At 46.1% G+C, this 72,089-nt stretch overlaps 1 protein-coding gene across 1 annotated transcript; it reads left to right on the top strand.

Annotated features, from left to right (window-relative positions):
* The first annotated feature begins 22,597 nt into the window (after window positions 1-22,597).
* LOC123097102 (uncharacterized) lies at window positions 22,598-51,650 on the top strand. The gene is made up of 6 exons (XM_044518865.1): window positions 22,598-22,884; window positions 23,011-23,056; window positions 30,226-30,349; window positions 50,046-50,125; window positions 50,591-50,694; window positions 51,374-51,650. Exons 1-6 carry the CDS (start codon window positions 22,741-22,743, stop codon window positions 51,410-51,412), a joined length of 537 nt encoding a protein of 178 aa, XP_044374800.1. The 5' UTR covers window positions 22,598-22,740; the 3' UTR covers window positions 51,413-51,650.
* The last annotated feature ends 20,439 nt before the right edge of the window (window positions 51,651-72,089 follow it).

Here is a 72,089-nt window from a genome sequence, read left to right as displayed (position 1 = left end):
TCCGAATTGGACTAGGGAGGGGGGCGCCCCCTTCCTTCTTTCTCCTTCCCCCTTCCCTTCTCCTACTCCCACAAGGAAAGGAGGAGTCCTACTCCCGGTGGGAGTAGGACTCCCCCCCTTTGGCGCGCCTCTCCCCTTGGCCGGCTGCCTCCCCCTTGCTCCTTTATATACAGAGGCAGGGGGCACCCCAGAGACACAACAATTGATCCTTGAGATCTCTTAGCCGTGTGCGGTGCCCCCCTCCACCATATTACACCTCGATAATACCGTTGCGGAGCTTAGGCGAAGCCCTGCGTCGGTGGAACATCATCATCGTCACCACGCCGTCGTGCCGACGAAACTCTTCCTCAACACTCGGCTGGATCGGAGTTCGAGGGACGTCATCGAGCCGAACGTGTGTAGAACTCGGAGGTGTCGTACGTTCGGTACTTGATCGGTCGGATCATGAAGACGTACGACTACATCAACCGCGTTGTGATAACGCTTCCACTGTCGGTCTACGAGGGTACATGGACAACACTCTCCCCTCTCGTTGCTATGCATCACCATGATCTTGCGTGTGCGTAGGAATTTTTTTGAAATTACTACGTTCCCCAACAATGGCCGCCGCCGATGAGACCGCCCTCAAGTGGGCAAAGGTGGACTATGTCCGCGAGCAGGTGAAGCGCCAGTGCCGGGCCTACGAGGAGATCAAGGCGCGGCGCCGCAGACGCGACGAGGGCAGGGTCGTCGTCCTCGACAGCGACGACGAGGACGCGCCCGGGCCGTCCAACCCCCCGCGCGTCGGCGACCCTGGTCAGAGGTGCAGCAGGGACGGCGGTGACTCCGGTGAAACACAGGGCGGCGGCGGCGACTACACCTGGTTCTATAGGCTCCTCGGCATGTAGGAGGCGGACGGGCGGGCGGTGATGGCGTAGTTTGTTTTCTGTTTTTTGGGTATAAATTTGACTGAAATCGCCGAGTTTGTATCGTGTTTGTACAAATTTGAATCAAATCGTCGAGTTTGAACCGATTCGGGGGCGACCTGGGGGCGTCGACTGAGAACGCAATCGCTTCCACGCCAAAAGTAAACGCCGGTTCGGCCCCAGATGGCTCTTTTTCGGCGTCCTGAGGGGCCGAACGGCTGAAGATGCTCTAAGAAGCAATAACCCTTTTATTAGTAGGTATAGGTATAGATTATACAACAACTATTTTACATCTCCAAATTTGCATGATGTAAGTTCTAAATAAATTTGGGCGAAGATCGGATGATGGAGTCGCTTGCGTAGGCGACATAAATTAACGAACGTCGGTCGCTCCCTTTTCCGAATTAGGAAAGGGTGAGAAAAGGAGAGAACTCCATGGCAGCCGAGGCGTGACGCCCGGATAATTAAGCTACAGTGAACCTCTGCTAATGATGCCACGTCACCTCCGTTACTGTTGCTAATCTCGCGTTAGTTAAAAACCGATTCAAAATCCAAATTCAAAAACAATTCAAACAATTAAAGTTTTCAAAAGTCAAAACTAAAATGTTCTTATTGTGAAAAATAATTCATAAGATATATTGGTGGAGAAATCAAGTCTTTAGAAAATGTTTAAATGCACTAAACTAATTAAAACAGTAGCTAAAACATTAAATAAATGCATTTTATAAATTATAAAATATTAAAACATTTTTTAGGGGCCAAACTTTTTTAAGGCAGTGGGTTATTCAAAGACATTGATTTAGGAGCTATTGCCATATTTTACAAAACTAAAGAAATTAAAAGTAACAGAAAACAGAAAAATTAAATACAAAGAAAAGTGGAAATACTAAATCTGTTGTGCACTTACCGGCCTGCCACTACAGTGTCGGCCCAGCCCACTCCCCCGCTTGTCTACCTCCTGTTCACCGCACCCCCCGTGGACGAACCGAGCGCGTCCATGGTCGGGGATTGCCACGCGCCGACCATCCGAGCCTCCCCGGCGAGGATAAAGCCGCCCCCGATGCCTAGGGTTTCACTCGTGTCCACTCCCCATCACAGTTCCCTCCCTCTCGTCCCAGATCCTCCTCTGCGAGCTCACCCGAACGACGCCGTCGCCTTGGCCGCGCCATAGCCGTGGCCATCATCATCCCCGCGACTCGCGAGCACGCGCACGGGCTCCGCTACTCCCTTTCCATCCCCGAGCTCGAGCTCTACGCCACCGCAGCCTCGGGATCGAGCCCGTCTTCATCCACGACCGCCGGCGCTCCTTCGGCGGATGTCGCCGTTCAACTGCTCCTAAGCTACCACCGGGCCCCCGTGTGCCTCCCCGGTGAGCTCCACCTTGTTTCCCCTCCCCCTCGATCGGCTGCTGCTGCTAGCTCCGCCATGGCTGAAGCTCACCGCCGCCGCTAGCTTCGTCGTCGCGCGAAACGCCGCTGCTGCTCGCCCTCGAGCACGACCACGTGTTCCTGGACTCCCTAGGAGTCCAACGCGACCGCCCACGTGCCTTCTCGTGCCCCGCAGTCTTGCCCCCGACCTTGCCCGATTCCGGCCGCCGCCCTCACCACTCGGCGCCATCATTACAGCCCGCCCCAACCCTAGCCGAAGCCACCAATGGATGCGCCGCTCCACCCCCGTACAAACGAGCCCAACCATGGCTCGAACGGTAGCCCGTAGCCATTTTCCGGCGAGGCCGAGACCGCTCCGCCGTTGTTTTGGCCGTCGCCCTGGCCACGCCCTGCCTCGCCCGGGGCCGCGCTCGTCGCGACCGCTGCCACTGCCGCGACCTGCCCCCCGCCTCGCCGCTGCTGCCAGTTGCTCCCGCGCTCGCCCTGCTGCTTCTTCTTCTTGCGCTGCTGCTGCTGCTACTGCGTTGCTGTTGCTGCTGACGTATTGCTGCTGCTTGCTGCTCTCCGGCCGCCGGTGCTTGCTGCTGCTCTCTGCTGCCGCTCCTAGCTGCGCCGCGCCGCAGCCTCCCAGCGCCCGCTGCCACTGCTCACTGCTAACTGCTGCGTGCTGCTCCGAGTTACCGTCGCTGCTGCTTATGTCGCTCTTGCTCTGTACTCTACTACTACATGCTAGCCATGGCAAGCAACCAATGCGCAGCCAAGGCATTGCTTGCCGGCTCAATTAGTAGGCCTATTAGTTTAGGCTAATTTATCGGAGTTAATTAATCTATGCCAATTACATGTGGACCACCCATTTTATTTTGACCCATATTTTATCTATGTGTCACTTACATGTGGGTTACACTTCCTTTGACTAGGTCAACCCCACCCCCACTGGCCCCACCATCATGCACATAGGCTAGGGGAACACTAGGTAACAAAAGTGTTTGCTGTTCTATTTTCGAATTAAAAGGTATTTCAGTGATTCTAGAAAATGAATTATAACTTTAAAAATTAATATAAAATAATTCGTAACTCGGATGAAAATACTTTGTACATGAAAGTTTCTCATAACGACGAGACGAATCCGAATACGCAGTCTGTTCATCCGCCACACATCCTTAGCATAGCAAACATGCAACTTTCCCCCTCCGGTCCGTTTGTCCGAAAACGCGAAACACCGGGAATACTTTCTCGGATGTTTCCCCCCTTCGCCAGTATCGCCTACTACCGCATTAGGGCAGACCTAGCACCGCTCGTTGTCATGTCTTACATCGTCATGCTTATGTTCACATTTTATTTATTGTTTCTTCCCCCTCTTCTCCGCTAGACTACGAGACTGACGTCGTTGCTGGTGCCCCGATCGACTACGTTGTTGACGACCCCTCCTTGCCAGAGCAACCAGGCAAGCCCCCCCCCCCTTGATCACCAGATATCGCCTATTCCTTCTCTTTACTGCTTGCATTAGAGTAGTGTAGCATGTTACTGCTTTCGGTTAATCCTATTCTGATGCATAGCCTGTCATTGTTGCTACAGTTGTTACCCTTACCTGCAATCCTAAATGTTTAGTATAGGATGCTAGTATTCCATCAGTGGCCCTACATTCTTGTCCGTCTGCCATGCTATACTACTGGGCCGTGATCACTCGGGAGGTGATCACGGGCATATGCTATATACTTTATATTGTTACATTACTTATGATATTATTCGGAGATGGGGGCTGAAGGGCCAGGTGGCTCCATCCCGGTAGAGGTTGGCCTGGGTTCCTGACGGCCCCCGACTGTTACTTTGTGACGGAGCGACAGGGCAGGTTGAGACCACCTAGGAGAAAGGTGGGCCTGGCCCTGGTCGGCGTTCGTGGTTACTTCATAATAACACGCTTAACGAGATCTTGGTATTTCATCTGAGTTGGGTCGTTGACCTTATACGCACTAACCGACACGTGGGACAAGATATGGGCAACCGGCGTCGTGGTATCAGCTGAAGCCTTTGTGACGTCAGCGACTGAGCGACACGCGCCGGGTTGGACTGGAACGCCTGCTTTTGTATTAGGGAGGCTAGGTCTGCTTCCGGCCCCGTACGCAACGTGCAGATGTGCAATGGGCGATGGGCCCAGACCCCTGCGCGCATAGGATTTAGACCGGCGTGCTGACCTCTCTGTTGTGCCTAAGTGGGGCTGCGACGTGTTGATCTTCCAAGGCTGGGCATGACCCAGGAAAGTGTGTCCGGCCAAAGGGGATCGAGCGTGTCGGGTAATGTGGTGCACCCCTGCAGGGAAGTTTATCTATTCGAATAGCCGTGATCCTCGGTAACAGGACGACCTGGAGTTGTACCTTGACCTTATGACAACTAGAACTGGATACTTAATAAAACACACCCTTCCAAGTGCCAGATATAACCCGGTGATCGCTCTCTAACAAGGCAACGAGGAGAGGATCGCCGGGTAGGATTATGCTATGCGATGATACTTGGTGAACTTACCATCTACTCTCTTCTACATGCTGCAAGATGGAGGCTGCCAGAAGCGTAGTCTTCAACAGGACTAGCTATCCCCTTTTATTCTGGCATTCTGCAGTTCAGTCCACCGATATTGCCCCTTTGCACAGATACCCATGCATATGTAGTGTAGATCCTTGCTTGCGAGTACTTTGGATGAGTACTCACAGTTGCTTTGCTCCCCCTTTTGCCCTTTTCCTTTCTTCCTGGTTGTCGCAACCAGATGCTGGAGCCCAGGAGCCAGACACCATTGTCGACGATGACTCCTACTACACCGGAGGTGCCTACTACTACGTGCAGGCCGCTGATGACGACCAGGAGTAGTTTAGGAGGATCCCAGGCAGGAGGCCTGCGCCTCTTTCGATCTGTATCCCAGTTTGTGCTAGCCTTCTTAAGGCAATCTTGTTTAACTTATGTCTATACTCAGATATTGTTGCTTCCGCTGACTCGTCTATGATCGAGCACTTGTATTCGAGCCCTCGAGGCCCCTGGCTTGTATTATGATGCTTGTATGACTTATTTTTATTTTTAGAGTTGTGTTGTGATATCTTCCCGTGAGTCACTGATCTTGATCGTACACGTTTGCGTGTATGATTAGTGTACGATTGAATCGAGGGCGTCACAAGTTGGTATCAGAGCCGACTGCCTGTAGGAATCCCCTTCCACGCTCCTTGGTCGAAGTCGAGTCTAGACATTCCAAAACTTTTACTAACATGGCTGTGTGGCTTACGGGCCAACGTCGCCATTGGGTGGTATTAGGATCTTTTATTCCTCGACCTATACTCTGGAACTCTGATCTCTCTTCTATTCGGCCCTGAAGTGACGTTCTTTCGCATTAAGATTTTGTGCATCCAACCCTGAAAGCTCATGGCAACCTCTGCTTCCCTCTACGAAGGGCCTATCTTTTATTATTATCTTCTACCTTATGCAAGAGTCATGGTGATCTTCACCTTTCCTTTTTACATTTTATCCTTTGGCAAGCACAGGATGTTGGAAGGATCCTAATATATATATATATATATATATCTAATTGGATGTGGGTTAGCATGAATTATTATTGTTGACATTACCCTTGAGGTAAAAGGTTGAGAGGCGAAATTATAAGCCCCTATCTTTCTCTGTGTCCGATTAAAACTCCGTAACCACAAGTATTGCGTGAGTGTTAGCAATTATGAAAGATTAAATGATAGTTGAGTATGTGGACTTGCTAGAGAGCACTGACATAGACTCTTTCTGATGTTATGATAAATTGCAATTGCTTCAATGACTGAGATTATAGTTTGTTAGTTCTCAATAAAGTTTCTGATTCATACTTTGCATTGTGAATAGATTATTACTTGAGCATAAGAAATCATATGACAATATCCATATATGTTGCTGTTATGAGAATAATCATGATGCCCTCATGTCCGTATTTTATTTTAATTGACACCTCTACCTCTAACCATGTGGACATATTTATCGTTATCAGCTTTCGCTTGAGGACAAGCGAGGTCTAAGCTTGGGGGAGTTGATACGTCCATTTTGCATCATGCTTTTATATCGATATTTATTGCATTATGGGCTGTTATTGCACTTTATGTCAAAATACTTATGCATATTCTCTCTTATTTTACAAGGTTTACATAAGGAGGGAGAATGCCGACAGCTGGAATTCTGGGCTGGAAAAGGAGCAAATATTAGAGACCTATTCTGCACAACTCCAAAAGTCCTGAAACTCCACGAAAGTTATTTTTGGAAATAATAAAAAATACTGAGCGGAAAAAATACATCAGGGGGGCCACCACCTGTCCATGAGGGTGGGGGGCGCGCCGTACCCCCTGGGCGCGCCCCCCTGCCTCGTGGGCCCCTTGTTGGTTCTCCGGTGGCCATCTTCTGCTATATGAAGTCTTTCGTCCGAAGAAAAATCATAAGCAAGCTTTCGAGACGAGACTCCGCCGCCACGAGGCGGAACCTTGGCGGAACCAATCTAGGGCTCCGGCAGAGCTGTTCTGCCGGGGACACTTCCCTCCGGGAGGGGGAAATCATCGCCATCGTCATCACCAACGCTCCTCTCATCAGGAGAGGGCAATCTCCATCAACATCTTCACCAGCACCATCTCCTCTCAAACCCTAGTTCATCTCTTGTATCCAATTCTTGTCTCCAAGTCCGGGATTGGTACCTGTGGGTTGCTAGTAGTGTTGATTACTCCTTGTAGTTGATGCCAGTTGGTTTATTTGGTGGAAGATCATATGTTCAGATCCTATATGCATATTAATACTCCTCTGATTATGAACATGAATATGCTTTGTCAGTAGTTACGTTTGTTCCTGAGGACATGGGAGAAGTCTTGCTGTTAGTAGTCATGTGAATTTGGTATTCGTTCGATATTTTGATGAGATGTATGTTGTCTATCCTCTAGTGGTGTTATGTGAACGTCGACTACATGACACTTCACCATTATTTGGGCCTAGAGGAAGGCATTGGGAAGTAATAAGTAGATGATGGGTTGCTAGAGTGACAGAAGCTTAAACCCTAGTTTATGCGTTGCTTCGTAAGGGGCTGATTTGGATCCATATGTTTCATGCTATGGTTAGGTTTACCTTAATATTGTAGTTGCGGATGCTTGCAATAGAGGTTAATCATAAGTGGGATGCTTGTCCAAGTAAGGACAACACCCAAGCACCGGTCCACCCACATATCAAATTATCAAAGTATCGAACGCGAATCATATGAACGTGATGAAAACTAGCTTGACGATAATTCCCATGTGTCCTCGGGAGCGCTTTTCTCTATATAAGAGTTTGTCCAGGCTTGTCCTTTGCTACAAAAAGGATTGGGCCACCTTGCTGCACTTTATTTACTTTTGTTACTTGTTGCTCGTTACAAATTATCCTATCACAAAACTATCTGTTACCTACTATTTCAGTGCTTGCAGAGAATACCTTGCTGAAAACCGCTTATCATTTCCTTCTGCTCCTCGTTGGGTTCGACACTCTTACTTATCGAAAGGACTACGATAGATCCCCTATACTTGTGGGTCATCACCTATCATCGATATACCCCTATGGATAGCCACATACACTTGCCATTCATACAATCATTCCCCGTCGATCTTGTTATTACAAGATACCCTGAAATTCTCTCTATTGCTCCGGGTATACTTTGTGCCTACTGCCTTGTAGTTCCTTGCCACATAAATACCCCATACGGATAATTCCTCGCACTTGCCGAGTATCCGCTCATCCCTAGCTGTTGATGTGTTTCACAAAAGTACTCGAAATACCATTCAATTTTCTGAAGATCCTCAGCAGCCCATTGCTCTTGATTTCCTTGCCTTCCTGCATTATGGTTAATTCCATACTTCTAGTAATCTCCGTTGACGTCCTCTGTCACTATCATTTCGAGTCACTTGATTCTATATGTTGCGAATGGTCGCAATCCTTAATCAGATCCTAGAATTCATCCTTCCGGCTCAGACGTCATTTTGAACATGAGCTGGTCCTTGACCAATCAAGTTGTCGTTGAATGTACCCCTAAGTCTATTCAACTTATCCATTGTTAATCAGAGCGTTTGCTACTGATCCCTTGATTTGGAAATCATAATTCCTTTACATTGGAGCTTTGAATTAGTCAGTTGTTTCTATAATCTTATCTCCTTGCATTCTTTCTTCTTCTGGTTGAGTACCGATGCTCACATCAAATCCCTCATGGACCACCAGATCCTTTGTTGGATTTTATCTGACAGCGTCCTTCATATTCAATAACCTTGTGAACCTTTCCTCGGATACATAATGCCTTTGGTAGATTGTATCCTCTGCTTTCTCAACAATGCTCTACTTCCGAGCTTGTATAAATTTCTCCTGAAGTTGTGGTATATGTTTCTAAGATGCCCCGATGGGTTGAACCTATGCCTTCCTTAATCTTTGTGAACCTGAAAGTTTTCACGGGTGTTACTCCTCTAGTAATTCACCAGGTGGGTTTTCACACTCAACTCATTTTAATAGAGCAGTGAATGAATGATTATGCATTGGAGAAGTGGGAGTCGACCTTGAACTTTGTGTTCATGCCCATGGACACGATGTAGATCCTATCATGGAAGCTTCTTGCAATGATAACTATTTCCTTGATATAATATCATCTGGTATCTGTGAATTGATCCTTTGCAATCGTGGTTCCGACCTTATTTTCTAATTGATTCCATTTCCTAGACAAGGTAAAGCACTTGTCTTCTACATAACAGTACATCCCCGCAACCCCTATTTTAATCTTCCTTCGAGTATTACCCTCCGGTATCTCGAAAACATCAAAGAACTGTGTTGCTTCCTATGAGTATTCATCTAGTATTGCTTCTCTCCTATTTCAGATTTCCCCCGGGTTCTGAGTTATTAGTCACTCGAGAACACCGATAAGTGAATCGATTCACACTCTGATTCAATAACTCTTAAGTAATTTTCGTTGCTTATGAGTTTAATAATCCTTCAAGTCATTCCTAGCCTGATCGGCTATATAATTATCGTGCTAAATTTTAACTGTGCTACCTGGTCCTTCGTCCCGGAGCACAATTTTTGGCGATGAGCTAAGCTTACGCCGATCTTCCTTGTCATATCATTTCTGTTTGAACAACAAACTTGATTTCGAGTTTGTGTCGTACCCATGGTTCCAATAACCTTTTCGCTTCATCATTCCTTTGACTCGACGTCATCGCCAATCGATTACATCTTCATGGAATCTCTCGACAAATGTGTCGTGATCATCTTGAGCATTCTGAGCTCTTCCAGAATATCAATTGAATTCATGATGAGAAAGACCATCCTTGCCCTCGATGATTTGTGTTATCATCGACCACTTTATTGCCTTCCCTCCAACACAAACTTGTTCGTGTTTTGTGTTATACCTTGAGTTCCTTGCTACCCATCATTTGTTCTTCTTTACCTTGGAGTATTACCATCTTTTATGTCAAGAATGTCATGAGAGTTTCACCACCTCTTGAGAATTCTTGATACAAGTGATACTTCTCACCATCACCATTCCTTCTTGTTCCCCGTGTTGATTCTAACCGGGATTCCAACAAGGGAACGATGCTACTTGGATTCTGTACTTCTAGCAACCCTATTGCTTTGAAGTTAATGGTCGATAGTTCATTCTTAGACTATTGGTTATTGAATCACCTTTCTAACCTTGATCATGGTACCTAAGCCCATATTTCGGGTGCACCTTTCAACCAATGTTTAATTGTGTATGTTTCCTCGAGCATACATCATTATACCATTTGAACTGACAAATGTTATCTCCTTGTTTACATACTTGTGGAAATCCATCTTTTGGAAATCTCGATGAATTGTCGATGAGTCCATCAGCCACCCCCTTATCCTCTCCTTGGGTTAATGATGAACTCTTGTTCAGAACTCGCTTCCATAGTTCATGTCCCGAGAATCTTACAATGCCATCTCGTCAGTCTGTGTCACACCTTTTCTTCTTAGGCATACTGAGTCTGAGGTATCTGACACCAATCAGATCTGAATCTCGGTCAGATATGATGGTTGGAACATTTTCCAAGAGTCATAACATTGGTATTTATATAACCCAGTAAGGTGATGTCATGCCTAGCACCCCTGGCCAGAGGACCTATTGTTATAGTTCCCTTCTTAGCAAGGTTAGCAATTCTTCCGTGAGGAAATCGTAAGACTTATTCTATAAGTTGTTCCTGATGGATCCTTTATGCATCCAAATTCTGACCCTTACTTGATGACTATGTCAATGCTATCTCGAAGCATGTATGTGGTACTCTGATCATTGATAAGAACATTTGAAGCGCCATGCTAAATTTACTTTATCAATTATTCAAACACCGTTGTTTGGGTAATGTCATGAACTTCCTCTCCCCTAACCTAAATGGTTTTCTACGTTATATCCTGTCATGGATATCATGCTCTGCTTGTCCTTGGGAAGGATATACCCCTGAAGCATGTGTTTAAACACATTTTCCTTTCCATTGTTCTGTTTAATCTGATAATCGCATTTTCCTTTCCATTGTTTTGTTTAAACCTTTCTTGTAATCTACTTAACTAAGCAGTGGGAATTCCCTGCTTAGGTAAGCACCTCGTTGTACCACTCTATCGTTAAAACCCTGTTAATATTGTTGATAACATTCCGGTAACCACCGATGGACGAGAACTTTACCTATTGGTCTGCCTCGTTCAACGAGCAGGAAGATGGTTCTCTTCGTCCCTCGCCCTTGGTACCGACGTTGCCGACATAATTGATAGGCTATCCTCTGACATGCCTTGTTATCATGACTGTGCAAAATATCACCGCCCTTTCTACTTTTAACCCACATGGTGGGCCCATAACCCACAGCTCCACAGGATCGAAACCTGACTCTCCTGTACACCCCCTGTTTCTCTAGTTATTCCTCGCGCATGACCTCGTATGTAATTCACGAGCCACCTTCCTAGTGACCTATTATGGTAGCAGATGCAATACTTATTCTCGTTGCTCTGAACCCCTTTTCCCACTCTGTTTCAGGCAACGAACGATTGCATGCCCGCTCGAAACTTCTCATGCTACCTTCGATATTTTATTAAGTTTCAATTCAAGAATTACTTTCCTCCACCTTCCCCGATGTTATCTACCAGATAGACAACCTTACAAATGTGCGTTCTCCCGTAATACCCCCTTGTTCTTTCGTAAGTGCGATGGAGTTCCCTAAGAAAGGATGGCAACTTCATCATGATGCATTGATGCATAGGAATGAAGAAATCAACTCTATGGATCGATCTCTTCGAGAAAAGCAACCAAGGCCGAGAAGACTCGATAGAATTTCGTAACCACATCTTTCCCCTTACTCTACCTCTTAAATCTCAGGACGAGATTTCTTGTAGTGGAGGAAGTTTGTGACGCCCGGATAATTAAGCTACAGTGAACCTCTGCTAATGATGCCACGTCACCTCCGTTACTGTTGCTAATCTTGCGTTAGTTAAAAACCGATTCAAAATCCAAATTCAAAAACAATTCAAACAATCAAAGTTTTCAAAAGTCAAAACTAAAATGTTCTTATTGTGAAAAATAATTCATAAGATATATTGGTGGAGAAACCAAGTCTTTATAAAATGTTTAAATGCACTAAACTAATTAAAACAGTAGCTAAAACATTAAATAAATGCATTTTATAAATTATAAAATATTAAAACATTTTATTTAGGGGCCAAACTTTTTTAAGGCAGTGGGTTATTCAAAGACATTGATTTAGGAGCTATTGCCATATTGTACAAAACTAAAGAAATTAAAAGTAAAAAGAAAACAGAAAAGTTAAATACAAAGAAAAGAGGAGATACTAAATCTGTTGTGCACTTACCGGCTTGCCACTACAGTGTCGGCCCAGCCCACACCCCCGCTCGTCTACCTCCTGTTCACCGCACCCTCCGTGGACGAACCGAGCGCGTCCATGGTCGGGGATTGCCACGCGCCGGCCATCCGAGCCTCCCCGGCGAGGATAAGGCCGCCCCCGACGCCTAGGGTTTCACCCGTGTCCACTCCCCATCACAGTTCCCCCCTCTCGTCCCAGATCCTCCTCTGCGAGCTCACCCGAACGACGCCGTCGCCTTGGCCGCACCATAGCCGTGGCCATCGTCATCCCCGCGACTCGCGAGCACGCGCACGGGCTCCGCCGAGCTCCGCTACTCCCTCTGCATCCCCGAGCTCGAGCTCTACGCCACCGCAGCCTCGGGATCGAGCCCGTCTTCATCCACGACCGTCGGCGCTCCTTCGGCGGATGTCGCCGTTCAGCTACTCCTAAGCTACCGCCGACCCCCGTGTGCCTCCCCGGTGAGCTCCACCTTGTTTCCCCTCCCCCTCGATCGGCTGCTGCTGCTGCTAGCTCCGCCATGGCTGAAGCTCACCGCAAGCGCTAGCTTCGTCGTCGCGCGAAACGCCGCTGCTGCTTGCCCTCGAGCACGACCACGTGTTCCTAGACTCCCTAGGAGTCCAACGCGACCGCCCACGCGCCTTCTCGTGCCCCGCAGTCTTGCCCCCGACCTTGCCCGATTCCGGCCGCCGCCCTCACCACTCGCCGCCGTCGTTACAGCCCGCCCCAACCCTAGCCGAAGCCACCAATGGATGCGCCGCTCCGGCCCCGTCCGAACGAGCCCAACCACGGCTCGAACGGTAGCCCATAGCAATTTTCCGGCGAGGCCGAGGCCGCTCCGCCGTTGTTTTGGCCGTCGCCCTGGCCACGCCCTGCCTCGCCCGGGGTCGCGCTCGTCGCGACCGCTGCCACTGCCGCGACCTGCCCCCGCCTCGCCGCTGCTGCCGGTTGCTCCCGCGCTCGCCCTACTGCTTCTTCTCCTTGCGTTGCTGCTGCTGCTGCTACTGCGTTGCTGTTGCTGCTGCTTGCTGCTCTCCGGCCGCCGGTGCTTGCTGCTGCTCACTGCTGCTCCTAGCTGCGCCGCGCCGCAGCCTCCCAGTGCTCGTTGCCACTGCTCACTGCTAACTGCTGCGTGCTGCTCCGAGTTACCGTCGCTGCTGCTTATGTCGCTCCTGCTCTGTACTCTACTACTACGTGCTAGCCATGGCAAGCAACCAATGCGCAGCCAAGGCATTGCTTGCCGGCTCAATTAGTAGGCCTATTAGTTTAGGGAAACGGTTCGGTTCGGCGCACCGGCCGAACTGGGCTGGTCCCTCCTCGTCGCGCAACGCGCGCACACACACGTGGACCCATGTGGCCGCTTAACCACCGCTCGTCACAGAAACCTCATCCTCACCCCCACGCGAATATCTATCCAGTTTCTTCCCTGGCCGCTCTTCTCTCTGTCTCTCAATCACCACAATCCCAATGCCGGTGACTGTGCTTGAGGTGCGCCGAAGCCGACGCGAGCGAGGAGCTGCGTCCATGAAGCGCCACCACGACAAGCTGCGCCCGCGGCCACGGCGAGCTGCGCATATCAAGCGAGGTCGTGGAGCAGCCGGCTTGCGGCGGAGGCTGTTTGTGTCCTCGGCCCGACAACGATGAGCAGAGGTGATGCGCTGGGACCCGGTGCTGGAACCGACATGGGGATTTGCTTCAACCAGCACCGGGATTTGCTTCAATGGCGAGGATGGTGGTGGACGGCGACAACGGTGGCCGTCGTGGTAAGTTGTTCTTTTTTTAATTTTTGCTGGAACTACTTTCGAATTTTGCTGGAACCATTTTCTCGATTTGCTGCAACAGGAGGGGACAATGTCGGGCGACCATGGCCGCGGGTGCCGTGATTTTTGCTGCACAGATTTTTTGCTGGAACCAGCATTTTGACTTGTTGCAATCGGCAAGGATGGTGCTGGGGCGGCTACGACGACAACGCCGTGATTTTTTTTGCTGCATTGATCTTTTTTCTTCTTCTGAGGAACCATTTTTCATTTTTGTTGGAACTATATCAATTTTTTGTTGGAACCATGTGTGTTTTTTGCTCGAACCATATCAATGTATTTCGCTGGAATCATAGTATTTTTGCTGCAACGACATTATTGTTTGCTGGAACCATATTAATTATTTGTTGGAACCATGTGTTTTGCTTTCAAGCTAGCATTGCTTTGTTTTTTCTGCTGCAACCGACGAGCGGCGATGCTGACGGCGAGCGACGAGCGTTGGGGAACCAGCGGAGCTTCCAGGTCGCGTGGGCATAGAGGTCGCACGGGCATGGATCGATGGCACTTTTTGTGTTTTGTTTCCTTTTGCGTGTGGGAAAGGACAAGAAAGGGGAAGGAAGAGGAGGCGAGATCTGACGGTTCGCTACTTCCAAATCGGATGGCTAGCAGCGGACCGGCCGAAAGTTTAGGCCGGTTCGCCGGCGCCTATCGTTGCCCATTAGTTTAGGCTAATTTATAGGAGTTAATTAATCTATGCCAATTACATGTGGACCACCCATTTTATTTTGACCCATATTTTATCTACGTGTCACTTACATGTGGGTCACACTTCCTTCGACTAGGTCAACTGTCACGCCCAATATGCGACCCTATCCAAAAGGAACTCGAAGGTCCCACCAAGGATAGACCCGCATATTGAAACGCTTTTGCAAGGTGGATATCATTACATCAACATTACATAATATTTGGGGATACATACAAGGCATACAAATGACGCAAGAATACATCAATACCACATACATAAGATCAACATCCGACTACGGATGAAACATAAACAGAAACTCAACGACAACCACCCTGCTAGCCCAGGCTGCCGACCTGGAACCTATCCCCTGATCGAAGAAGAAGCAGAAGAAGAACTCCAAACAAGCGAACATCGCTCTCGCGTCATGATCATCGCATAACCTGAACCTGCAACTGGTGGTGTAATAATCTGTGAGCCACGAGGACTCAGCAATCCCATTACCATGGGTATCAAGACTAGCAAAGCTTAAAGGGAAAGGAAGGGGTAAAGTGGTGAGGTTGCAGCAGCGACTAAGCATGATATGGTGGCTAACTTACGCAGAGGAGAGCGAGAAGAGAAGCAAAGGAACGGTCGTGAAACTAGCAATGATCAAGAAGTGATCCTGAACTCCTACTTACGTCAAACATAACCCAGAAACCGTGTTCACTTCCCGGACTCCGCCGAGAAGAGACCATCACGGCTACACACGCGGTTGATGCGTTTTAATTAAGCTCAAGTGTCAGGTTATCTACTACCGGATATTAACAAATTCCCATCTGCCACATAACCACGGGCACGGCTTTCGAAAGATAATACCCTGCAGGGGTGTCCCAACTTAGCCCATGATAAGCTCTCACGGTCAACGAAGGATATTCCTTCTCCCGGGAAGACTCGATCAGTCTCGGAATCCCGGTTACAAGACATTTCGACAATGGTAAAACAAAATCAGCAAAGCCGCCCGATGCGCCGACATCCCGATAGGAGCTGCACATATCTCGTTCTCAGGGCAACACCGGATGAGACATCCTACGAGTAAAACCAGACCTCGAGTTTCCACGAGGGGGCCCCGCAGTCTACTCAGTTCGGACCAACACTTAGAGAAGCACTGGCCCGGGGGGGTTAAAATAAGATGACCCTCGAGAGAGCGACTCCCTAGGGAAAAGAAATAGGCTAGACAAATGGTAAAACCAAGGTTGGGCCTTGCTGGAAGAGTTTTATTCAAGGCGAACTGTCAAGGGGGTCCCATAAATCACCCAACCGTGTAAGGAACGCAAAATCCGGGAACATAACACCGGTATGACAGAAACTAGGGCGGCAAGAGTGGAACAAAACACCAGGCATAAGGCCGAGCCTTCCACCCTTTACCAAATATATAGATGCATTAATAAAATAAAAGATATTGTGATATCCCAACATAAACATAATCCAACATGGAGCAATCTTCATCTTCACCTGCAACTAACAACGCTATAAGAGGGGCTGAGCAAAGCGGTAACATAGCCAAACAACGGTTTGCTAGGAAGGGTGACAAAGGTTAGAGGTTCATGGCAATTTGGGAGGCTTGAGGAACAAGTGAATAGGTAGCGCAGCAAAGCGATAGAACGAAGCAACTAGCATAGCAATGATAGTAATGAGATCCAAGGTGACAGTCATCTTGCTTGAAATCCCGCTAGGAAGAAGAACGAATCCATGAAGAAGATGAAGCCACGAAGATGAACGAATCCTCACGATCGCAACGACACGGGAACTATCGAGAAGAAGCACACAACAAGGTAAACACACCACACAAGAACAAGGCATGATGCTCAACCAAGTATGATGCATGACGAGGCTATATGAAGCTACTCATGAAAAGAGATGATGCATACAAGAACAACACATCAAGGCAAGTTTAAATGAGGCCGGAATCAACATATAACAAATCCGGTAAGTCCTCATATGCAAATTTCGAAATTGGTCCAGAACTGAACAAGCATTAAGTTGAAGTTGTTAAACAGCAAGTTAAAGAGCACCATGATGATCTACACGAAATTCTAGTCAAGTTACATATAAGGTTCATTAGATTCGGAGCTACGGCCTAGAAGATATGAGCAAAACAAGTTAAACATGGCATTGATGCAAAATGCATACAAACATCAAGCAAACACCTCAAAACAAGGATGTAACATGATAATGTGAGACTACATGCAAAACTAAGCAAGTTTCATATAGAGCACGCTCGAAACGGAGCAACGGTGCAACACATACACTCCAAACAAGACATAGCAACAATCTGTCCAAAACAGCAACTAGGCATATAGCAAGCATCAAAACAATATGCTACAGCAACCCAACATGAAAACAAAAGGCATGGACATGATGTATAGGTAAAGCACAACAAAACATGAACACTGAGCTAACTCTAGAAATCACTAGAACATGCTCAAAAGGACATGGCAAGATTGCAAAATAATAGCAGGTTCACAGACTTAGCAGAAATACTGGACATGACAGAAATAACATCAGGTAGCAATGTTCAGGGCATGAAATCAACATGCTACAAGAACTTAACATGGCAAAACAAGGCATGGCATGAATCTACTCAAAGCATATAACAAAATTCCCTTACTGACCATAAGCCAAAAAGGACCAGAAGATATGATGGCAAGCATGTAAACATAGCAAGTTTCGTTATCAGGTTTCAGACTTAGCAGAAAACAGAGCATGGCAGAAATATTAATATGTAGGCATGTTGGTGAGCTTGATGCACTCACCACAAAGCAATGCATGACAAACCAAGCATACCTACAGCAAGATAGCATGTTTATGAAGCTAACCATGGCAAGAACAATAGCATAGCATGTATGGATCAACTACAATAAGCTTGGCAAAAATGAATATCATGTTAAGAATCTGCCAGAAATATATTATAGCAAAAGTAGAGCAAGATTGAGACATGCTAGGGCACTCTATAATTGCAAACAATTGCAGTAATGGATCAATTACAACTATAGCTACAAAACATCCTTACTGAACATCTCCAAAATATGCATGGATCCCTCTGTAGCATCAAGTTTACATGGCAACAAAATTACAGCAGACAAGGACTTACAGAAATCACACTCTGAAATCAGAAACATTACGGTACCTACTTTGCATGCTTGTGCTAGTCACCACAGAGATCACAAAAATACATGACATATACCCTTGGAAAGATGGCATGGCATACTTCAAAACACATGTAGAGCTCATGCTCAAAAGATGCACAGAATAAATGATACAAAAATGACAAATCTCCAAGTTCTGATAAGAACCAGAGAATAACAGCAACTAGCAATCTTGCAACGAAGATTTGGGCATCAAGATGACCTCTAAAGAACATGGTGCAATTGAACAAAATGAAGAGTATCACGAGACGAACAATTTGACATATTACACGCGCGAATCGGAGCTACATGCAAGAAGTTACGATGCAGAAAACATGGCATGATAATGATAAAGTTCCAGGACTTGGAATATTCTCGGGGTCAACCTGCGGGCACTGTAGCACTGGATCGAGGGCAGTGCTCGAGCTCGGGCCCGATGCGCCGGAGGGAGGAAGGAGAGGCGCGGCCGGGCAGCGGCCGGGGCCGGCTCGGAGCGGCGGCGGCCGGCGAGGAGCCACGGCAGGGCGGCGGAGCACGGGAGGCGAGGTGCGGCCGGATCGGGCCGGCGCTGGTGGCGGGCAGAGGCGGCGACGGGAGGCGGCGCAGCGGCGGCCATGGACGGCGGAGGCGTGGGCCGGCCGGGGCGCACGGCGGCGCGGGCGGAGGCCGGCGGCGGAAGTCGCCGGGTGGCGGCGGCGACCGACGGAGGGAGGAGCGGGCGCGCGGGGAGGCGAGCGCCTCGGGGCGGCGGCGGCTCGGGCCCGCGCGGGCCCCGGATGGGCTCCGCGGGCCGCGGCGGCGGTGGAACGGCGGCGGACAGGTGTCGCACCTGGATTCGTCGCGGGGCGGTGGCGGACATGTCCGGTGGGAGGAGAAAGCGTCCGGCGGCGCGAGGGGAAGGAGGCTAGGGTTCATCTGCGCGAAAAATCAGGGAGGGACACCTATTTATAGGTAGAGGGAGCTAGGAGAGTCCAAACGAGGTGCGGTTTTCGCCCACGCGATCGTGATCGAACGACCGAGAGCATGGCGGAGATTTAGAGGGGTTTTAGGGCTGTTTGAAAGGGGGTTTTGCTGCAATACCAAAACGGACTTCGCGGTTACCCGGTTAACCGTTGGAGTACCAAACGACCTCCAAATGGAACGAAACTTGACCGGTGGTCTCCGGGTGGTATACCAAGGCCACTTGACAAGACTCGGTCCATTCCGAGAAAGATTGACACCCGCACACGAGAGAAAACAAGAGGGGGCACCGGGGAGATAGGAGCGCCGGATTGTAAAACGGACAACGGGGAAAATGCTCGGATGCATGAGACGAACACGTATGCGAATGCAATGCACATGATGACATGATATGAAATGCAGATGATGACATGGCAAAATGCAACACACAAGCAAATGACATGGCAACGTCAGCGAATAACTGGCAGACACCTGGTGCATCGGATCCGGGGCGTTACATCAACCCCACCCCCACTGGCCCCACCATCATGCACATAGGCTAGGGGAACACTAGGTAACAAAAGTGTTTGCTGTTCTATTTTCGAATTAAAAGGAATTTCAGTAATTCTAGAAAATGAATTAAAACTTTAAAAATTAATATAAAATAATCCGTAACTCGGATGAAAATACTTTGTACATGAAAGTTGCTCAGAACGACGAGACGAATCCGAATATGCAGTCTGTTCGTCCACCACACATCCTTAGCAAAGCAAACATGCAACTTTCCCCCTCCGGTCCGTCTGTCCGAAAACGCGAAACACCGGTAATACTTTCCCGGATGTTTCCACCATTCGCTAGTATCGCCTACTACCGCGTTAGGGCACACCTAGCACCGCTCGTTTTCATGTCTTATATCATCATGCTTATGTTTGCATTTTATTTATTGTTTCTTCCCCCTCTTCTCCGGTAGACTACGAGACTGACGCCGCTGCTGGTGCCCCGATCGACTACGTTGTTGACGACCCCTCCTTGCTAGAGCAACCAGGCAAGCCCCCCCCTTGATCACCAGATATCGTCTATTCCTTCTCTCTACTGCTTGCATTAGAGTAGTGTAGCATGTTACTGCTTTCGGTTAATCCTATTCTGATGCATAGCCTGTCATTGTTGCTACAGTTGTTACCCTTACCTGCAATCCTAAATGCTTAGTATAGGATGCTAGTATTCCATCAGTGGCCCTACATTCTTGTCCGTCTGCCATGCTATACTACTGGGCCGTGATCACTCGGGAGGTGATCACGGACATATGCTATATACTTTATACTGTTACATTACTTATGATATTGTTCGAAGATGGGGGCTGAAGGGGCAGGTGGCTCCATCCCGGTAGATGTGGGCCTGGGTTCCTGACGGCCCCCGACTGTTACTTTGTGGCGGAGCGACAGGGCAGGTTGAGACCACCTGGGAGAGAGGTGGGCCTGGCCCTGGTCGGTGTTCGTGGTTACTTCATAATAACACGCTTAACGAGATCTTGGTATTTGATCTGAGTTGGGTCGTTGACCTTATACGCACTAACCGCCACATGGGACAAGATATGGGCAACCAGCGTCATGGTATCAGCCGAAGCCTTCGTGACGTCAGCGACTGAGCGGCGCGCGCCAGATTGGACTGGAACGTCTGCTCTTGTATTAGGGAGGCTAGGTCTGCTTCCGGCCGCGTATGCAACGTGCAGGTGTGCAATGAGCGATGGGCCCAGACCCCTGTGCGCATAGGATTTAGACCGGCGTGCTGACCTCTCTGTTGTGCCTAGGTGGGGCTGCGACGTGTTGATCTTTCAAGGCCGGGCATGACCCAGGAAAGTGTGTCCGGCCAAACGGGATCGAGCGTGTCGGGTAATGTGGTGCACCCCTGCAGGGAAGTTTATCTATTCGAATAGCCATGATCCTCGGCAACAGGACGAACCGGAGTTGTACCTTGACCTTATGACAACTAGAACTGGATACTTAATAAAACACACCCTTCTAAGTGCCAAATATAACCCGGTGATCGCTCTCTAACAGGGCAACGAGGAGAGGATCGCCGGATAGGATTATGCTATGCGATGATACTTGGTGAACTTACCATCTACTCTCTTCTACATGCTGCAAGATGGAGGCTGCCAGAAGCGTAGTCTTCGACAGGACTAGCTATCCCCCTTTTATTCCGGCATTCTGCAGTTCAGTCCACCGATATTGCCCCTTTGCACAGATACCCATGCATATGTAGTGTAGATCCTTGCTTGCGAGTACTTTGGATGAGTACTCACAGTTGCTTTGCTCCCCCTTTTCCCCTTTTCCTTTCTCCCTGGTTGTCGCAATCAGATGGTGGAGCCCAGGAGCCAGACGCCATTGTCGATGATGACTCGTACTACACCGGAGGTGCCTACTACTACGTGCAGGCCGCTGATGACGACCAGGAGTAGTTTAGGAGGATCCCAGGCAGGAGGCCTGCGCCTCTTTCGATCTGTATCCCAGTTTGTGCTAGCCTTCTTAAGGCAATCTTGTTTAACTTATGTCTGTACTCAAATATTGTTGCTTCCGCTGACTCGTCTATGATCGAGCACTTGTATTCGAGCCCTCTGGCTTGTATTATGATGCTTGTATGACTTTTTTTTAGAGTTGTGTTGTGATATCTTCTCGTGAGTCACTGATCTTAATCGTACACGTTTGCTTGTATGATTAGTGTATGATTGACTCGGGGGCGTCACATGAGGGTTCCAGCGGCGGCGGCGGCCGAAAAACACCGTTGCCCCATAACCCAAGAGAGCGCGGAGCGGCGAAATTTCTCACCGGCTTGCCATCGCGAGGAAACTTCTTCTCAAGTTCCATCTCTTCCAATCTGGTACAGACCCCCCCCCGTCGCTGTTGAGGACGACGACCCCGCCCTCGTCGCGTCCGCGGCGCCGGCCTTGATCTCCTCATAGGCCCGGCACTGGCGCTTCACCTGCTCGCGGACGTAGTCCGCCTTTGCCCACTTGAGGGCGGTCTCATCGGTGGCGGCCATCTCCGCGTGCTCCTTGACGGGGAGCAACCCCGACTCGGTCTTCGGTCGGACAAGGCGGAGGGAACGAGGGGAGGGGCGGCCGCCCTCGTTGATGACGAGGGCGCCACGGCGGGTGCGGCGACCAAGCGGCGTCTCATGCGGCTCCGGCTTGACGGGGCGGAGCGCCGGCGACCCGGAGGAGAGCGAACCGGAGCCCGACGATGAGGAGGCCGCCGCCTACATTCGCCGCGGCGTCCAGGAACTACCGCGGCGGCGAGAGAAGGACGGGGGCGCCGGGTACTCGAGGCGCGGCGTGTGCCGGTCTCGATGTGGTCGAGGACGGCCTCGAAGGTGCGCCCGGGCCGTCCAACCCCCCGCGCGTCGACGACCCTGGTCAGGGGTGCAGCAGGGACGGCGGCGGCTCCGGCGAGACGCAGGGCGGCGGCGGCGGCGACGACGGCGGCGACTACACCTGGTTCTACAGGCTCCTCGGCGGGTAGAAAGCGGGCGGGCGGCGGCGTAGTAGTTTGTTTTCTGTTTTTTTTAATAAATTTGAATGAAATCGCCGAGTTTGTATTGTGTTTGTACAAATTTGAATCAAATCGCCGAGTTTGCGCCGATTTGGGGGCGACCTGGGGCGTCGACTGAGAACGCAATCGCTTCCACGCCGAAAGTAAACGCCGATTCAGTCCCAGACGGCTCTTTTTCAACATCCTGAACGCCGAACGGCTGGAGATGCTTTAAAAAAAACCCTTTTATTAGTAGGTATAGGTATAGATCATACAACAACTATTTTACATCTTCAAATTTGCGTCATGTAAGTTCTAAATAGTTTTGGGCGAAGATCGGATGATGGAGTCGCTCGCGTTGGCGACATAAATTAACGAACGTCGTTCGCTCCCTTTTCCGAATTAGGAAAGAGTGAGAAAAAGGAGAGAACTCCATGGCAGCCGAGGGTTCCGCCGGCGGCGGCGGCGGGCGGAAAACACCGTTGCCCCATAACCCAAGAGAGCGCGGAGCGGCGAAATTCCTCACCGGCTTGCCATCGCGAGGAAACTTCTCCTCAAGTTCCATCTCTTCCAATCTGGTACGGAGCACCCCCCCCCCCCCCCCCCCGCGATCCCCACCACAAAACCAAAACCCGCGGATGATTATGTTCCCTGGACGTTGTGAGAGGCTTCTGAGACCATCTTTCTGCCTATGATCTGCGCAGGGAGGCCTCAGGGTTTATGTCTGCGAGCACGACACAAATCCTCCAGGTCAGTAAGACCTTGCAATTGTCCATTTCGATTTGGTCGTTTTATGTTAAATTTTACTTTTAATTCAGGTTAATGGTGAAGGGTATGAGGGAACTTTATGGATTAGAAGCTGTATGTAGGGTTCAGCAACTTCTGTGAAATTAGAATTTTGGCTCTAGGGTTTGCTGGTCTCTTCTTGCTTCAGTGTGCATTCGATGAAAGTTTTGTTTGTTTGAAATGTCCGCTGCGAGCGTGTTATTTTTTTTTTTTGGCAGTGGCTGCTGTGAGCGTGTTTACGGAATGTGCATTGGTTCAGAGTTCAGACGGCTGCCGTCTGTAGCCTGCGTCCACGCCACCTGTAGATTGCAGTGTAGACAACACATACAGCAGGGTGACTGTTTGGCTGGCTGTGATACTCAAACGACCTGTAAATAACGCTAACCAACTGAAATGATATCTTTTGGGGTCTGACGTGTGTTTTGCATATGACCTGATCACACTTGCCTAATTAAACATATTAGTACACAATGCACAAAAAAAGTACACATGCTACTACGAAAATAGTGATTCATGTGTTTATGCATGGCCTTTGTCCTTGGAAGCATGTGTACGTGAACTATATAAAATGCAACAAAAATAATATATAAGTTTGAATTGTTACAAAATTATTACATATGGGAATCTTTAATGGAAAAAATAAATATATAAAGGATTATTCAAACTAGTTATAATTATCCACTTGTTACCAGACTTTTGCCAAACATGCTCGACCAAATCTTGTTTGAGTTTCTGATGTGTTGGCCTAGCATGAATAGATGAATTCGTTTGTAGTACATCTGCAAAACAGATGTTGGGGCCACGATTGACCTCCTTCGGTGAAGTGGAAGATGCTCTAGGATTTCTGTCCAAGTCCAAAGTGATGTGAACCATTTCTCCCTCATCTTGAACAATCATGTTATGAAGAATGCAACAAGCTTCCATGATTTTATCGACAAAAGAACGCTTCCACAGGCGTGCTGGACGTTGCACGATGTTAAAACGAGATTGCAATACACCAAATGCCCTTTCAACTTCTTTCCTTGCCCCTTCTTGATGTCGGGTAAACAATCTGTCAATCTCTATCTGAGGCAGCAGTATAGTCTTCATGAATACAACCCATTTTGGATATATTCCGTCTGCAAGGTAGTACCCTCTATCATATTGCACTCCATTGACGGTGAACTGTACCCGTGGAGTCTCTCCTTTCAACTCTCAGATGAACAAAGGTGACTTGTTAAGCACGTTAATATCATTGTTTGAGCCAACCACACCGAAATAAGCATGCCATATACAAAGGTCGTGAGAAGCAACCGCTTCAAGGATCATAGTAGGAACGCCGTGATCACCGCGGGTAAATTGTCCTCTCCATGCATGAAGGCATTTCTCCCATGGCCAATACATACAGTCGATGCTCCTTAACATGGCAGGGAATCTGTGAGATTCGCCAATTTGAAGCAAACGCTTCACTTCATCACATCTCTGGGGCCTCAAATACTCTTCGCCAAACATGTCAATCACCCCTTGTGCAAACTTCCCCATACACTAAGCTAGTGCTTGCAGCTAGCATTAGTACCTCATCAAGTTGGTCAGCAGAGGTGCCATATGCTAACATGTGGATTGCTACCGTACACTTCTGTAGTGGTGAGAGCCCTGGTCGTTGGTGGCATGTGTCTTATGAGTAAAATATGGATCCCACTCACTGAGCGCATTCACAATTCTCAAGAACAAAGGCCTTCTCATACGAAATCTTCTGCAGAACATCTCATCTGTGTACATTGGATTGGATTTTCGGAGAAGTAATAGTGCAAGAGGTTCTGATGGGCTATTTCATGAATCCTATGTATGTACCTTCTTCCACCACTTCGACGGAGAGATTACTCAACATTTCGTTCCTCGAGCCTGGTGATCAACCTAAATGACCCAGTCAAATATTTCTCGCTCCACGATGAAGACTTCCCAAGTGTTGATACCATCGATTCGGTCACAATTGGTCAAGCTATCATCCCCGTTAATGGAAGACGATATCATTGATTGATATGACATGTCGTGTCGCTGAGGTCCTACATGATTTTCGAAATTTAGTAACAACAACAACAACAACAACAACAACAAAGCCTTTAGTTCTAAACAAGTTGGGGTAGGCTAGAGGTGAAACCCATAAGATCTCGTGACCAACTCATGGTTCTGGCACATGGATAGCAAGCTTCCACGCACCCCTGTCCATGGCTAGTTCTTTGGTGAATTTTCAAAATTTAGTAATGTCAAATTTTGTCCCTTTAATTCCTTTACATAGTACTCGCGTTAAGAAAATATACCAGACAAATATTGGTGTGCATAACACTGAAAGTACTAGCTGCGGCATTTTTTACTCCATACTAGCATAATATCGTGTAGTAGTATTATTGGTCTTGCTTACTGGTCGCGTAAAATTATCCATTTGCTGGAAACACAATGTCTATGTCGGCCTTAAAGAAAATTGTTTCTACTTTTCTCTATGGTATTAGGTGGGTACTTAGATCTTGCTGCAAAGGTTGAAAAGTATGAAAATTAGCAGTATATTTACACGGTACATGAATATGTAATTTTACTATTATATAATAATAATACAGTAAAAATGGCACATCTATTAATTATCCAAATCGACTAACTATTAATCAAGAACAAAAAATCAATGGCATTGACGTGTCATGTATGAAGTAGCTCTATTCATGATAAATAATGCAATGACTTACAACTTGTTATCAAGAATCCCAATAGGTGCTGTGCCGATCTATACAACGCAGCTACGAAGGCACTTTGGAGGTGCAGCCAAATAACAAACTGGGAAGATGTTCATGGAAGAGGTAAGAAGATGTCAGTGTGGGCACTGACTTTATGTACAACAGAATTAGGTACCAACATGAATTAGTTCATGAGGTGAGCTACGTGATCCAGGTTTTTCTCTATGGAAATCTTGACTTGCACCAGCGGAAGAGGTGAATTAGTTCCACACATCCCAGATAGTATAACAGACCAAGTGAAAATACAAATTACTTTTTTCCATGTAATCTTGACTAGCACTTTTTTCCATGTAATCTTGACTAGCACCAGAGGAAGAGCTGGATTACTTCCACACATGCAGAGTAGTACGATAGACCAAGTGAAATACAAACTATTGCACTGGATGCTAGCACATCACAAGGAGTACTGCTTGTTTAGCACATACCACATCAATCTTTTGTATTAGCAACCATATATTCTTTCAACAGCAAACTTGAACAATTCAAGAAAATACATAACATAGCATGTAATCTGAAGTATGTAAATATAGATAGCTTCTACTAGGTCTTCAGACCAAAGTTCAAAACGGCGCTGGGTGTTAATTATGCTTTTTGGGACCTACATGCGCCTTGCTCGCTTATGCGCTGCTTAGGCACGCCTAGGCGTGCCGTACAATATTTTACGGGCACCATACGGGCAGGCGAGCAGGACAGAGCTGGTGGGTGAAGATAAGCCGAGGAGCTTGGGGCAGGGGGGCCTCATGAGCAGTAGATTGAGGGGCTGGCGACGTGCGGAGGAAAGGAGCTCGAAGTGGAGGAAGATGTGCGTGCCCGTGGAAGGTGGAGGGGATCTAGGTCCTTTGGTCGGCGGCACACGGAGGAGAGCCGGACCCTAACCCTAACACGAGTTGTTTGATTTGGTAACTTTTGTCTCTTTTGGCGCCCATGCCGTTCGTTTTCTTCCTTTTCCTGCTGCTCCTTGCTCACTGTTTTGTGCCGTGGCGCGCCCCTAATCTCTGCGTCTGCGCGCCTGATCACGCACATAGGGAAAAAGCGCTATGCCCAGACGCGCCTTGTGCTTTTCCGAGTCCGTAGGGGCAAAGCGATTTGTTTTTGCCAACGCGCCGCGCCCAGGTGTGCCTTTTTGAACTTTGCTTCATACACACAAGTTAAAGACTGGAAATAAAGCGCCTTGTGCTTTTCCGATTGCGAAGGGGCAAAGCGATGTGTTTTGCCAACGCGCCGCGCCCAGGCGCGCCTTTTTGAACTTTGCTTCATACACACAAGTTAAAGACTGGAAATAAAGCAAACCTTCTAGAACTTTGTTCACATAACAGTGCATGATCACGAGGAGCCCCAAAGAGCCTATGTATGGATGGAAGAATCAGTACAGAAATTTGAGGGGGTACATCAAGCGAAGCTCGACCACAATCCACCACCACCGCACCGACATGGATAATGTTTCACCATCCTCAATCCTCTGCCTACTTTGCTTCTTTTGTTTCCATGCGAGTATCCAGAGCTTCCATTCTGCCATGATTCTAGAGACCACCGAGGGCATCTTCTCGAAAGTGCGGCTATTGCGCTCTTTCCATAGGGAGAACATTACCAGGGTGGCAAGCGCGTTTATTTCCTTGCTATTCTTCGTGGGATATCCGTCACGCACCTGCTCCCACTATTACACCAGGGTCGAGTTGGCCTGCGTGCAAGGGATAGCCATTCCAAGAGCCTGAGATACTTGGAACCAGACTACCATAGAGAAAGGGCATTGCATGAGTATATATGGTTGAGCGATTCCGGATCTTGGTCGCACAACGTGCAAGCTGGCTGATGGGGGAGCCCTCTGTCCTGGAGTCGATCAGCCGTCCAGCATCGATTGAGCTCAAGCCAGCCAAAGGATTTTACGCGTAGTGACAAGTGTCACAGTTGTTCCGCTCCCAGCAATCTTGAATTGGCAGCGAAGAAGGCCTTGTACGCAGTCATAGCTGTGTATGTTCCGGAATCAGTCCAGATCAGCGGAAGCTGCCCGGGGCCTCGGACATCAAATGGCGCAGGCGTTCTACCCATAGGTGGCAGAATTGGAAGATCATCGAAGCTGAGAATTCACCCTTTATATCACTTATCCATGCGCTCTGAGCCCATCTCGAACCGAAAGTTGGCGTCTGCCATTCGATATTGCATCAGAGAGATCCAGGGCCAAATCCCTTGGAGAGGCTCCTTCTAGCTATCTGTCGGACCAGAAAACGGCAGTGCACCCATTCCCTACCGAGCAAACGGTAGAAGCATGGAAAACACATGCTGCTTCTGGTGATACAGGGATACTCAGCCCCTGCCATGGCCTAGAGGCACTACACGGGCCTGCCATAACCATCGAACCCTAAGCGCTGCATTAAGCAGGCGGAGGTTGTGAATCACAAGTCCACTGCATTCAACAGGCCGATAGACCATATCCCATGCTACCTTGCAATGTCCCGATCTTCACAAGCTCGTCCTTCATTTCATCTGGCACCCCTTCCCTATCCTGCACAAGGAGCGCTCTGTAAGCTCTCATCATTTCGGCCCCCTTTTCTTGCTTCTTAGCCTCAATGTTGTCCTTTGCTGCAAGGGCTGAGAGCCGTGCTTTTTCTGCCGAGAGCCTTGCTGTCTCAAGCTACTCACTCGAGGAACATTGCTGCATTTCTATCATATCCCTACGAGTTTTCTTAACTTCCTCCTGAGTGGCTATTAACTTCTTAAGCAACTCCATATCACCTGCAACCTCCTTTGACTTACCTTTGCCATTACGTTTTGCCTTGACATTTTTATTCCAGGTGGGCGTGGGATATCTTTGACGCCCTCAGGAGTGGACACATGCCTTCCCATCTCCCCTGATTCTGGGATCTTTCTTTCCTTCGATTGCTCGAGCCACTCGTTGTATGTAGCCCATTTCGTGTGCTCATTAATAGCCCGTCAACAATCCATGTGACATCTTGGTCATAAAAATCAACTTTCATGGTTCTACTTCATATGCAATCTGACCAGAAAGAAGTAGAAACAAAGCTTACACTGGTCGGTATAGATTGACAAACAAGCAAACCCGAAGCCTGGTAGAAGAATAAGTTGTATAAGGGTCTCTCAACTTTTACACTTTATTCACCATGCTGTATGCCAAGCTTTTCTATAGTCATAATATTATATGACAAATTATGCTCTTTTCCATTCGCTATTGTGTTTCCATATGTGCATATCATAAGTAATAAATTTTGTTTTCAACACATGGATAAATTTATAGAAGTTGAAATAGCACTAAAGCGAAGAAGGTACTGTCTTTTTTCCTTTTGGGAGAAAAAGAAGTACTGCTTTCATCAAGCTTATCGGCTAAAAACAGTTGTTTTGCATAATGCTCGTGAACTTGTGGAGCTTTTGTTGCTAAAGTTCAGATTTCTTTCTTACTATTACTTGGAGCTCCATGAAAAGTCAGGTTGCCGATTCTAAATACGGATCAAATCACAAATTATTTTGGATCTTTTCCCTCAGCTACACGTCTCTTGTTGATTCAAAGGGAAGACAATAAAAAATGAGGTGTATTGTACGCAGCAAGAGCAAGCACATTTCAGATCAATCTCTTGAGACACGAAATTACGTGCGTGAAAAGTATGATGGTTAATTAATTGACTCGTCTGTCCGTCCGGCAATAGCTGTTCTTACTTTAATTAACTGCGGCCACACTCGCTCATTGCAGACCACTAGAGATTCGAAGATATATACGATAAATGTGAGCGCAGAGTTAAAAACAGGGATAACATCCACGGGTAGTCCTACAAGCTCTTGTTGTTGTCCAAATTGGGAAACTGAGAAGAACAAGAACGAATCGCAGCAGAACTCGGAGGCAGCAACTGCAGCGTTCCATGGCTGCTTCTTGGTCTGGAGATCTTGAGTCAATGAAACGGCCTATGACATTAAGAACTCTGGTGGTGTCTACAACCCATGCTCAACCGATAAGACCCTGCTCTACAGTGCCGCTGACGGCTCTCAGCGATAGGTTCGTCAAGAATCTCAACAATGGCCTGCCATCCATCATCCAAAAATAAGGCAGTCTTCCTGTCACCGAGAATCATGGATGTTGAGGCAAAGAAGACATCCCTCTCGATTGACATGGCATTGGCCTCCATTCGTCCGCTCCAATGGGGCTGAAATTTATTGTAGCCTACGATCTAGCAGAACTGTTATCTGGTTTATCGGGGGCTTGGGGCCAGCCTACCTTTTAGCTGGTTGGTAATCTATGATCTATGTTAAGGTTTGCATGGTTCTATATTTGCAATTTGCTATAGTCACACCGATAACCTTTAATCTATGATGCTTATGCCTTTTCCTTTGTCTATTCATTTGACTAGTCGATCTCTGATATTTTAGAGGGACAAGTGATCGAGACGGATACGACAAATATCTTAATCAGACATCTGCAACTAAAGAAGAAAGATAGTGAGGCCAAAGACGCAGGTTCTAGGACTCCAGGGGAAAGTGGCAAGGGTAAAAGGTAAAACTGTTAAATTTTTTTGTTACTACACAGCCATGCAGCCAGCGCTCTATATTGTGCTATTTGGGCATCTCTTGTTTGTAAATCTCCTTGTTCTTCAATTGGATAAAATATGGATTCCTTGTACATTACGAGATAGATCAACCTGGTGGCATTTCCTGTTGCATTTAGCACTTCTTTTGCCCTTATGTTTATTATGTAGTGAATTTACTTTTCAAGTCTTCAGGGTGTAGCATATTTGAATCCATGGTCCAATTGGCGCTTCGGGTGTTGATGAAGGATCCATGCTGATGTCCATGGGTTGTTCCGCACGACACCTTTAGTTGCTCTTCTTGCTCAGCTGTCCACTTCGGCACACTACCAATCTGAGCCGGTGCACAATTCCATGAATACATCTTTAGTTGCTCCTCGTGTTCTATTGTCAACCTTGGCACACTACCAATCTTATCCATTGTGCCAACCTTCACACCGTCAGTGGAAGTCTATGCTTTGCTTGTATCACAGGATCTCTCCTGGATCAAGCACACAACCTTGTCAAGAATTATTCGGCAATCAATTTGGTCAATCAAAGCACTGAAGGACACTTAAGTTCACGGGAAAAGCTGAAACATGCAACACTGAGGATAATTCAATACTTAGTTGATTGTCCCAACACCCGTGATGGATTGCGCTGTGCCATCCGCCGTGTGAATGGTTTTCTGATGTGCGAGTGTGAAACATAGGATTTAAACTCATTAAAGTCTCTAGCAACATGTTGTGATGCTCCAGAGTCAAGCACTCATTCACAATTTATCTTATGGGCTGCTATTGATGCGTGTTCAATGTTACCTTCATTTGTATCGACAAAGTTGGCATAGCTGGTAGCAGTCTCCTGTCCTTCAGCTGAAGCAACTACATTTGCGTTGGGAGCATTCCAAGAACCACGGCACCCATTCTGACCACCATTCCCATTCCAACCTTCTCTGTTGCTACTGCCACCACTATACCCTCTGCCTCTTCCCGGTCTTGTGCAGAAATGACTGATATGCCCTGGTTGACCACAGTTGTACACTCCCTAGAACCTTGCTGGTCAACCACTCTGTAAGCAGATTCATTTCCATCTCCTCTTCTTGGGACATCGGAACAATGGCCTCATCAAGGGACACAAGCTTCGGCTGATGTAGCAGTGCAGCATGCCTGCTCTCATGATCTAGACCTTCTAGAAATTGCACCACATGCCTATGCTCAACCCAATTCCTGGCAATCTCCATGAACTGCATGTGGAGGCTCAAGGGGATTACACTGATCCAGATCCGCCCAAAAGTGTTGCAGCTCATTCACATACACCATCACGCTTCTGTCACCTTGACGAACATGATCTTGTCTTCAGTGAGACATGAGCATCAGGTTTCCCTTACTGGAATATCTCATGGACCAGCAAAAGCATTCGGCAATGCCTCAAGAATGATGGTGGGCTTCTTAACATGGCCTGATATTGCCCTTGTAGAGCATTTGGGTGGTTCTTCCATCTCTGTGCATGTAATCAAGAGATCCGAGCATACCTGGCCATCCTCTTGCTTTCGAGGGTGCCATGAGCCTTTCGGTGTCTACGACAGTTGGTTCTTTCAAGTAGTGCGGTCCAAACACCTCAACTGCCGTAGTAGCAAATCTGACCATAGTGTTTGCGCATGTGCTCTCAGACATCCGGAGGTACTCGTCCCATGAATCTCTGGCCGTGCCATATGCAAGCATCCGCAATGCAGTCATGCACTTCTGGTAACCAGAGAATCTTATTCTTCCTACATCATCCTTCGAAGATGAAGTAGTCATTGTAGGCCTAGACGCCATTGTAGAGGCGACCGAACACATTTTTCGCATCCAAAAGCACCGGCGAAAATTGCCCATGAATAGGGCATCAAGGGCAAAGTAGTCATCCATCTGCATCAAATGCCCCTATGCCCCGTTCCGATTCAGCATTTTATGACCCTTGATCGATCCCTTGAAATTGAGAAGACGCCCTTCCGCACGCTTCGCGTCTGCAAGGACCGCCCACATCATTGCCGTTTCATCCGCATAATCCTCCTCGTCAGACGAGTTGTTGGACGACTCAACAAAGTTGTCGTAGATGTCTGTATCACTATACAGTACGCATTTTTTTGAACTTGGAAGTGCCACTGCAGCTTCCCACTAAATTCCCACCGGATTGATCCAAGACATTTATTTGCAAGTTAGGGTTGCTATCCACCACTCATCACAACACTACTCAACAGATCGGACGGTTGGAAATGACTGGATTCGCCACCATGCGTTCACGCACGCAAACTTCTCTGTTGAAGCCGCTAGACACGTACATCACGTCAGCAATAAAGTTCCACCTTCCACGGTTAGCACAGGTGAATTGGGGTTGTGAGCCGGGAGACCGACACGGTCATACACATCTCTCAAGATCTTGTGTGCATGGTGACATTATAGCATATCGTACAACCAAAGTGCATGGTGACATTATCACCTACAATAGTGTTTTTAAATAAACTACTACAATAGCTCCCTCAGTGAAGAAGAACTATACGGTTGTTGTAGAGACATGACCTATGTTTTTAAGGCGGTAAGGCGAGGCGCTGGGGGGGCGCCTCACTGCCTAAGCGCTAAGGCATAAGGCGAGGCGACGCCTTAGGGACTTGTAAGCAACGGAATTAAGTAGAATTTGGTAGGCACTGAGCAACTAGGCATACCGCATACAGCCAGACACACCTTGCAACTGATTGTTGTAGAGCCCATATAGCATCCATTCCCATCCTCTTTGCACTTGCTTTTCTCCCCAGCAGAATTCTGCATCAACATGAACAAATATGTTAAAATAATGTATCACTTACCAGTGCACATTCCACAAAAAATAGAAATAAAAGTGAGGCAGTGAGCAAAAGTGGAAAGAAAGATAGCAAGTATGAGTGCAACTGCATTTGCAATGCATGGCATATTACATAACCATTAACCAATTCAAATGACACAAGTCCAGTAGTCCACATAACAAAGGTCCACATAAGACAAACAGAATAATAGATAATTCCAGCATAGCAAAAGGGATAAAGGTGGCCAGCTCATCTCTCTCATGTCTCTCCACTCTCAAAGTCTCAATCAAAAGTCATCATCATCAAACTCATCCATGGTGGCATTGCGCATTGGGCATACTTGAGTGTTGCTCTTGCTCCAAGTCCTCCTCGGCCTCATCTTCTTCAGGAATTGTAGGTAGGTCTCTTGCGTGCGTAGTGTTGCACACGGACATTTGTCTGGCCCCTACGAAGTGTAGTTGCTGTCCTATGCAGATTGCGGCCTCGAAGGTTTGAAGATTGCACACAACATTATCCCTCTTGGGAGGCTCGTGCCAATATCCATAGTTCCAACCCGGATCATTTGACCGTTGTGGCCTCCTTGTTGGATCTTTCATTGGATCATAAACAGGTTCCTCACCAGGTGCTGCATTTGCAGCCATGGTGCTGCTGCTACACTTCTACTGCCTGCAGCAAACAACCAAACACAAAGGAAATTAAGGTACATTAGCAACGGTTAAAAGGGCTGCCATGGCAGCAAGCCAGCAAACAATAAAGTACTTAGTAGACAGACAAAAGGGTACTAGACAGATGAAAGGGCTGCTGTGGCAGCAACTAAACTACTATACTCATGCAGATGTAGCAAACAGCGATAATCAACTAGCCATTAAACTAATCAGCATTCAACTAGTCATTAAACTAATCCATTGTTGAGCACAACACATCATGCATCAGTATTCAACTAGCCTTTTGTTGCTGCGAGAAATTGATCCGCGCAGCAGCACTGATTCCTCGCTTTCGTGGAGGTAAACCGACCGTTTTTCAATGCAAAACGGCAAAGATGAGCCAAAACCCTAGGTTGCTAGGGCTGGGCAGAAGCTATGAGCTAGGTGCTGGAAAGAAAAGAACGTAGGAGAAAAAGTAACGTAAGGTTGCAAAAGGATCGATTGATTCTCTTTTTCCAATCGGCCAAGGCCTATATATAAGGCACGCAGGACTTTGCGTTTAGGAGCAGGACTCCAGGTCCAAACCGAATAGGTTTTGGTCACTTTAAGTTGGTTGCCATGTATACAGAAAAACCTGCCTGCTAGCCATGTTCCCCAGCCATGTCTCGTACAGGGCTTCATTGGCCTACAATAGAAATAATAAAATATTCCGGCCAGGACGCTAATCATACCAGATAATAGAAGTTTTATACTAGTTGCCTTGTTCACTTGCGCCACCCTCCATCCAGATGTCTTCCCTTCTGCTTTTGCCCCAAGGAAATAACTTGCTTTGCCTGACTTGGTGTCTCTGCACTGAACATTAGCATATACACTAATCTGGCAGATCAAATAAACTTGATAGCCAAATTATACCTGCAACACATGCCCCCTGTTTTTGGTACACGGGTATTTACCAAAAATACTTTAATAATACCACATAACAGTGTTGACTGCCTTTACTGGTCACATTACTGCTCAAGGTGACGTACAAATAACACATCAGCCAAATTTTACTTAGGGCGATACTTGAAATCATATCGGCCATATTTTGCTTAGGGCGATATCTTAAATAATATCGGCCGTAGTGCCATCAAGCCTCTTGCCACATGCTAGGATAATACTTCTTCAAATATTTTCCATTGAGTGCTTTAGGCAATTTCTCCCCTTGCAAAGATTGTACAAAATATGAATTCCCAGGAACAATTTCTAAAACCCTATATGTGCCTTCCCAACTCGGCGACCATTTGCCGAATTTATTATTTCTAGTTCCAAGAGGCAGAATCGTTTTCCGCACTAAGTCTCCTATTTGAAACGATTTTTCCCTCACTCTTTTATTATAAGCCTTAGCTACTCTTAATTTTTCTTTTTCAATTTCTCGGAAGGCTCTTAATCTTTTCTCTGGAACATCATCAATTCTATCCATCATCAAATTATTATAGTCTACAGCCGACAAATCGTTTTGTCTGGCTACTCTAAGAGCTTGCAAATTAACCTCTACAGGTAACACTGCTTCCTGTCCATACACTAACTCATACGGTGTCACTTGAGTTCCTCCATGCTTAGATATCCGATGAGCCCATAAAGCCTCCGAAAGCACTTCATGCTACTTTCTTGGATGCTCCTTAATTTTCTTCTTTATAAGCTTAATTAAAGTTTTATTGCTAGATTCGGCTTGTCCGTTAGCTTGAGCATAATAAGGCGACGAATTTAACAATTTAATTCTAAAAGATTTGGCAAACTCACGAAATTGATGAGACATAAAAGAAGAACCTTGATCTGTAGTCAAAGTTTGAGGAATACCGAATCTGCGAATAATATGCTCCAAAACAAAATTAATCACTTCCTTATGGGTCATATTTCTTAAAGGAATCGCTTCAGTCCATTTGGTAAAATAATCTGTAGCTACTAGGGCGAAGCGATGACCTTTAGTTGAAGCAGGATGTATTTGACCAATAAAATCTAAACCCCATCCTCTAAACGGCCATGGCTTAATAATGGGATGCATCATAGCTGCAGGTGCCAATTGAACATTTCCAAATTTCTGGCATTCTTCACACCCTTTATAATAGTGAAAATAGTCCCCTAACATCGTCGGCCAATAAAACCCTACTCTTTTCAATAACCATTGCATCTTATGAGCCGACTGATGTGTTCCGCATAGCCCTTCATGTACTTCACCCATAACTACTCTTGGCTGATCAGGACCTAAGCACTTTAAAAGTAATCCATCTATCGTTCGGCGGTACAACTCACTATCTAGCAAAGTATATTTTAAAGCTTGTCGCCGAATTTTTCTATCTCTTGTTTGCCCAGGATCCTTTAGATGATTAATCAGAGGAGTTCTCCAATCACCTGGTTCTAAATTAGCTGCTGATTCGGTTATTTGTGCTGCACCGAATCTTCTTTGCCATGTACTGTTTGCTGCTGGATTGAACAAGGACCTGCTGCATCCTTTAGCAAATTAATAGCCAACAGATCAACATTACTATTAACAGCATCTAGCATCGATTTCTCTAATATGAAAAACTTTCCCTACTGATTTGGTATCCGGATGCTTGCTGCGCTAAGCAATTAGCTCTAGAATTCTCTTCCCTAGGTATATGACTGATAGTGAAAGTATTCAGAGACTTAATTATATCTAAACATCGGTCCAAATAGCTGTTTAATAATCCATCAAAACATTGAAATTCACCACCAATTTGTCGGACTACCAGAAGTGAATCTCCAAAAGCCTCTATATCCTTTACACCCATATCTACTAAATTTTGTAAACCAAACAACAAAGCCTCGTATTCAGCTTGGTTATTTGTACAAGGATATTCCAAATAGACCGATGTTTCATAAACGGCATTGTTTGGTGAAATTAAAACATTACCGATGCCTTGTCCCTCCCTACAAACCGATCCATCAAAATAAAACTTCCACGGGCACACACTAACATAATTAATATCTTCTTCATCCTTAATCCTATGATCAACAATAAAATCAGCAATGACTTGACCTTTCATAGCACGCAACGATTCATATGCCAAGTCATATTCTATTAGTGCATAAGCCCATTTTCCAATCCTACCACTAAGAATTGGCTGCTGTAGCATATATTTAATCACGTCGGCTTGACAAGCTACTACACATGTACTACTCCCTTCGTTCCTAAATATTTGTCTTTCTAGACATTTCAAATGGAATACAACATACGGATGTATGTAGACATATTTTAGAGTGTAGATTCACTCATTTTGCTTTGTATGTAGTCACTTGTTAAAATCTCTAGAAAGACAAATATTTAGGAACGGAGGGAGTATAAAGTAAATATGGCCGAAATTTTGTACATGCATAATATAAAGATAAACATAATTTTTCAATAAACACTTACCGACTCTCAGCGTCAAGCAAGCGGCGGCTCAAGTATGCAATGATGTACTCCTTCCCGCCGTTCTCTTGTGCTAAAACTGCGCCGATCACCTTGTCTTGTGCGGCAATGTATAACCTGAACTACACACCAGACTTGGGTGCTCGAAGCACCGGAGGACTTGACAAATACCGTTTTATATTATTAAAAGCCTCTTGCTGTTCTGCCCTCCAAGTGAATTCGGCTTCATGTTTTAACCGAAGTATAGGAACAAACGATTCAATTTTTCCCGCAAGGTTAGATATGAATCGTCTCAAGTAATTAATTTTTCCTAACAATTTCTGCACATCCCTTTTACATGTGGGCTCCTCCAATTTTTTGATTGCCTCTACCTTCTTAGGATCAATCTCTATGCCATGCTCATGAATTAAAAAAACCTAAGAACTTACCAGCCAATACACCGAAAGCACATTTGAGTGGATTCATTTTCAGCCCATACCGACGCATTCTTTCAAAAGCTAATCGCAAATCGGCTAAATGATGATCAAACCCATCCGATTTAACAACTACATCATCAATATATATTTCTAATACGATGCCTAGAAGATCATGAAAAATCAGATTCATAGCACGTTGGTATGTAGCTCCAGCATTCTTCAATCCAAAAGTCATAACAGTCCACTCAAATAAACCAACAAAACCAGGGCATCGAAAAGCAGTCTTAAACATATCTTCTTCGGCCATAAATATCTGATTATAACCAGCATTACCATCTAAAAAATTGATTACTTTATGTCCAGAAGCATCGTTAATCAACATGTCGGCTATAGGCATAGGATATTCATCTTTAGGGGTAGCCTTATTCAAATCCTTGAAATCAATACATACGCTTATCTTATCAGTATTTTTCTTTTCAACAGGAACAATATTAGAAATCCATTCCGCATATCTACACGGCCGAATAAACTGAGCTTTTAACAACCGATCAATTTCATCTTTGATGCGGTCATATATCCTAGGATTGAATCGCCTAAGGGGCTGTTTATGCGGCCTAAAACCAGATTTAATAGGCAATTTGTGTTCAACTAAGTCCCTACTCAAACCGGGCATCTCAGTATAATTCCAAGCAAAGCAATCAACAAATTCCCTAAGTAATGCACATACCTTTCCTCTCTGATCGGCCCCCATATTAGCATTAATAAATGTAGGTCTAGGGACACTTCCATCACCAATATCAACTTCCTCAAGTGGGTCAGCCGATGAGAATCCTTGTCCAAGCTTCTCCATGTCATCGAAATCCTCAATAGCTTCATGCATATCGTTCTTTCTTGAACGATACTCCTCAACACGCCTTTGCATCCATTTAACACTATCTTCCTTATTCATTGTTCACAAGGATAAGTCATTAAGCCGAGCTACACTAGCCGGCTGTGCATGTACAGGAACAAAACCATCTCTGCCAATACTAATATAATCATAATCTGATAAATCTCTACCCGTCAAGCATTGCATCTCACCGTGTTGCCAATCAACCGGAGCCTCAGCCAAAGCAATGCAGGCCGAATTATCCGCATCAACCACTTCAACATCATCATCAACCCACTGAATCAAACATTGATGTAGAGTAGAAGGGATGCAACAATTCGCATGAATCCAATCGCGCCCCAAAAGAATATTATATCGGCCTTTGACATCAACAACGAAGAAAGCAGTCAGCAATGTTTTGCTCCCAACCGTGAGCTCCATAGAAATAACACCCTTAGCTTCAGACAAGTCTCCTGAGAACCCACTAAGTCCCATATTGGTTTTCATTAGTTCTTCCTCTTTTCGGCCCAATTTAGAAAAACCCGAAAAAGGCATGATATTAACACCGGCACCGCCATCAACAAGCATGCGACCAATAGGCTTACCATCAATGTGACCCTTGATAAACAAAGGCTTTAGGTGTTGTCCATGCTTCTCTGGTTTCTCAAATGTAACACTTTTTGGGCCAAGAACAAGCTCTGCAACTTCAGCCTCTTCAGCCTTAGGCGCATGAAATTCAGCGGGCAGCTCAAATACCATATTAATGTCCATATCCGCAGGCATATCCTCTTTATCCCCAGAGTTTCCATCCATGACCATGTCATCAGCAATGTTGCCTTCCTCCCTTGCGATGCGCTTCTCTTTCCAAGTCATATTCGAAGGCACCATTGGTTTATCTTGATCGAACCACTTGTCGCGCTTCTTCTCAGCTAACTCCTCTCTAATTTCCATTGCCCGCAGCCGCTGCACCCTTCTTTTCTAAGTATGTGTGAGCCCCGTTGGGCACCATCGATGCTTCAGTTTAGTTCCTGGTGCCACTGACCTAATTCTGCTGCCCCCCCCCCCCCCCCGAGTTCCTCGGTCTATACTGATGTGCTGCTGCTTGGGGAGCAAACATTCTGCCTTTGGCCGAAAGAATTCTGTATTGACCAGTCGTGCTAGCGGTCCCATCTTTCTGCATATTGGGCCCCAAATCAGCATGTGAGTTGCTTTCTTTTGCTGAAATTTCCTTTTGCTGCGATGTATCAGGCCCTTGTTGCTGCAATGCATCATTACTATCTTTTCTGAACCTGGCACACTTTTCTGAACTGAACCAAATCTGAAACCTCCAATCATGATTGTTTCTGGATCATGAGCAACACCTGCAGCTGGTTTGAGCTTACCATTATCAACATTATGAGCAGCACCCAACCCAGGTTGGTTTGTAATAGCACAACCAGACCTACATTCATCATGTTCAATTGAAATTTTTACATCACCCTTAGATCTGACCGGTACCCATGCAAACTTCTGGCCACCTATCCATCCGCACTGTGTCTAGGAAATCTGCTCTGCGCAAATCTTTTGCTGGATGAGCTATCTTCAGCCCCTTTGCGGGAACCATCTTTACCTCGAACCACAATAGCATCATGTGATCTTGCTTTATTATTAAATCGAGCCCTTTTCTCATGCATGTTTGGTCTGAACATAGGCCTAGGCGGGATCCATCCTGGTTGAAAATAACTTGCTGGCCCTATAGGATATGGCGCCCAAGGATTAAAACCCCATGGAGGAATTTGCGGATACATAGGAGGTGCACAACCCCAATATGCTGGCTCCATTGCGAAATATGGCTGCTGGTCATATGAATTTCTTTGCCATTGCTCATGACCGGCAGGTCCAGAAGGAGATCTAGGACGTTTATTACCTCCAAGCCGGTTAAATACATTGGTGGCCTTGCATGAAGTGTATTTCTCCAACAACATGTTAACTGTCGGCTTTGGCCTCGGAGCTTGTCTCCTTCTTCCGTTAACTTTCCGCACTCCTACTTCTGGTTTCTTTGGTTTGATCATCCTTGGAGGAGCACTATCATCAACAACATTTTTTTCTCTTGCGGATTCGGTCTGATCCGACCGAATAAGCATTTTCTTATTCTCAAACTCAACCACATTGATAGGAAAAGGATCACTATCGAGCTTCATCTTAGTACCTTCTGTAAAAATACCAATCGTCCGTCATTAATGGCCGATTGCACCTGTCGACGAAACACATTACAATCGTTAGTAGCATGAGAAAAAGAGTTACTCCATTTACAATAAGCTCTTCTACCCAGTTCTTCTTGAGATGGAATCACATGCCCTTCTTTTATTCTAATTAACTTCCATTGCAACATGTCAAAAATCTTGTCACACTTACTAACATCAAAAGTATATTTGATTTCCTCTCTTTTAGCTGGTGTGGGTTTCAGGGCAGCATATGCAAAAGGTTTTGAGTCAGGTGCTCGAACCCATTCGGCCATACATATATCAACATCATCTTCACTAGCCGAATCACTATCATGCTCTACAACATTAACCGTAGGTTTTTCCTTGTCTTTGTTCTTATTATCTCTAAACCGGCTGTATGGTTTAACTTCTTTAGCACGGTTTTCCTGTGCCCAAGCCTTTTGCAAAACTTGGTTAACATCTGAAAATTCTTGCCCTTCCAATTTATCTCTAATATGAGCAAGCAAACCCGAAAAGGCAAGATCAGCTAAATCTTTTTCGGCTATGGTCAAACTGAAGCATCGGTTTTTGACATCTCTAAATCTTTTAATATAATCATAAACAGATTCATTGTGTTTTTGCTTAACCATTGTCAAATCTGAAAGTCTTAAGTTCAGTTTCACCACCATAAAAGTACTCATGAAATTTCTGCTCCAATTGAGCCCATGTTGCAATAGAGTTAGGAGCAAGCGATGTAAACCAAGTAAATGCAGTACCAGATAAAGACAAAGGAAATAATTTCACTCTAAAAATATCTGATGTACCAACTTCACTGCATTGTGCTAAAAATTGTCCTACATGCTCAAAGGTTGATCTACCATCTTCTCCTGTGAACTTAACAAAATCTGGAATTCTAAACCCACGAGGATAAGGTGTTGTGTCGAAATATTCAGGGTAGGGTTTTTGATATGCACATGCTCTACCCTTAGGTTCCAAGCCAAATTCTCTAAGTATATTAGCAAGTTGATCCTTAAAATGTTCGGTAGGCTGCGGAGAACTAGCTTGTGGCATAGATGCACCATAAGTACGTGACAGTAACTCCGACAAAGAAGTTTGAGCATGATACATTTGCTGCGGAGAACCATTAAAACACGCATCTGTTACCGGCCCGTAAGGAACCCCGGTACCAATAGGTGGCAAGGGTGGTGTGCTATATGCTACTGTTTGATAGTAGGGTTGCTGCAGATTGGAATTAAAGCCAACTCTTCGGTTATTGCTGCTGAAATTTTGTGGAACCGAAGTCAGAGCAGGAGTAGCGGCAGTAGGTACAAAATTATTAGCCGAATTGCCAATGTAATTCTGGCCACTTTGGTTATTGCTTAACGGGATGTGGGGCTGCACAACATTGGGTACTGCAATGGGTGTATGCATAGGGTTAGGTACATTAGTGAACCTACTATTTTCTGGACGCACCGGCTGTTTCTCATAACGTCCATCATTGGCCTGTAGTACCATTGAACGGATTTGACGAGGCAAGCTGATCTGAACATCCTTATTAAATTGCTCTCTGAACTCATCAAATTTGTTAGCTACAGATTTAGTAAACATGCGTGCCATGTCTGTCATTTGTTTGCCGTATTTACTAGCTACAGATGCATCAATTAGATGTGCAATCTCTTCTGTACAAGCAGTTTTACTTACCCCAGCAGGATGACTTGGTGTAGCTACCTTCTGGATGACCCGTTTCTTGTCCTTTGGAAGCCCGCCAACTTCTGCTCCAGCTTTTCCACCCTGTCTTCCTCAAGCTCCTGTTCAAGTTTTTGCCGTTCATCCTCAGGCAGATCCTCAAGTGTGACGGCGATGATGTTGTTGGGGTTGAGACCACTCCCGTCCTTGGGGTCGGTGCTCATTGTGTTCCTCTTCTTCCCCAGCGGAGTCGCCAATTGTGTTGCTGCCAGAAATTGATCCGCGCAGCAGCACTGATTCCTCGCTTTCGTGTAAACCGAGCGTTTTTCAATGCAAAACGGCAAAGATGAGCCAAAACCCTAGGTTGCTAGGGCTGGGCAGAAGCTACGAGGTAGGTGCTGGAAAGAAAAGAACGTAGGAGAAAAAGTAACGTAAGGTTGCAAAAGGATCGATTGATTCTCTTTTTCCAATCGGCCAAGGCCTATATATAAGGCATGCAGGACTTTGTGTTTAGGAGCAGGACTCCAGGTCCAAACCGAATAGGTTTTGGCCACTTTAAGTTGGTTGCCATGTATACAGAAAAACCTGCCTGCTAGCCATGTTCCCCAGCCATGTCTCGTACAGGGCTTCATTGGCCTACAATAGAAATAATAAAATATTCCGGTCAGGACGCTAATCATACCAGATAATAGAGTTTTATACTAGTTGCCTTGTTCACTTGCGCCACCCTCCATCCAGATGTCTTCCCTTCTGCTTTTGCCCCAAGGAAATAACTTGCTTTGCCTGACTTGGTGTCTTTGCACTGAACATTAGCATATACACTAATTTGGCAGATCAAATAAACTTGATAGCCAAATTATACCTGCAACACCTTTATTCTAATCCACCCGTCAATCTAAGAGCCATCATTATTCTAATACAACCAGGAGCCCATCATTCATTATTCTAATCCACCCATCTTCCACTAATATGCTATAAAAGGAGGGGGGAAAGAGGAGGCAGGAGGGAAGCCCCATACCTTGCTGATTGCTTGTTGCTGCCTGCTGCCTTGGTCCTCTTGGAGAGGTGCTGCTTGCTTGTTGTTCTGGAGAGGATGGAGAATCTGCAGGAGAGGAGGGGGAGGAGGAACTGCGGGAGAGGAGGGGGATCTGCCGGAGAGGAGGGGGAAGTTGCCAGAGAGGAGGGGGAGAAGCTGCTGTGGAGGAGGGGGAGAAGCTCAGATCCAGCCTGGGGGTGGGGGGAAACTGAAAATGGTTATAGGTCTCTCTCCCTCTAGTACCTGTTGGCGCCAAAACAGACTTTCCCGCCCTTTCTTTCCCTCCCAGTTATCTGTTTCCCGCCTAAACCACCCAGCTCTGTCTAAGGCGTCCTTATTTGCCTAAGGCAGGCAGAGTGGCGCCTAGGCGGACGCCTTGGACGCCTTAAGGACCAAGGCGGACGCCTTGGACGCCTTAAGGACTAAGGCGGACGCCTTAGGCACACATGTAAGGCAAGGCCGACGCCTTGGCTCCTGGGGGCGCTCTGACGCCTAGGCGTCGCTTGCCTTAGGGACGCCTTAAAAACAGAGGACATGACATTTTATTGTTTTCAAACTGAAACCGTTACTATTAAATCATACATCAATTTTTTTCTTGTGAATATTAACATACATAGATTACAAAAATGTGAGATCGATAAAGTGATATCAAACTGCCATGCATTTGACAATTTTCCTACGGATCAAATTATTCATCAATCAAATCGTTCGACGTGTAATCAAACCGTCAGCAATCGAATCGAGCAATGCGTTGATCTCAAGACTCTCACTTTGGATGATCCGGTCGGTCGCTTCAAGGCCCATGACGAGCGGAAGAAGCTGAGTTACGGTGATGCAAATCAGGATGAGTACCTGATGCTTACGCGTGCTCAGTGGCAGGCAATGGTTTCCAAGGAGAACAATTTCGACAAGGCGTCCAGTAGCGGCGGAAAGTACCGTCCCGCAAAGGACACTGACAAACAGTCGGAGAAGCCAAAAAGGAAAAAGTTCGACAAGAGGAAGATCCGTTGTCACAACTGGAATCTGCTGGGACACTTCAAGTCGGAGTGCAGGAATTCCCCGGAGGAGAAGGCGCTCATGGCCCAATTAGAAGATGAAGGTGACATGATGTTGATGTGTGAACTCGTGGACGAGGAGGGTCCAGTTCTTCAAGCGCAGGCTAAAGATATTGTCCCACTACGTGAAGAAAAAGTTCGCTCTCAAGATTATGGTTCGGAAACTCGTGTCGATGATACGGACGCAGGCGGTGATTCCGAAATTTGTGTCGATGCTACGGACACGAATATCACTTCGGCGTACGTGGCGCCTGAAGACCACGAATCAAAGTTTGTTGATGCAAAAGTGGACACGTGCGCAGCAGCCAGACAACTCTGTCCAGTAACAGGCGGAAGTGTCCCGCTGAGTAGGCCGAAAGCACTAGCCGCAGGAACTCAAGCAGGAGGTCTCGCACGGAGTAGCGGTGTCTTGCACATAGTAGAGAGCAGCCACGGCACATTAGATTGTGCTTGGCTTGGAAGGAGCGCGCAAGGCTCATGCAGGGTGGCGCCTGATGGGGAAGGAGGCAGTGGGCTTGGCCCATTGGCTATAGGCGTTGGCTGCCTAGGCAACAACAGTCTATGCAGGCCACGAGGACCACCGAAGGGCATGCATGCATTCCCACGTGCAAAGGATGAGCATGCATCAGGAGCCCCATTGTGTGCATGCTTGTACGCAGGAAAGGCAACCATGTTGGCACCTACATCGTTTCCGATAGTACAGGAGAAAAGGATACGCCTACCTACAACCGACAATCTACACCCGGTGAACGACATGTATCGGAGAAAACTCTGTGGATGCTTGACCCGGTAAAGGAGAAAAGGAGTGGGCGACGGTATCCAGCAAACGTCGAGGAACTGGCGGAATTCAAGGGCGCAAATACAAAGGAGTATTGGCGTCAGGCTATGGAAGAGAAGTTGAGGTCGATCCAAGGCAACAATGCATGGGAGCTTGTGAATCTTCCCAACAATGAAAAAGTCATGGATCTCAAGTGGGAATTTATGATCAAGAAAGATGTCGATGGGTCCGTGAAGGACAAAGCAAGGCTAGTAGTCAAAAAGTACGTGCAAGAGGAAAGTGCGGACTTCGAAGAAGTGTTCGTTCCCGTTGCAAGGATGGAATCAGTGAGATTACTCGTTGCTCTTGTGGTTCAGGAATCATGGAAGATACATCACATGGATGTAAAATCCGCGTAGGAGATGTGTATGTGAATCAGTCACCGGGATTCATCAAAGAGGGAGAGGAACACAAGGTATTGAAGCTACACAAAGTCTTGTACGGGCTACGGCAAGGCTCTCGGGCGTGGAACGTCAAATTTGATCGGACTTTGATTTCTCTTGGATTTGAGAAAGCCCCACTAGAGCATCCAATGTACAAGAGAGGTGAAGGAAGGGATCGTCTACTAGGAACTACGTCGACGACCTATTGATAACTGGAGCAGATGAAGAGATGATTGAAAAGTTCAAGCTACAAATGAAGGAGCTTTTCAAGATGGATGATCTCGGCCTTTTGAGTTGCAACTTCGGGACAAAGGTACATCAAAAGCTGGAGGGGATCACACTTTGTTCGGAGGCATAAGCAAGGAAGGCACTTGAAAGTTGTGGCATGAAACTTTGCAATCACATTGTTGCTTCAATGGAACCTCGTCTTGAGCTGAGCAAGAAGGAGATGGTGAAACTACTCGTCTATGATGGTAGTATCAAGAAAGGGACTGTTGACGACAGTAAGAGTACCTCAGATGTGGCATATTTCCTTGGTGGAAGCATAGTAAGCTATCTATCACCAAAGCAGGAAGTGGTGACATCGACTTCAAGTGAAGCGGAGTGTCAAGGTGTGTGGCAAGGGAGGCTACACAGTGATTTCATGGATCGAGATCCAGAACCAGTGGTGCTCAACGTTGACAATGAGTATATAACTTTTCTAACCGAGAATCCAGTGCGGCATGACAGGAGCAGGCACATTGATACAATGTATCATTTTATAAAGGATTGTGCGGAAGAAGGTAAGATGAAGGTCAACTACGGTTGCACTGGTGATCAGCTGGCGGACATCCTAACCAAGGCTTTAGATCGAGAGAAGTTCTTGGAGATGAGAAGAAGGATCGACGTCCGAACTGTGACATGACGACGTCGTGTTTAGGGGGGTGATTGTTAGGAATAACCACGACGTGTACGTGGCCGTATCCGGTTTAGTGTCCGGTTTAGTATATGTGCATGTACGAGTCCGTGTAGCTTTCTAATAATTCACCGAGTAGGAGTAGTATTAGCCAGGTTTGCTAATATATATACCTATGTACCCCAGGTTGTAAACTAGACCGTGAGATCAATAAAGCAAAACACCAGGCTTGAGACGGGCCTGTGGCAATCATCCAAATATTTGTGTGCGTGCGTTTGTTTTCGGCCGGCTGGCCGCCGTGCACGTATGTCTGATTTTGGTGTTGCCTACGGAAAGATTGATCAGGAGCAGACTAGCTAGTACAAGCTAGCTTTGCACTACGGTGTATATCGACGTAAAGCACTTCGTCGAGATTGTCAGCAAGCTTTGTTCGTCATCGTCGTTCGTCGTCGGTCGTATCGCCGTCGTCGGAAGTACTCGACGTCGGGACTGGGCCAACAATATCTTTCCTCACTTTTCCTGACACACCTATCACTCCCGTTGAGCCCTTGCATGTCCGTCCTGTTGCCCCTGCTTCTCCCACTATTGCAGATCCGACATCACCATCTCCTATGGTTTCCTCACCTCGCTTGTCACAGGATTCTGCGCCTTCATCCCCGGTGACTTCTTCGTCTCCATCCCCCGAGTCTAACTCGGCTATTCCTCCTCATATTCTTCCATCTTTTACTCGGTATTATACTCGTCGTCCACGTGTTGTGGATACATCTACTGATGAGCCATCTACTTCTGATGTGCCATCTTCGTCCTCTCAGCCTACGTATGGCTTGCGTCCTCGTCCGCTTCCGCCTATTGATCGCCTTGGTTTTCCAAGCGCTTGTGCTGCTGTTCTTGAGCCGACTTCTTATCGTCAAGCTATTGTTCATCCTGAATGGCAGTTTGCGATGGCAGAGGAGCTTGCTGCTCTTGAGCGCACCGGCACGTGGGACCTTGTTTCTCTTCCTCCTGGTGTTCGTCCAATCACTTGTAAGTGGGTCTACAAGGTTAAGACTCGCTCTGATGGTTCTCTTGAGCGCTACAAAGCTCGTCTTGTGGCTCGAGGCTTTCAGCAGGAGCATGGTCGTGATTACGATGAGACTTTTGCTCCTGTGGCCCATATGACCACTATTTGCACACTTCTTGCCGTGGCCTCTATTCGTCACTGGTCTGTGTCTTAGCTGGATGTTAAGAATGCCTTTCTTAATGGTGAGCTACGTGAGGAGGTTTACATGCAGCCTCCACCTGGATATTCTGTTCCTGATGGCATGGTATGTCGTCTTCGTCGCTCTCTCTATGGCCTTAATCAAGCCCCTCGCGCCTGGTTTGAGCGTTTTGCCTCTGTGGTGACTGCCGCTGGTTTTTCAGCGGGTGCTCATGATCCAGCGTTGTTTGTTCACCTTTCAGCTCGTGGTCGGACTCTTCTTCTTCTCTATGTTGATGACATGATCATCACTGGTGACGACCCCGAGCATATTGCCTTTGTGAAGGCCCGTCTTAGTGAGCAATTTCTTATGTCTGATCTTGTCCCTCTTCGCTACTTTCTTGGGATCGAAGTCTCTTCTACCTCTGATGGCTTTTTCATTTCCTAGGAAAAGTATATCCAGGATCTTCTTGCTCGTGCTGCTCTTACTGATGACCGCACTGTTGAGACTCCCATGGAGCTCAATGTCCACGTCCATGATACTGACGGTGACCCCTTGTCTGACCCGACGCGTTATCGTCATCTTGTTGGGAGTCTTGTCTATCTAGCTGTCACTCGTCCTGATATCTCTTACCCAGTCCATATTCTGAGTCAGTTTGTCTCTGCTCCCACTTCGGTTCACTACAGTCACCTCCTTCGTGTTCTTCGCTATCTTCGTGGCACGATCTCTCACCGTCTGTTCTTTCCTCGCTCCGGTTCATTATAGCTTCAGGCCTATTCGGATGCTACGTGGGCTAGTGATCCCTCGGATCGCCGTTCACTTTCTGCTTACTGTGTTTTTCTTGGTGGTTCTCTCATGGAAGACGAAGAAACAGACTGCAGTTTCCCGTTTGAGTGCATAGGCTGAGTTGCGAGCTATGGCTCTTTTGACGGCAGAGGTGACTTGGTTACGGTGGTTGCTTCAGGACTTTGGTGTTTCTATCACTACACCTACTCTTCTACTGTCTGACAGTACAGGTGCTATTAGCATTGCACGCGACCCTGTGAAGCATGAGCTCACCAAGCATATTGGTGTTGATGCTTTTTATTTGCGTGCTGGTGTGCAGGATCGGGTTATTGGTCTTCAGTATGTGCCTTCCGAGTTACAGTTGGCGGATTTCTTTACGAAGGCCCAGACTAGAGCACAGCATGGCTTCTATCTCTCCAAACTCAATGTTGTTTATCCACCATGAGTTTGAGGGGGGGGGGGGGGGGTATTAGAGTACTATATATATAGCCATGTAGCCTTTTGTATTTACCCCCTTGTATAAGGGGTCTTCTGCATACGTGCACCTGTACATGTATATATACTGGCCTATGGCCTCATGGGAATACAAGTTGCTTTCCTAACACCAGCGACCTTGATTTTTATTTTATTTTTGTCAATTTTCGCATGTAATGGCAGTACGGTCGTTGGGTTTTTCTGTAAATAAAAAATGTGAAGGAATTTTGTGCCAATATGTGTCGCAGTGGTTGACTTTTTCTGCAACTAAAAAAAATATGTGGGTGTTTTTGTAAAACTATCTCTCGTCTACTGCTACCACTCACTAACAAGTGGGACCATACACATGGATACGCCCCATACGCATATTGTGCCGTATCTGCACGCTTGAGTCAAGTTAGATGACCACAAAACCGTATTTTCAAAGTTTATCACCAAACTGAACATGCAATGCAAGTTCTGTGACTCCGAATGATATTATCTCTAAATTATGCAACCTATTTGGTAGATAACTGTAAGGGGAACCCCTACGGTATAAATAAGAATCCAAGTTCGCTTCTATGAGGAGCTGAACCTATTGAATTCATGCACCGACCAACTCATCCAAAAGTCCGAACTGATGGAGGGAGGTGGGCAATATATTTGAACACTCCCCCTCACGTCTAGGCTATTTTAGTCCTTAGACGTGGGATCGATGTAGGCCGCAGAATCGTTTTATTTAATACTGCATTGGCAGGGTCTTGAACTCAAGACCTCTTGGCTCTGATACCATATTGAATTCATGCACCGACCAACTCATCCAAAAGTCCGAACTGATGGAGGGAGGTGGGCAATATATTTCAACAGAACCTAGGCGGTGGGATTGTACATCCACCCCCCAATAAAGTGAAGTAGGCTCACTTGTCAAAGATTTTTATAAAGCTTGTATTTCTTTCGTTCCAAAAAGGCTTTTATTTTTGTTCATGGGCTTATTAGTATTTTATTTAACATCACATAAATTCACTCTCAAAGTAAGCTGTAATTCCTTTTCTGTAGATGTGCTGCCAGAAGTTTGGGTGTGCAAAAGTCGTCAAAAAAGCCCAACCTGGGCAGTTCTTCCGGATTGCCTTCCTCTGGTAAGTGCCTTGATCATGTTCTTAACTTTTATCTTCACCTCTGTGTCTTTTATTTTGCTCATCTCTGAAAAAATGCATGTGGCATAAGATGTGAATCTTGGAGGCAGATAGAGCGAAGGGATATCTGTCATACATCGTTTAGCAGAAGCAGATCATGTCTGATTTAAGTGAAAAATTGAATATACGTTGTCAGCTTCCATCCAACTTCTTACCACAAATTCTGTTTTTATGTATGATGTGTTAACCAATTCTACCCAGAACACCTTTTTAATGCTATCAAACCATTAGTTCTAGGTTTAATAGTACCCAGATATGTTTTCATACATTCAAGAACAAGCAGTATGTTTGTTAACCTGATAGTGCGCTCTTTGCTTTTTCCAAAACCTGATAGCAGTATTTTTTTTGTTTTTTTTTGCGCATAAGCAGTGTTGTTTTTTCACTCTGATGGATACTCTAATCTTGCAGATGAAGCAATATCTGGCTTTTCACAGCACACACTGCAGTCCTTCACCGTAGAGAGGTTGCGTGCACTTCTCCGACAAAGAGGCCTCACAACCAAGGGGAAAAAGGCACATGCTTAAACCTTCTTATTCTGAATTTAAAGTTCGTAGAATTAAAAATCTTGATCAATGGTATAACCATTTGAATTGTGCTTCAAAAGAACTTAGTTGAAATCACATACATCTTGTACATTTGACATCTTGGATATTTCTGAATATGCTCCACATGCTTGAAAATTCATTTTGTAGTGATTTCAGAATATGCGAAGCCATATTCGAACATTCTGACAACCTACCCACTATCTAGCATGCTAGTATGTTTGTGTATTCTGCAATTATTAGCAGAATTTAGCCTCCAAGGTAAAAGTAAATTGGTGGACAAAAACCAAAAATGAGGATGCAAGTATTTTGTTTGCTAGAATAAAATGATGAAATACAAAGTTTTTGGAAAGCAAACTGTTCTGACAGTGCTAGTGATGCTTTTTAATATTGTTGTTTTACATATAGTGACAGCACATCTCGGTTTTTGTGCTATTTCACAGTATTTTGTAGCACGTCACGGTTTTTGTCCTATTTCATAGTATTGTAGCCAGTACGTGTGTTAGAAAAAAAGGAGGTATCACTATTGTATTGTAGTGTGCTCTTGTACCTTTTTATGAATATATTTTGTTTGTGTATGTATTTTCCAGTTTGGAATTGTCATCTCATCCAAATAAACACTAATATTATGGTGGCCTTCCGTATGTAGGACGAACTGATCACTCGCTTAAGAGAGGCGCAGAGTTGATATCAATCTCAAGTTTCTGCCTTGTTTGTGATTGATCAATTGCCTACTGGCACTGTAAAACGTTGCTGAGTTGAATGAATCATCAGGCTTTACTTGTTGACATTTTGTCACTATTGCATATTGTAGGTGTATAACTTAAGGTGATGTAGTGATTTACTCAGGCTCAGGCTATCATGAATTTGACGTCTTGTAGCGAACTTTCACTATATGCTTGTCAGAATTCTTGTTTCATCTTGAATTTTGGATTAGAAATGTGGCGGTCCAGTGTAGAAACACCATTTAATCGCTGATTGCTGTTTTTTTAACCCTGAAACCATAGAACAATAGTGTGATGGTAACTTTCATTAAATAAACGGAAAAGCTATTTTCCTGCCGACTGGCTGTTAGCGGTAGGCATGTACAATCCCGTTCCCCCCGCGATTCAGTGTTGTGTGGAAGAAAAAAATTGCTGGAGCGGGGATCCGAACACTGGTCGTCTACTGCTACCTCAAAGAGGTTAGCCAACCGGGCTAGAATTACTTATTGTGCACCTGAACGCAACTGGACATTTTTATCCTTCTTTATTATGCATTGGGAAAAAGCATTATATCTTCTGATTTTTCGTTTCTCACTAGCGTGTCATGTTATTGATTATAGTGAGAGAGGCATACATGTTTACATCAATTTTAAATACATTTAAAAAAAGTGTTTCACAAAGGGATTAAACTGATGATTTAAGCACTGCCGATCTGATGAATTATGTATAAACAAAGTGGTAGTTTTGACCGGGGAAAAGTTGTTGACAACACACCTTGGATATTTTTTGTAAATGACATGATAATTTACGAAAGGTGGACCAGATAACCTACGCACCCAGGGGCTGGTAACTTTTGATCGAGGAATTCTTTTTGTCGAAACATACCCCGTTAACTTCTATGTAAATAGCATGGTAATTCACACAGCACCGACTTGGTAACTTGCATAAAAACACTGTGATAACTTCCATCTGAAAACAAATATAAACATACTCCCGGTAAAATTTTGTGTAAATACCATAGCATGCCACGCCGGTCCGCAAGCCTCAAAATAGTTAAGTACCAAACATTATGTTATTTACCGATAGTCCTGATCGACTTGACATCTATCAGGTGAGATGCTTGCGGTTGCGATGGAGCTCCCAACTCGCGCGGGGGGGGGGGGGGGGGGGGGGGCATCACCATCACCGCTCGCGCATCCCGACAACTTCTGTTATAAGTAGTATGATAACAGACACATCGCAGATTCGATAACTTAGCTATAAACATCATGGTAACTTCAACCAAAGGAAAAGGTTGTTATAACCAAAGTAACTTTAACCCACGGGGGGTTAAAAAGTTGGGACATTTACATCTATGCCCCTAATTTGTGCCCACTCTCAGATTTACCCCTAATTTCAAAGTCTGCTCAAATTTGCCCCTCCGCCGTTACGTGCACTTGCAGAAATGTCCTTCTGTGCTGTTACCGTCCGCTCAAAGCAGGTCAAAGCCGGTCAAAGGGCTTTGACCGTCCTGAAAAAAATATCAAAAAAATCTAAAAAATCTGAAAATTTCTGAGATCAAAGATACTCAGGTTCACAAGGTGCGTGCAAATTTTCGTGCTGTTTGGGCATTTCAGGAGCTCGTGTCAAAGAAAAACAATAAATATGTAAGCTTGCGAACAGCAAATTCAAAAAAATAGCAAGAAAATTCAAAAAAATATGAAATTTTTTGGCATCAAAGAGGCTATGGTCTACAAGCTGCGTGCAATTTTTTTTTGTGTTTGGACATTGGAGGGGCTTGTGGAGAAAAAAACAAAATTTGGCTCGGTAAAAAACTTGGGAAAAATGACTATTTTGTTTTTTCTTGCTAGAGCTCCTCGCATGTCATTTGATCACAAAAACTTGCAAGCACCTTGTGCACCCAAGCCTCTTTGATGCCAAAAAATTTCATTTTTTTGAATTTTCTTGCTATTTTATTTCAAATTTACTGTTCACAAGTATGCATATTAACTGTTTTTCCTCGCCACGAGCTCCTGAAATGTCCAAATAGTATGAAAATTTGCACGCACCTTGCCCACATGAGTATCTTCGATCTCACAAAATTCTAGATTTTTTAGATTTTTTTTGCTATTTTTTCAGGACGGTCAAAGCTGTTTGACCGGACGGTAACGGCGCAGAAGGGCATTTCTGTAAGGGTACCTAACGGCGGAGGGGCAAATTTGAGCAGGCTTTCGAATTAGGGGTATATCTGATTAGGTGGTTCGAGTTAGGGACAGAAATGCAAATGGCCCTAAAAAGTTCCCCGAGTAATTTTATATGTAAATAGCATGATAATTTACGCTCCGTAAACATGATAACTAAGATACAAATATCGTGATAACTTTGACCCGGAGAAAAAAGTTGTCGAAAACAACCCCCCCGTTTTAATTTTTTTTGTTAATTGCATGATAATTTAGTCACCGCAGTGCCGGTAACTTGCATTCAAACACAATGATAACTTTGATCGAAAAAAAGTATTGAAAAGATACCCCGTAATTTCTGTGTAAATAGCATGTTAATTTACACACTGCAGACATGATAACTTATATACAACACTGTGGTAAGTTTGACCTGGGGGAAAGTTGTTGGAAACATACCCCTAATAAATTTTGTGTAGATAGCATGATACTTTACTCACAATGGATTTCATAGCTTACGTACAAATATCATGATAACTTTGACCCAGGGGAAACTGTTGTTGAAAACATTGGGGGGGGGAGGGGGTGTTGCTGAAAACACACCTCTGATAACTTCTATGTAAATAACATGGTAATATATTGTTATCTGAGTTGATAACTCACGTACAAACACCACGGTAACTTTTGACTAGATGTCCTGATAACTTCTGTGCAAATAACATGATACATGGACAACAAAGCTGATAACTCAATAACAAATACCGTGGTAACTTTTGACCCTGGAATAAAAGTTGTTGAAAAAAGATACCCCCAATAATTTATGTGTAAATAACATGATAATATACGCACACCAGAGCTGATAACTCACGTACGATAACTTTCACTCGTTTTTTCTTTCAAGAAGACATAACCTCGATACCTTTTTGTCTAAATAATACGGTAATATTCGACCACAGACCACGGTAACTTTGATCCGGGGAGAATAAATCAAAAAACATACCCTCAATAACCTCAGCGTAAATGCCATGGTATTCTACGCACCATAGACCTAAGCACTGCATGGTCTGGGACATACCTAAACCGGTCTAGCCAGGCACAATGCGTAATTTTTTGTTTTATATCTGGGTCATGCCATGTCGGCATGTGGACCTCACCTCGTGGCCCAAGGACGAGATCGATCGTAGACGGTGGGTATTGCATAATTTACTTACAATACCATGGTAAATTTTGACCCATGCAAAAAAGTAGTTGAATGTCACAGCCCTAGAATTGTTTGCAGTTAGTTGCATCATGCATCCTATTATTTTCAAGAAACTTGAAATGAGGAAACTGAAAGCCTCAGAAATCAATTTAAAAGAAGGGCAAGAACCCTTTAAATTGCATTCATTGTTTCCAAAATGCCTTCATAAATGTTTGATAATTTTGGCAAGGCTTTGAGACCAAACCAAAAATAGTGAACATTTTTGTGGAATATCTTGGGCACTGAATTTAAATCACTATTCTATTTGAATTTGGAAATATACCCAAATATATATGGGATATATTTCCAATACCTCTGATATGTTTTTTGTGCTTTTGGAGAAGTCCAAGAAGCAATATAAAAATGGTCAGAGAATATTTTGCATTGTTTTGAATTCCTTTGAATCTGCAAAACAGTGGAAAAGTAATAAATAAAACAGAAAAACAGAAAGAAGAGAGAAAGGAATTACCTGGCGCTTACCTATAGCCTAGATGCCCAGCACTGTGCAGCCCAGGAGCTGGCCCAGCCCACCTCCACGGCTCCCTGTCGTCTTCCTCCCCGCGCCAATAGGCAGCGCGCGTGGCCGATGCACGCCGGCACGCGTCGGCCACCTCCTACTTACCTACTCGCCGCTGGAGGCACCCGAGGGCGCCACGCACTCCCCCCCGACCCCCTCGACCGCTCCCCTCTCTCCCTGCCTCGCCTCTCTCGCTCTCTCTCCCGAAGCCGAGCGAGCTCGTTGCCGCCGCTCGCTGCCACCGCGTCCACCGGCCACTCCTCGACCCCTCTCCGTCTCCGGGAGCTCTGCCACCATCTCCTACGTCTCCTCGACGAAGGAAGAAAGCCCAGACGCCCGGAAGCGTCGCCGTCGAGCTCGTCCCCGCCGCATCTGCCCGGAGATCGCCGGCGTCGATCTGCCTCGTCCAAGCCATCCCCGAGCCCACTGACCTACCCTACGGAATCACTGTGAGCCCCTGCGCCTCTTGCCGCTCTCCCCGTCGACGCGTTCGCCCCCTAGCTGCGATACCCACCTTGGCCGAAGCTCGCCGCCGCCATGGCCGTTGAGCCCCACGCTCCCGAGCTTCCTCTACTTTCCCTCGTGGCACCATAGTGCTCCTAGCGCCTCCAGGAGGCCGCCTAGCCACTCCTTTTCCCCACCCGTGCACCGTAGCCCGCGCCCAAACGCGCCCGTAGCTCCGGCCACCGCACTTGTCGCCGTTGCTGTTGCTGCGGGCCGCCCTGGCCACTGCTGCTCGCACTGCTCGATGCGGACGATTACGAGCAACGCGTAGATGCCCTCCACCGTGGGTTTGGTCACCCGTGGGCGAAACCCGAGCCGTTCCGCCATCACTGACCTCGCCGGCAGCTAACTCCGGCTGTGCCGACGTGGCACATCCATTAGCAGCTAATTGCGCCATTAATTAACCTCCGGTGAAACTGACAGCCGGGCCCCACATCCTAACTAACTGGCTAACTAAACTAGATTAAGTTTAATCTAATTACCCTGGACCCACGCGTCAGCATTGACTGTGCTGACGTGTCCGTTGACCGGACCCACCTGTCATTGTCACTAAACAACACTAGGTCACTGACCAGTTGACCCCACTGGTCAGGTTTGACCTGGACCGCTCCTGTTGACCTGCTGAGGTCGGCATGATGTAGTGCTGACGCACTAAATATTTTCTGGGATTTCAAATAAATCAGAAATGATTTTTTTAATTCAGAAAATATCCAAAACTTCTAAAAATCATATAAAATCAATCGTAACTCCAAATGAAATAAATTATATATGAAAAATGATCAGAAAAATCCAATCTATCCATCTGTACTGGTTTCATGCATGTTTAAACAAGTTAACTTGCTGTTCAGTGCAAAACATGATAAAGCACTATTTAAGATCACAAACGAGTTTGAACTTTGAATCTTTGGTTCAAAATAGTTCAAACCCATCTGGTTATAGATGCATTAGTCCAACACACTCATTTTGCCATGTCACATGCATGCATCATATTGTTGCATATTGCAGTGTATTGATTGTGTTACCGGTGTGATCCCCGTGGTAGGTTCTGTTCCCGAGGATATCCGTGAGTGTCCAGTTGAAGCGCAGTACCCCTCGACCACTCTGCCAGGCAAGCAAAACCCCCTTGTTCATTCCGATACAATCCCACTCTCTCGCTTCTGCTCTCTTTTACTGCATTAGGACAACAACGATTCAACTGTTACATGCTGCGGTAGTTGAACCCCTTTCCTCTACATGACCTGTCATTGCCACCGTAAATAGATGAAACCCACTACATGAGTAGGAGTTGTTTGAGCCCTGATGTGCCTACTCATTCATGCTTGTTTGTCATGCCTGCTACTGCTTAGAGTTGAGTCAGGTCTGATTCATCGGCGATGAATTGGAAAGTGGTGAACATGTCCTACTGTGTATGAGCTAAGTGTGTGAACACGATTTGGTAAAGGTAGCGGTGAGAGGCCATGTAGGAGTACATGGTGGATTGTCTCATTGAAGCCGTCCTCAGGAACTGAGTTCTGTGTTTGTGATCCATGAACATCTACTACCACACGTTGGGATCCTTAATTGACCCTCTCGGCTTCTTAACCACCCTTGTCCTCTGTCCAGGAGTTGCAAGCAGTTTCTGGTGTTTGTAGTATGCTAGAGGCCGTGCGCAGCGCTGACCCGAGGGGTGGGCTGTGATGCAGTAGGCACGTGGTCGGCTATGCCGGGCGCCCGTTTGGTGTCGCGGAACCCTGTACACATCGTTCGGGGCCGTATGTGGAAACCTCGGCCGGACTCCCTGCGGATGGAACCTGAATAGGCGATAAACCTGGACTAGAGACTTGAGTGTTTAGGTAGGCCGTGGCCGACACCCTCGTTGGGCTTCCGCTTGAAGGTTGCCGAGTACATGTCATGTAAACGGCGGTAAGTGGTGAGAGCGTGTGTGAAGAAGTTCACCCCTGCAGGGTTAATATCATCTATTCGAATAGCCGCGTCCGCGGTAAAGGACTTTTGGGTTGCCTATAACAGTTCATAGACAAGTGTAAGTGGATACTCTAAAATGCGCAAGATAAGCGTGAGTGCTATGATGGCCTTCTCGTAGGGAGACGGGAGCGGATCCATAGTGGTGTATTGATATGGTGAATATGTGGACTCGTGTGCGCCACCTCAAAAGAGTTACTTGTAGTCATAGTTTAGGATAGCCACCGAGTCAAAGCTGGCTTGCTGCAGTTAAACTCCACCACCCCCTTTGTTGATAATGATGCATATGTAGTTAGTTCTGATGTAAGTCTTGCTGGGTACATTTGTACTCACGTTTGCCTATTTTATGTTTTGCAGAGAGACGTCAGTCTCGTTAGTAGTTCCGTGTGGACTTCGACGTTTAGCATGATACCCCAGCTACGATCTTGTGCCCTCGGCAGGATCTGGTAGATAGTCAGGCTTCTCAGCCTTTTTCATTTGTAGATGTCTGTATTCAGACATGTTAAGCTTCCGCATGTGCTTTGACTTGTATGCTCTGAATGTTGGGTCATGAGACCCATGTTTGTAATATCTTGGCTCCTCGGGGCCTAATGAAGAAATACTTGAGTCATAGAGTTATGCTGTGATGCCATGTTGTATTTACACATATCGAGCATATTGTGTGTATGATTGAAATGCTTGGTATGTGTGGGATCCGACAACCTAGTTGTTTATCCTTGGTAGCGTCTCTTATGGAGAAATGTAGTCTTGTGCTTCCATGAGCCATAGTAGTCCGCTACAGCCCGGTTCACCGGAGTCCTGCTAGCCCAGCACTATTGCTCCGGAACACTTGACTGGCCGGCATGTTATTCACTTCGTTCCTGTGTCTGTCCCTTCGGGGAAATGTCACGCGCTGACATCCGGAGTCCTGCCTAGCCTGCTACAGCCCGGTTCACCGGAGTCCTGTTAGCCCAGTGCTACAGCCCGGATTCGCACGCTGCTGACCGACATGCTCGATGTTGATTCATGTATGCCTGTCCCCGTAAGTTAGTGCCACTTGGGTTCAGGACTAGTCATGTCGGCCCGGGTTCTCTGTCATATGGATGCTAGCGACACTATCATATACGTGAGCCAAAAGGCGCAAAAGGTCCCGGGCCATGGTAAGGCGACACCCGTGGGAATACCGTGCGTGAGGCCGCAAAGTGATATGAGGTGTTACCGGCTAGATTGATGTGACTTGGAATCGGGGTCCTGACAGCGTTGGTATCAGAGCCTGACTGCCTGTAGGATTACCAAGCCAAACTGGTCGAAGTTGAGTCTAGAAATTCTTTAGTTATGTAAGGGAATTGATTGTGGAAGGGAACGTAAGGCTCTTTTTACTCCTTTACCTTATGCCCTTCTGATCTGAGTCATCCTCTTCTTTCCTACGTGGGTTAAGGACTAGGATCTCATCTCTCTATCAGGTTCACGTGTTACTAATCCGTAGAATCTTAGGATTGTTGGTTCCAGGCCTCAGTTCAGTTTCTACTACTTTTAGTATGTTGTCAGTTGAACCAGAACCTTGATATGATGTTGTTAAGTGACTATGCAAATCCTTGTGAATGTCTCAAATATTTTTCTGAGCATTTACAGCCGTTATGCTGTCCGAGTCGTCCCAGGTTTCTAAACAGTCTGATGCATTTGCAAATCCCTTCCTCCCGTTCCTGATGTCCTTTTGGGCCAGATTAAGCACACTAAACGGTCTGTTGAGGTACTCTACTGCCTCGACATACAAGATGGAGCTATTATTATGACCCTAGGTGTTTTAGGGAGTCAGCTAGTAATCTAGCCATGTTTTGTGTTCCCAGCGTGATGATTCTGGCCACCATTCTTGAAAGCATCCCGTGATGCCATTTAGTTAGTAGGCATTCTATTCCTGGGTTCTTGAACCCAAGTTTCACCCTACTTACTTCATGTTAATAGTGTTTGCTAGTTCCTTTAGGATATTAGTAACATTTGCGATAGTCCTCGAGGTCCGTGGTATTTCCTTCTTCCAAATACCATGAACCATCCTTGGCAGAAATTCGTTTGAATCAAAGGATCACAACTAGACTGCTCTTGATGAGTTCTCCATTATACTTGTGACTCTCCAGTTCTACCCTTCTGCATGGGTTATCCGGAAGAAATATGTTGAACTCGTTCGACATGCTAGTCTATGCACCCACAACTCAGAAAATCGTATGTTCCTTTGAGTTGTCCCTCTTTAGTTGTATCCTGACCTCCGTCTATCAAGTGATAGTCATGAATAGTTGTGCCATCGTGTTCGTCGGTGTCTATTATCTTTGTGGTCCGTCGAGCCGTTCTATTTCAGAATGACTAGGAGAAACAAACTCCAGTACCTCATCCATATCCAGGATTGGGTCAAAGCAGTTGTATTCCGCAGATCAAAATGCAACCCAGCTTTTGATTCTGTTCTACCCTGAAGTATTGCCCTCTTGATGTCAGGAATGTCATGATAATTGTACGAACTCTTACAAATTCTTGATGCAGTGATACTCCTCGCCATCATCATTCGCTACTCGGTTCCGTGTTGTTGCAACCGGAATACTGACAAGTGAACCGTGATGTGTGAAATCAATACTCCTAGCAACTAGTTGCTTGGTAGTAAATGGAAAATATTCTCATTCTTAGCGTGTTGGTTATTGAGTCATCATTCTAAGATAGATTGTGCTACCTAGTCCTTATTTCTGGTGCACTCTTCGATCAATGAGTTAGGATTATTCAATCCCTTGCTTGTTTGATCATATCGTCTTGCTCTGAAAAGCAAGATTGTTCTAGAGCTTAGTAACATATCGGTGGTTCGTGATGTTCCGAATATCTTCTCGGAAGTATTACCAGGTTGTCACCTGACCGCTATGTTGAGTTCGTGATCACGTTGGTTTTCCTCCAAACCACCCATTCTCCAAGAATCTGTGTTGGATACCCCTGAGCTAGTTGGTTAAGCCAAACAAAAACTTGGAGAGTTGGAAGATAAAAACTTGTCTGACTTAGTTCATGTTAAGGGATATCTTTTGTGTGTGTGTGTGTGTTGAAGAAAGATGATATCTCCATTGATTGGTCCTCGTGATCAGTTGTTGGATCTATTGACTTGTCAAAACTTTGACTTGAGTATGGGCTATCGTCAAGTCAAATCAGAACCAACGATGTTCGTAATGTTGTCTTACTCGTGGTTGATCCCTCGAGCATACACCATTACATCTTTTGGTCTGACCAATGCTATCACTGTGTTCACATAATGGTGGAAGTCCAGTGATATGGAAATTCCGATGAGTTGCTGTTGAGCCCATCAGCAGCATTTTGTCTCCCCCATGATTCATGTTGAACATCAACCTAGTGTTGAAAACTTTGTAAGCAATGCCTTCGTGTTCCGTTCATGAAGCTTATGCTTGGATGGAAGAAGTGACTTCCTTGAATTCATGTGCATTTGGTGCAAGTTGCCACCGTGAGTTCGAGAAAGATTGTTTTTGTTTCCTCTGGTACCATCCCCAGTCAGTTATGCATGTGCGAACTTATTTTATGGTTTGGTAGATTAATTACCTCCACTCCATATGTATTCCCCAGCACACCAAGCCACTGATTGATTTGTTCAAGGAAAAGAAGTTCTTGAGTGCTAAGTGCTAACCCTTAAGGACCCAAAAGGTACATGCGCATGACTTCGCGCTCCGCAATGATGGTTCGCAATCAAAACTCGGTAGTGTTTCATTGTAAGACTACTATGTGGTCATGCTTGTCTTGGACAACGTGTTCACATGTATGTAGCAGAACCAGCTCATGTTTTGGAGCTTGCTATCGTAGTTCATTTCTCGAGAACCTCGCAACATCATCTCGTCGGTTTGTGTTGCAAACTTTCTTTTCGGACATGTTGAGTCTGAAGTATCCTATCACCAATCAGATCTGAATCTCAGGCAGATATGATGGTTGGAACATTCCCAACGGTTGCATTTTGTTCCCAGCTTGCACAGCCATTGTGCCAATTTCCCATGGGCCGCCCTTCTCAGCAGTTGCTGTCCAAGAACATCTTCAAAAGTGGACTTACCATGGGTCCCATCCATTTCTGATGATAGGCAAAAATCATTCATTGCATTGTCTTCAACAAGGTAGTCCACATCATCCATTCTAGTCCGGGTATGCCATTCCTTTGAACTCTGCCAAACGATTGTTGGTGAATTGCCTTAGGCTGGTATAGAGAGTTTCAATGATCTCCGTATCAAAAGTAATTCTTTTTGCGACATAAGGGGTGATCCTACGGGTCACCCTCCTCCAAGATGTCTCGTTTTGGTGTCATGGAAACTCAACTCCTTGCTACGTTGGCAACCGTTCACCACCCTCTTAGGTGTGGAATTTTTGCCAACCTAGTGAACCTTTGTCATGTGTTTCACACCATCTCTCTGGACGTATGCTTCGTTTCTCAGCTCGAGAGATGTTTCAGCATCTCGCTCCATGAGTTGATCCTGAGTTGTTCGATCTTCGATAAGATCGATCCTTCTAGAGTTCTCCCTTTCCTCTCGTTGTCATGTTGGTTGGAGTTCTCAGAGCAAGGCATCAAGACAAAGATGGTGATTGAATCAACGCCTTTATGAAGTGCAACCTGGATCATGAAGATTATGTTAGTTTGTGTTCCCCCTTCATCTTACCCTACGCTTGAATCTCGGGACGAGATTCTTGTTTAGTGGGGGTGAGTTGTCACAGCCCTAGAATTGTTTGCAGTTAGTTGCATCATGCATCCTGTTATTTTCAAGAAACTTGAAATGAGGAAAGTGAAAGCCTCAGAAATCAATTTAAAAGAAGGGCAAGAACCCTTTAAATTGCATCCATTGTTTCCAAAATGCCTTCATAAATGTTTGATAATTTTGGCAAGGCTTTGAGACCAAACCAAAAATAGTGAACATTTTTGTGGAATATTTTGGGCACTGAATTTAAATCACTATTCTATTTGAATTTGGAAATATACCCAAATATATATGGGATATATTTCCAAATACCTCTGATATGTTTTTTGTGCTTTTGGAGAAGTCCAAGAAGCTATATAAAAATGGTCAGAGAATATTTTGCATTGTTTTGAATTCCTTTGAATTTGCAAAACAGTGGAAAAGTAATAAATAAAACAGAAAAACAGAAAGAAGAGAGAAAGGAATTACCTGGCGCTTACCTACAGCCCAGATGCCCAGCACTGTGCAGCCCAGGAGCTGGCCGAGCCCACCTCCACGGCTCCCTGTCGTCTTCCTCCCCGTGCCAATAGGCAGCGCGCGTGGCCGATGCACGCCGGCACGCGCCGGCCACCTCCTGCTTACCTGCTCGCCGCTGGAGGCACCCGAGGGCGCCACGCACTTCCCCCCGACCCCCTCGACCGCTCCCCTCTCTCCCTGCCTCGCCTCTCTCGCTCTCTCTCCCGAAGCCGAGCGAGCTCGTTGCCGCCGCTCGCTGCCACCGCGTCCACCGGCCACTCCTCGATCCCTCTCCGTCTCCGGGAGCTCCGCCACCATCTCCTACGTCTCCTCGACGAAGGAAGAAAGCCCAGACGCCCGGAAGCGTCGCCATTCAGCTCGTCCCCGCCGCCTCTGCCCGGAGATCGCCGGCGTCGATCCGCCTCGTCCAAGCCGTCCCCGAGCACACCGACCTACCCTACGGAATTACTGTGAGCCCCTGCGCCTTTTGCCGCTCTCCCCGTCGACGCGTTCGCCCCTAGCTGCGATACCCACCTTGGCCGAAGCTCGCCGCCGCCATGGCCGTTGAGCCCCACGCTCCCGAGCTTCCTCTACTTTCCCTCGTGGCACCATAGTGCTCCTAGCGCCTCCAGGAGGCCGCCTAGCCACTCCTTTTGCCCGCCCGTGCACCGTAGCCCGCGCCCGAATGCGCCCATAGCTCCGGCCACCGCACTTGTCGCCGTTGCCGTCGCTACGGGCCGCCCTAGCCACTGCTGCTCGCACTGCTTGATGCGGACGATTACGAGCAACGCGTAGATGCCCTCCGCCGCGGATTTGGTCGCCCGTGGGTGAAACCCGAGCTGTTCCGCCATCACTGACCTCGCCGGCGGCTAACTCCGGCTGTGCCGGCGTGGCACAACCATTAGCAGCTAATTGTGCCATTAATTAACCTCCGGTAAAACTGACAGCCGGGCCCCACATCCTAACTAACTGGCTAACTAAACTAGATTAAGTTTAATCTAATTGCCCTGGACCCACGCGTCAGCATTGACTGTGCTGACGTGTCCGTTGACCGGACCCACCTGTCATTGTCACTGAACAACACTGGGTCACTGACCAGTGGACCCCACTGGTCAGGTTTGACCTGGACCGCTCCTGTTGACCTACTGAGGTCGGCATGACGTAGTGCTGACGCACTAAATATTTTCATGGATTTCAAATAAATCAGAAATGATTTATTTAATTCAAAAAATATCCAAAACTTCTAAAAATCATATAAAATCAGCCGTAACTCCAAATGAAATAAATTATATAAAAAAATGATCTGAAAAATCCAATATATCCATCTGTACTGGTTTCATGCATGTTTAAACAAGTTAACTTGCTGTTCAGTGCAAAACATGATAAATCACTATTTAAGATCACAAATGAGTTTGAACTTTGAATCTTTGGTTCAAAATAGCTCAAACCCATCTGGTTATAGATGCATTAGTCCAACACACTCATTTTGCCATATCACATGCATGCATCATATTGTTGCATATTGCAGTGTATTGATTGTGGTACCGGTGTGATCCCCGTGGTAGGTTCTGTTCCCGAGGATATCCGTGATGTCCAGTTGAAGTGCAGTACCCCTCGACCACTCTGTCAGGCAAGCAAAACCCCCTTGTTCATTCCGATACAATCCCACTCTCTCGCTTCTGCTCTCTTTTACTGCATTAGGACAACAACGATTCAACTGTTACATGCTGCGGTAGTTGAACCCCTTTCCTCTGCATGACCTGTCATTGCCACAGTAAATAGATGAAACCCAGTAGCATGAGTAGGAGTTGTTTGAGCCCTGATGTGCCTACTCATTCATGCTTGTTTGTCATGCCTGCTACTGCTTAGAGTTGAGTCAGGTCTGATTCATCAGGGATGAATTGGAAAGTGGTGAACATGTCCTACTGTGTATGAGCTAAGTGTGTGAACATGATTTGGTAAAGGTAGCGGTGAGAGGCCATGTAGGAGTACATGGTGGGTTGTCTCATTGAAGCCGTCCTCAGGAACTGAGTTCTGTGTTTGTGATCCATGAACAGCTACTACCAGACGTTGGGATCCTTAATTGACCCTCTCGGCTTCTTAACCACCCTTGTCCTCTGTCTAGGAGTTGCAAGTAGTTTCTGGTGTTTGTAGTATGCTGGAGGCCGTGCGCAGCACTGACCCGAGGGGTGGGCTGTGATGCGGCAGGCACGTGGCCGGGTATGCCGGGCGCCCGTTTGGTGTCGCGGAACCCTGTACACATCGTTCGGGGCCGTATGTGGAAACCTCGGCCGGACTCCCTGCGGATGGAACCTGAATAGGCGATAAACTTGGACTAGAGACTTGAGTGTTTAGGTAGGCCGTGGCCGACACCCTCGTTGGGCTTCCGCTTGAAGGTTGCCGAGTACATGTCGTGTAAACGGCGGTAAGTGGTGAGAGCGTGTGTGAAGAAGTACACCCCTACAGGGTTAATATCATCTATTCGAATAGCCGCGTCCGTGGTAAAGGACTTCTGGGTTGCCTATAACAGTTCATAGACAAGTGAAAGTGGATACTCTAAAATGCGCAAGATAAGCGTGAGTGCTATGGATGGCCTTCTCGTAGGGAGACGGGAGCGGATCCATAGTGGTGTATTGATATGGTGAATATGTGGACTCGTGTGCGCCACCTCAAAAGAGTTACTTGTAGTCATAGTTTAGGATAGCCACCGAGTCAAAGCTGGCTTGCTGCAGTTAAACTCCACCACCCCCCTTTGTTGATAATGATGCATATGTAGTTAGTTCTGATGTATGTCTTGCTGGGTACATTTGTACTCACGTTTGCCTATTTTATGTTTTGCAGAGAGACGTCAGTCTCGTTAGTAGTTCCGTGTGGACTTCGACGTTTAGCTTGATACCTCAGCTACGATCTTGTGCCCTCGGCAGGATCTGGTAGATAGTCAGGCTTCTCAGCCTTTTTCATTTGTAGATGTCTGTATTCAGACATGTTAAGCTTCCGCATGTGCTTTGACTTGTATGCTCTGAATGTTGGGTCATGAGACCCATGTTTGTAATATCTTGGCTCCTCGGAGCCTAATGAAGAAATACTTGAGTCGTAGAGTTATGCTGTGATGCAATGTTGTATTTACACATATCGATCATATTGTGTGTATGATTGAAATGCTTGGTATGTGTGGGATCCGACAACCTAGTTGTTTATCCTTGGTAGCCTCTCTTATGGGGAAATGTAGTCTTGTGCTTCCATGAGCCATAGTAGTCCGCTACAGCTCGGTTCACCGGAGTCCTGCTAGCCCAGCACTACTGCTCCGGAACACTTGACTGGCCGGCATGTGATTCACTTCGTTCCTGTGTCTGTCCCTTTGGGGAAATGTCACGCGGTGACATCCGGAGTCCTGCCTAGCCTGCTACAGCCCGGTTCACCGAAGTCCTGTTAGCCCAGTGCTACAGCCCGGATTCGCACGCTGCTGACCGATATGCTAGATGTTGATTCATGTATGCCTGTCCCCGTAAGTTAGTGCCACTTGGGTTCACGACTAGTCATGTCGGCCCAGGTTCTCTGTCATATGGATGCTAGCGACACTATCATATACGTGAGCCAAAAGGCGCAAATGGTCCCGGGCCATGGTAAGGCGACACCCATGGGAATACCGTGCGTGAGGCCGCAAAGTGATATGAGGTGTTACCGGCTAGATTGATGTGACTTAGAATCGGGGTCCTGACAGCGTAACATACCCCTGATAACTTTAGTGTAAGTGCAACACCATGATAAGTTACACACTATGGGCATGGTAACTTTTGGCCTGAAAAAAAAGTCGTCGGAACTTACCAACATGGGATCTTGTTTCGATGCTCTCGTCGTGGCGTTTTTTTTTACTGAAAACGGATTTTAAACCGGAGCGACGGTTTGAGCTACAAAACATTTTGAAGTTTTGAAATAGGGAGAATCTTTTGTTGACATCATCTGTTTTGTCTTTTAGTTTGCATGCATGCATGAAATCATTAATCAAGGCTGGTTGCATGTGTTTCCTCGCAACCACCCACGGGATTAGCTAGTAAGGTTGCATGCATGCGTGATTAGGTAGGAAGAAGGAGTGGAGTGGGTTTTTCTGAAGGAGATCATGTTGAGATTAGGCTTCCAAGAGAGTTGGGTCAATTTTATCATGCAATGTGTTTCTACTGTTGAATATCGAGTTAGATTTAATTCAGAAGAAACTGAGAGTTTTAAGCCATCCAGAGGTTTACGACAAGGAGACCCGTTATCGCCTTATTTATTTTTGCTATGTACTGAGGGGCTATCTGCTCTCTTGTCAGATGCGGAGGAAAGTCGGAAAATTGAAGGTGTGAAAGTGTGTAGAGAGGCACCACCGATTACGAATCTTCTTTTTGCAGATGACTCATTGATGCTGATGAAGGAAAGTATTCATAATGCAGAGGCTTTGAAACCATTCTGGACTCGTATTGTAAAGCATCGGGGCAATTAATCAGTGTTGATAAATCAAGTATATTTTTCAGCCCCAATACAAAAGTGGAAATCAAGGAGCAACTATGTACAACACTCAATATCATGACTAAAGCTCTCAAAATATCTGGGGTTACCGGCTAATGTGGGTATGGATAAATCTGACTGTTTTCAGTATTTGATTGACCATATCATCATGAAGATAAGTGGATGGAAAGAAAAACTTTTATCCGTGGGAGGGAAGGAAATCCTCCTGAAATCTGTTACACAAGCTATCCCCACCTATGCGATGTCCGTCTTTAAAATTCCTAAAATTTTTTGTAAGGGAATCATTAATGCGATATCTCATTTTTGGTCGGGGACAAGGATAATCATAAGCGGATGCATTGGATGGCTTGGTGGAAAATGTGTGTACCCAACAATCAGGGGGGCATGGGATTCCGGGATATTCATTGTTTCAACCTAGCAATGCTGGCAAAACAAGCGTGGCGTATTATTGAGAATCCAGATTCCTTATGTGCGACCGTGTTGAGAGCTAAATATTTCCCAAACGGTGATTTATTGAGTACAAAGCTAGAAAAGGGCTCTTCTTTTACTTGGCAAAGTATTATGGCAGGGGTTAATTGTCTAAATCTTAGTTATATTTGGCGTGTTGGAAATGGTCATAACATTGATATTTGGGAAGATGCTTGGATTCCTAATAGTGCAAATAGAAAAGTAATCACACCGAGAGGGAGTAATTTGATCTCAAGGGTATCTGATTTAATTGATCATGCTACTAGTAATTGGGACGAAAATCTGGTTACACAAATGTTCTGGTCAGTTGATGCACAAAGGGTCCTTGCAATTCCTTTGTCACAACATGATATGTCAGATGTTGTTGCTTGGAGCTATTCAAAGAATGGAACTTTTTCTGTTCGATCAGCCTATGCAGTGAACACCAACACGGGGGAAAATTAAGAAGAACTGATGATATGGGACATATGACTATCAATCCTATTCGGAGTGAGATTTGGAAATTATCTTGTCCATCGAAGGTTAAAATTTTCATTTGGCGCACACTGCATGGCACCCTCCCTTGTAGAGTTAATGGTGAATAGACATATAAAGGTCACCCCCAATTGTCCGGCAAGTTCCTTTGGATCAGAGGATACAAAGCATATATTATTTCAGTTTCAGAAACCAAAGGAGGTTTGGAAAAAACTGGGTCTAGATCAGGTCATTAAAAGAGCGTGCTAAGTTGATTATGCTGGTGAGGTGGTGCTTGAATTTTTGCTTTATATGCCTGAACAGGAGCTTATGATCTTGGGTATTCCGAATGTCCTTGAAGTAATTGCAATTTCAACTTGGTATCTATGGTGGGAGAGGAGAAAACTGGTCCATAAAGAGAAAACCCAAGATGCTAACCAGATCTCCATGGGAATTCGTGCAATTACGTTAAACTATGTTTTGGCTATATCACCAAAGGCTACAATGAAAAGAGGAGGCTGGGTCCAACCTCCAAGTGGGTTTGTAAAACTTAATGTGGATGCCTTCTGATCATGATCGGCTCAGGGGCACGGCTGGTGCTGTTTTGAGAGATGATAAAGGAAAATTCATTGCAGGGGGGAATTGGAAAATTGATTGGTGCACGGACGTTCTGACGGCTGAAACTATGGCCGCTACCACTTAGTTATTAACTTAGATAACATGGAGGTCATCGAAACCATGAACAATGGAGGACGGTCATCTAGTACAGCGGCGGCAGTGTTTGACGATTGTTATTTTGACTTTCCCATTACTAAATTTGAGCATTGTAATAGAGAAGCAAATAGGGTCGCACATGAACTTGCTAAGTTAGCTAGATTTTCTTCATCTTTGAACTGGTTTGAGGAGCCCTTGAGTGAAATTGTACCCCTCCTCATAAATGATGTACTTGTTATCGCAAGTGAATAATTTTTCTATGTTTCTTTTCAAGAAAAAGGTAGGAAGAAGGAGGCGTATGGATCTGTTGCTTATCTTCCGGTTAGTTGGAAGTTAGCACAGTCCTTAAATAAAAGGTATATGTACAAAAAAAGGAATAACAAAGGGAAACTAAAAAACTATCCAATACCAGCTCTAGGTAACACCGAAACAAAAAGAGTTGTGATTGTGGCACTAACAACAAGTTTGGCAATCTTAGGGAAGGGGAATGGGAATTAGTGGTGTGAGTTTTTTTGAGGGGAAAGCCTATTGGCACTTTATTTAAGGATCGAAAGGTTTACATCTTTGATTACATGCGGTAAAATGAAATTAGGGAGGGGGTTAATCCTCCCATGACAAAACTACCTAGGAATCATATACATGTGTAACTACCACATGTGCCAAATTGTTTGCTTCCCGAGGGCAATGCTAAAACTTCAAATCTGATATTTCATGTGCAACTTGAAAACAATCTTCAAATATGATATTTCATGTGCAACCTAAAAACAATCAGCTAGGATAGCAGAGTAGGTGCCCGGATATCCTTCTCTCGATTGCAAGCTTCAATTATCTCTAGACTGATCGATTCCTTCTATACTCTCGAACATCTGATCGTGTAGACTAACTGAAGACCTTGTCTCAGTGCTAGGGCTTTCGTCAATGCAGCATCATGTGCATGAATAAACGGTTATGCCATGAATAAAGTTTCCGCCAGCCCCGCAACAGCATGTCCTCTAGAGTCTCTGACGATGGCTGCCATTACATGCGAACCATCATCAAAGAAAGCAGCATCAGTGTTAACTTTGTTCGTGATGGCGGTTTAGTCCCCGACTTGCATAGTTTGATGCAGTTGCATGTATAGATAAAACTGAGCTTGTGGGCGTCATTACCTTAATCCATTTCTTTGCTTCACAGCGTTCCCACCATATATATCAAGCGCCTAAATCCACTATCTCATGAAGACCAAGATGGCCAAGAATTGGAGATTTTGAGCTGGCCACCGCAACAATTCTTCTAGAACAACTGAGCTAGAGTGATCTACCATAAAAGTCTTCTCAATACGATCCATAACTCCCAGAGCCTTCCATACCTTATGAGCCCTGCCGCAAGTGAACAATAAATGTTTGATGTCCTCAGCCCCATCCCTGCAAATCGGGAACTGTGTTGAAACTTTGAAATGTCGATGAGCAAGTACACCCATTCCTGGGATCACCCGTCGTAGCGCACACCACATGTTTATTTTGATCTTGCTCGGAACTTGCAAATTCCACATGATTGCCTCGGGGCATAGAACCACCCGTGTTTCCACGACTCCGTCTTCGGGGCCAATGCTGAATCAAAGTAGTCGGAGCCCACTCGGGCTGAAGGACGGCCCCGTCGCAGGAAGGTATCTTCCCATCCTTGAGGTGGGGAACCACTTAGAAAAAATACCGGAAAAGATCGAGGTGGGGCCAGACGCCTAGGAAGCACTCCAGAGGGACACAAAGTTAGTGAGGTGCAGGATGCTGCTCGAGGTCAGATGATGCAACTGAAGCCCGTAAAAGGCCAGCACGTCCCTGGTGAATGAGTTGAGTGGGAACTGCAACCCATGGTGGATAAATGCTAGGTGCACCACCTGGTTCGAGCGCAATGGCCACGGGACCATATCTCTCGATCGAGGCGCCATCCATCCTATCTTGGTGAACTCCAGGAGAAGCCGCATTGTCACCAGCTGCTCCAACTGAGATCGCGAAACAGAAGAGTGCTCCCAATCACTGGCCCACTCGGGTGGATGAGGAAGGCACGATAGCACGGCCTCGAGCGGGTCGCCTTGGCCGCAAGAGGAAGGAGTGGAAGCCATGACTCTCCTGCGAAGGGAGGTGCAGGCGCCGTCGATCCGGAAAGAGTTAGTGGAGCACGCCAGTGGAGAGGAAAGGCCAGGCAAGGCTCAATGTGGCCATTCGGCCGTATTTAAAAGAGGATGGCATACGAACCGTACCTGAGATGGTGCCTCCACGGCTAGTGGGCCGGCCCGTAGAGTTTGCCTGGCCCTGTCATCCAAAGAAGAGTCAACGACGTTGCTAGCAAGAAGAAGGGAAGGACCGCCCTACTACGGCTCAAGAGGCTAGAAGCACGAAGAGAAGAGCATGATGGAGATCTTGGAGCGCGGACGCCCGTGACCTCCGCCGTAAAACAACCTCCCACCGATCCTAAGGTAGTGGTCGATCCTACTTCCTCAGATACAGATGCCAACTCCGTCAGGGACGTAGTTAATGACACTAAACCTCCTACTCCTCAAGGAAAGAGTGGGTCGGGCACCCATGTCGCGGTTGCCCCTCCCCTAGTCTATAGAGGACCGGTTCTCTCACTTCATATCAACACTCATGGGCCTCCTCCTATGCTTGACTTGAATAACTTTCATGATTGGTTTTTTCGTATCATGTCTCATTTGAATCATAACTCAACACAACTTTGGAGAGTCAATGAGCAAGGCTTCTACCCCCATGATCCAAACAACATGTCAGCAAGAGAAGATGACAATCAAGTCAATCACTCTGCATTATTCATTCTTCAAGCCGCAATGCCTCTGGAAGAGCTTTCTCACTTGCAGCCATTCACCCGAGCTAAGGATGCATGGGATCACATCATCTCCTTGTACAAGGGAAGCTCGAGCATTCAACGCTCCAACTTTGAGGTCATACTTGATGAGGCGGATGAGTTCCT

This window comes from Triticum aestivum, chromosome 4D (assembly GCF_018294505.1).
Source record: "Triticum aestivum cultivar Chinese Spring chromosome 4D, IWGSC CS RefSeq v2.1, whole genome shotgun sequence".
Taxonomy (NCBI): Eukaryota; Viridiplantae; Streptophyta; class Magnoliopsida; order Poales; family Poaceae; genus Triticum; species Triticum aestivum.
This window is presented reverse-complemented; position numbering and strand designations above follow the sequence as displayed.

Coding starts and splice junctions, on each gene's coding strand:
- LOC123097102 (XM_044518865.1), top strand. CDS start 22,741: ATGGCAGCCGAGGGTTCCGCCGGCGGCGGCGGCGGGCGGAAAACACCG. Junction 30,350..50,045: donor GAAAGTGGCAAGGGTAAAAG/GTAAAACTGTTA, acceptor CCTTTTCTGTAG/ATGTGCTGCCAGAAGTTTGG. Junction 50,695..51,373: donor TCACAACCAAGGGGAAAAAG/GCACATGCTTAA, acceptor TTCCGTATGTAG/GACGAACTGATCACTCGCTT.